Source organism: Triplophysa dalaica, chromosome 6 (genome assembly GCF_015846415.1).
Source record: "Triplophysa dalaica isolate WHDGS20190420 chromosome 6, ASM1584641v1, whole genome shotgun sequence".
In the NCBI taxonomy this organism is placed as follows: domain Eukaryota; kingdom Metazoa; phylum Chordata; class Actinopteri; order Cypriniformes; family Nemacheilidae; genus Triplophysa; species Triplophysa dalaica.
The window spans coordinates 15,782,969-15,855,057 of NC_079547.1; the positions used below are offsets into that span (position 1 = coordinate 15,782,969).

At 39.1% G+C, this 72,089-nt stretch overlaps 2 protein-coding genes across 2 annotated transcripts; both read left to right on the forward strand.

Annotated features, from left to right (window-relative positions):
* Positions 1-17,565: 17,565 nt before the first annotated feature.
* brinp3a.2 (bone morphogenetic protein/retinoic acid inducible neural-specific 3a, tandem duplicate 2) lies at positions 17,566-55,530 on the forward strand. The gene is made up of 8 exons (XM_056751556.1): positions 17,566-18,061; positions 28,647-28,949; positions 40,347-40,537; positions 43,767-43,957; positions 48,627-48,732; positions 50,458-50,694; positions 51,374-51,596; positions 52,840-55,530. The coding sequence occupies exons 2-8, from the start codon at positions 28,750-28,752 to the stop codon at positions 53,954-53,956; spliced, it is 2,265 nt and encodes a 754-aa protein (XP_056607534.1). The 5' UTR covers positions 17,566-18,061; positions 28,647-28,749; the 3' UTR covers positions 53,957-55,530.
* An 11,251-nt stretch (positions 55,531-66,781) lies between these two features.
* Positions 66,782-68,376, forward strand: LOC130424933 (uncharacterized; the record flags this gene model as incomplete). Its single annotated transcript, XM_056750922.1, has 1 exon — positions 66,782-68,376. A coding segment is annotated over one exon (1,071 nt), but the record flags the coding sequence as incomplete, so codon positions are not given.
* Between the last annotated feature and the right edge of the window lie 3,713 nt (positions 68,377-72,089).

A 72,089-nucleotide genomic window follows, 5' to 3' on the forward strand; every position in this document is an offset into this window, starting at 1 on the left:
TATTGTTCAAAGTATATTCTTTGTATTCCACAGTAGAGAGTCTTAAACAGATTTTCATCCACATGATATGTGGAATAAATGATAACATCATTTTTGGGTGAGTTATCCCTTTAAGCAGCACAAGAATAGCGCAAACATATATTATCGGCATTTAGTGGTGAGGTTGAGAATTGCAACCAACAGCTCACTTCACCCCTTCCTTTGGAAGCACCATGGTGGCTGACAAAGAACTTAGATGTCGTCAAGTTTTCGCTTCTTTGCCTAAGATAACATATTTACGAAGCGCTCTCTGTAGAGCAGTTTCTCCGATTAGGGATACTGCAGACATAACATGGCCGATTGCATGCAAGGGTACCTGTGGTCTATGTAGATAGAAATATCTAAGGCAGTGGTTCTCAACTAGTAGGTCGCAACTCAAAAGTGGGTCGCAAGACCGTTCTTAATGGGTCGCAGAGTGTAGTCTATCAACAACCTAATTCTAAATGTTTTTCTGATGCAAGACTTTTATTTTGAAAGACGTGCGTGAAAAGTGTTGGCAGAAGTGAGCGCTCGCTGTCCAAATTCAAAATCTGCGTTTAGGTGAGATGTTGTAAGGCTGAATATTCTTTTTTTATGTTTTTGTTTTTTTATGTTTTCAACTTGTTACAAAATAAAAAAGTCTTTCACCTCAGAAAAACAAACTATCTTGTCCTGCCAGAGGTTATATAGTGCTATTCTCACGCAAATGTGGCGGCACACGCTATTTTCACTGAAACTATGAGCATGGCATACATGTGAAATAAAAAAAGTTCCTAAAATCACATAACAGGTATGTGTGTTTGCCATGAATGATTTACATTGGAGTATAATATTCATATTCATCTTTCTTTAAAAATTCATGTTAGTATTGTGTATTCACCATGGTAACTCTTGCTTCAATAACCCCAAAATGTCATTTTGTAAATGAACCAACAATTTTATTAAAGAGCTAGTTTAGGACTGCTAGCCTTAACCTTAAAGGCTGTTCAACTTAAACGTGTAGGCTGTTCTTTCATCAATATTAGTCATATTAGTCACTCGGTTATTTTAAACATACTATATATGACGTCAAATATGCTAAAAAGTGGGCCGCGGCTCGATGACCATGGGCAAATATGTGTGTCCCATTGCCAAACCAGTTGAGAACCATTGTTCTAAGGTAATATGAAGATAACACTTCATTATGTAAGGTCTTCATACAACTCTGAAGACATTGTAACATACAGTATATTAAATTGGATTTCTGCAAAAGGACCTTTAACAATAACAGATGAATAAATAATTATATTATTATGTTAAAAAGTATAGCAATTTATAACATTTTAAAGGTGGCAATCTACCCCAATCTTGTTATTCTCAGGATGAAGTTTCCTTGCCTAAATGCAAGCCAGCGAGGTTCTACTGTACTCTGTATTTTTATTTAGCCAACCACCATAGCAAACATATACTGCTATTTTTGTCCAAATTTACAAAAAAAGTTCTCTGTTGAAGAAAAACCATTTACGTAATCAGACAAATATGTAATGAAAAATGATCCACTTGGCTGGAAAATCATTTATACACCAGATACAAGTGTGATCAAAATCACAACCTTACCAATGTTTTCCGAACAGTAAAATGGTAAGAGCTGAGGCCGGCAAATCCATCTGCACAACTCCCAGATATTCCCATTTCTGATTAATACAGCAGAGTATACAGAGCTTGATTACAAGTTTGACAACTGGCAAGAGACTAAAGTCATCTGTATGCTAATTGCATGCTACCTTTCTTGCCTATATTTGTATTGCGAGTCTGCGACACAGGGACACATAACAAAAGGAAAGAAGTCAGCCTCACAAGCTTGCGCTTTTAAAGCCACCAACATACATTTACAGTCATGCAGTTTGCATCAACACAAGTCAAGGCATTCTTATAAATCTGAGTCAAATCACAGCAGTGGGTTTTTATGTGGATCACTAAATTATTTGATGAAAAAAAATCTTGACGCACGACTCCAGTTTTGGCTGAAATATGAGGAAGGAATTCACTCCCAAATTGTAAAACATGCAGCACACATTCCTATAAAAGCAGTGGTGGTGGCCACATTTCAGCCAAAGCTGCCAATTAAAGTGGCATAATGCAGCCTGACACACAGAGAACAGCAATCCATCACAAACAAGGCGCTCTAAATGGTAGCCAACACGAGACATATGCTGCAATGAAAAGAGCAGGTCAAAATAAACAAATAAACTGAAAAAGATTCTGTGGTCTCATGAGTTGTGGTGCAAATGTACCTGTGGTGTAGCGTTATTCAGCTATTGCTGGCAAACGTGTCTTTGATATTGTGAGCAAGCCAATTTAGCTGCTGCTCCAGAGAACATGATTCTCCTCTAATGACATTCTCCCTCTCTCACCTTTTTACCATCAGCACCTTACTCAAGGTAGTCATACGAATTTTAATTCACCCATCATATAATTCACCAATCACCCACATAAGAAAATATGGGCCTTACTGTACATACCATTCCAGCAGTCTCATTATTCCACCCAATCTCTGCATAATTAGCTGTATCTTTTTCCAGCTCATTTTAAAATGTTTAATCCGTTTCAGTGACAATGTGACATATTTAAACGTACTTGCTATAGATATGGGGTAAAAAAGAGGAGCAACAAGCGAAATCATGTCTAATACAACTAATTACTGAAAAGAACAAACTAATGTGCCTGTTTGCTATTACCCTTTGGAATATGATAAAAAAACACTCTAGACCCACTGTACTGTCCTTTAATTAAAGCAAAGGTAAACAAGTCCATAGCAGGAGGACACAACTGATGCCAGTGGGCAAAACTGACAAGCAAGCTGTTACAAAGTTTGTAATGGTAAGTTGCACCTGTCAGAGGTTGAGCTATAACAATGTGGAAGTATTAATCTGTCACTGGCAGTGCTAAACAAAACACAAACCTCAATAACTAAGTTTCGAAACTAGATTTAATTCTTCTATAATTATGCAACCATAAGCTACATTTTATTAAAAACATTTTTATTTTATTTGTCAAAAGATTAATTGCGATTAATCGGATCCTGAATAAAGGTTTGTGTATACATCGTATATGTCTATGTACTGTGCATTTTAATTTTGTATTTGTAAATACAAAAACATACACATGTATACATATTTAGGAAATATTTACATGTATTTATTTATATTTACCAATAATTGAAATTATATAAGAATGTTTATACATTTTTAGGTTTTTCTTAAATACGTGCATGGCTGTGTGTGTTAATAAATACAAAACGATTCTGCACAGTACACAGATATATATTATGTTAACACAAACTTTTATTTTGAAATCGATTAATCGCGATAAACCTTTTGACAGCCCTAATTTTATTATTATTGTCCTATATCTGTACTGAGAGAGATGCACCCCATGCATCAGCTTGCTTAAAGCCGTTTATACACCTGCGCTATAGAATATATTACATTCATGCATTTAGCAGACACTTTTGTCCAACTCACTGTGCTTCAAGCTATGCATCGTCTCTATGTTAGATCCACTGGGAATCAAATATGTGACCTTGGCAACGTCGCTGGCATGCTTTACCAGTTAAGGCTAGTGGACTTCCACAAAAATGCCTTGCAGTGTTATCCAACCAAAATAACTCAAATCTGCAATAACACCACAGCAAAAGTGAGTTCCATAGTTTGGGTTTCATATCTTTTGCCTTTCAAGAAACTTCAGGGTAAAAATGTTCCCTCTTCGAGTGACTCAGGAGCGGGTGAATAAATAATCAGTGAACGCCAGAAGGACTTGTGAATTCGGCATTAATGAGTTTGCAGCTTGACTGTTCTCACTCAAGAGCAGAACGCTCTGAAACAAAGAGCAACCGAATCTCCCTACAACTGCACATGTCATTATATCAATAAATGTCCTACAAGCTGGTAATGGATTCACCTGCACATGGCAGTCTGTTCTTTGACACACCAAACATTGTTCTAATTACATGACGACAAATTGGTAGAAATCCTAACAACAGAGCTGCTTTGTAATGTACAAAAAGAAAAAATTGTGGTCCCGGCAGTCAATTTATTAAAATTAAAGATGAAGATGTCTGCTTACTTTTATGAGTTAGACAGCCCTTGATATGTAGAGTTATATATTCAGATTCATGAATAATTGTATGTTTTGATGGCATTTTGGCCTTGTGTTTGCGTTGGCAATCTCCTTTCACCTGAAAACACAGGCGTAAACATCAATCACTGTGCTTGTCTGTTTTTTGTTAGATAAACTAACTTTTCTTCTTTGTTGCTTTTTCGTTTCCCTGGTGAGTGACCGTACCCAGTAAGAACGACTGAAGAATTTTGATTCTCACCACACAATTATCAACACAGAAAAATCCTTCAACAAATATCTGTGTTTAATGTCATGTAGTAAATGAATACAGAATACAACATAAAGCGTCAAAGATTTGTATGCCTTGAGCTTTTTTGTTGTTGTTTTCTTTTGTATGGGTAATTCCAAAAGCAACAGTGGTGACAATAAATGTATTCTATGATTGTAGGAATCTTATTTACCAATGCGTAAGCAAACTATTTTTGTGGCTGTTGTTAGTTAGGAGTCAACGTGCGAGTAACATGACATACCAGTCATGATCGATTCAGTATAGTGGGGTTTAGGACAAAGTCAGAGGTGGAAATGCCCCAGTTTAAATGTCCTACCTCCAAATAACTGCACAAATGACGTATTTTTGTATGCAAAACCTGATCTCAGTTTCAGACGATACGCCTACGGACTCTTGGCCAAACATCACCGGTTTGTTGCTGTGGGGACATTTCCAAGACTTGATGCGGCACATAACGAAAAAGTTTTTTGCTTTACCTGTCCTTCATATGGCCACTTGGGCGGGCATTGGCCAATGAAAGCAACCAAAGTTCCCAGTCCTTCTGGCTATGAGAGACTATCCAAAACTCTGAACTGAGTTAGCATTGTCTGGTTCCATCACCCCAAACTCCATTTTTGAGGTTTTGGTTAAATGTGTAAAATAAGGTCTGGAGTTTACAAACATAAACACACCAGTAATAATCCTCCTGTTATTTGTTTTATGTCTTAAAACGCTGGTTGCTAACAAGTTGCTAAAAGTGATTAAATACTTTGGCGAGGATGTTAAACATCATCACGCATAAAAATGTCACATGTGATTCAACATTGGCACAAACAAAAAAATCAGTGATTCATTCACTAATGTTGTAATAACTTATGAGGAAACATGTTTTTAATACAGTTTTACAGAGGTGGCGATCCTGTTGATGTCGAGCGACCAAATTGTAGTCTGTTTATAGCCTCATTTTTCCTTTTAATTGTGGCTATTGTATTTAGGCTACATAAATATTAAATGTTAATTTGTGGAGATTAATAGACAAAACGTGTAAGTATCATAACCTTTATCAATGACGGAGCTTGTTTTTTGTGATCTTCTAAAAAAAAACAAAGGCTTTTGGTCAGGGCAACCTGTGCGGCTCTGATTGGTCAACAAAGAAACATCATCCCTGTGGCCCTCTATACATTCCAGTCATCAAGACATCTTATAAATTAAAGTACAGAAAAGAAAATAATCCAATATCTCCTGTGTTGTAAACATTTATTTGGGTGCTAAGATTGGTCATGTTGGGTGTGATGTCAAATGATGCATCTACCTAAAGCCTGTAATGAGCAGTCTGTTCCAAGCTCAGAGGTCATTCTGATCTCCATTTTATCTGAGGTTGAGGTGAAAAAAATCTTAATTCTGCATTGTCTTGAACACAGTTCAGTATAGTATGTCTAAGAATGTATGTACACTATATACATATACACACACTAATCACTGGTTAAGTATAATGCAGTGTCTAATGCCACAGTTTGTGATTTGAGATGCAGCCTTTCAGTTTGGCTGAATGGAGTGCAAAAAGGGAATTTCTTAAAGGAACCATGTCAAATGTGTTACATGTATGATGAAAAAACATCCACTCGGCATCACAAAGAATAAATCATTTGTCGATGATGATTAAAAATCAACAATGGAACATGTAACAGAAGTGTGGCAGGTATTATGTTGAACACTCTCATCATGTTGTACTCCAATGATTTGTCCTAATTCCATTTGTGGCAGGAAAATATGCTTTCATGTTTTCTGCTGGTGGAGACAACTGATTATTTTCAGTCTAGTCTGGACATATTTCATCACAAGATTTCTCGTGAGGTCATCTATGGCAAACATTACAGCATATATTTTTTATTATAAAGCCTTTTTATTTACTTTATATATTATGCAATTGAATTCTGACCTCCATTTGTACGCAATTACCTAAATGTGAGATTAAAACTTCTGTATAATAGTATTTGAGATATTTCACGTCAAAGCGCTGCTGATTGATGTAGTCATTAATCAAAGCTAATTAACACAAGTCAACGATCCAAAATATATTCATCTTTTTTATCCCAGAAGAGCTGGCTTCCACGTGGGAGAGAAGCCTTGGGCAAAGTCTCGGGTGTCACAGCATAGGATAAAAGTGAAGGATAGGAACTTGAAGGTGGGAGAGAGCAAGGTGGGGAGCCTTCCTGCTCTACTCTCATAACTTCAATCGCGGAGCTAGAAATCTTTGATGGACATTTGTTGATTTTTTTCCCCATTGAAGAGCGACAAAGTCCGGGAGCTATATCATCTTAGACGTTACATTAATAATGCGGTCTTGTGATGTAGACATACCCACATAGAGCTTTTGTCACCTTCTCAAATGTTCAGAATAGTCATTTTGATATCTCTGCACAAAAGGAATGTGTTAATGATGCATGACTAATGATGATGGTTGTGTAATAATGTGTTTTTGTCGAAAATGCAGAACGCTTACATTTTTTATTTTTATTTCTGGGGATTAGCAATGATTTTTAATGAGTGTTCCCTTGAGGAAATTATTTGAGCCATTTAGAATGATATGCAGCGATGTATTAATCAGAATGTGTGCTAATCTAATAGTAATAATGAAGAAAAATTACACTGCCAAAGGCATTCTTTGCACAAATTCATTGAACACGTAGATGTGACATACACGGTGATGTTTTGTGGTTTATTATGTCATTGGCTCACGAATGAATCCATCCATGATCAAAATATACTTCAGAGAAGGTCTATAAGGGTTGTCAGACCTAATGAGGCTAGAAAAGGCTTACAAAACAGTCGCTAAAGAGTAAAACATTCATTAATCTACAGTGTGGAAAAAGTACAAATGCTTTTTAGCTCCATTCTTATGCTGGGTAAGCGTCCAGTTAAATCATCCCAAGGGTAAGTACAATGTTTCAGGAGGGTAATAGGCATTTCATGCTGTGTCTAATTTGAATGCTCATGAAACCACAATAAGGAAAACAGAGGCTGTGGGAATGTAATGAAGGAAATCACTGCTGTCAAAAAAGAACATTGCAGCATATCTCAGGACCCAGGACGGTTTGAAATCTTTGAGGGAGCAATTCATTCTGAGCTGAAGCTTAGATTGAGTTGTCAGTTGAAACCAGTATGTGGGTCAAAGCTTGGCAAGCCTTCTGAACAAGTACATCTACAAATGAACAGAAGATTACATACTGGAGTCCAGAACCCATCTTAACCTTGCCATGACCTGAAGTGAGCAACTGATGCAGGACATTACAAAATATAATGAAATTTCAACACTTTGAACGAACAGAATCAGGTTGCAATCTTAGCTCCTATGTGTTGGTGCCACATGTTATACTTTAGAAGCACTAAATGTGAAGTTTGAGTTCAGTTTAGCTATGATGTGTAAACAGAACAATTCTGGACAACTGGTTGTCTGTCAAGTGATGGAGATGATGTAATAGTGAATCACACAATGAGATAGGGCGTCATTCAGCTTCTGCACACATTCAGCCTGACTCGTACAGAAAAGAGGGTGTAAATTGTGTCATCTGAAGGCTTTAGATCCCTCCACTGTCTTTCTACTGGATCCGTTTCCATTTATTTTATGGTGTGGGTGTGACCTAAATCTACACTAAGGCAGTGTTGGTAAATTATGATTTGACTGTTGCTATGGTTACATGCATTGTTTTATGAGACCAGATTATGAGATTGCCTGCGTGTGTGTGTTCAAATATAAGAAAGGCTGCAGGGAACTGACCTGAGCTCAACTTCGATGGCTCAAACTCTTTTTATTACCACTTCCAAGATGGTCATTTCAAATTTAAAGTCACATTAGTCTATGCCTATTGTCTACTTTCCTTTCACCGCTGTGGAAGTGACTGAAAATCATGACAAATTCAGCGAGAAAAGAATCCCATGCATCACTCCTAATGGTGAAAATGATTGCGTAATCTTGGCAAGTCTGTCTCTTTGGCGGCCGCGGTGAGACATCACTGTCTGCTCTTCACAGAATCAGTGTCAGGGGTATGTCTCCGATCCAGCCAACGCCAACCAAACAAGTTTAAAGCAGGCTATCACCTGATAACGGATGAGAGCACAGAACTGGCAGTATTGTAAGAGAAACCATCGAGCAAAGAGCCAGCTATTCACAAGCAAGGAAATTATGTTGTATTAGTAGTATTTTTTTGTGGATCTGCACCGATTCAAGGTCAGTATGTAAGTTCATCGTTTTTTCTTGAATAGCAAAATAGCTATATGCATGCGTTTGACACTGCCGTCAAGGATGGAGGCTTTTCCCCTCTTTATACATCTTTATTTGTTTTACTTCAGTTTGAGTGATAAATGAGGGACCTGTAGGCAGTACACAAATTAAATGTCTGTGTGTTTTGGGATGCCGTGTCTTTGTTGTATCCAGTGAAATGCCAAATACCCATGTCACCAAACAATTTGTTTACGCTAAAGAAATGAATTGCATTAAACTCTATTACCCCCAGCAAGAACCGAGCGTACGACAAAAAGCAACCAATTAACATTTCACAAAGTGTGTTGGAAGGTTAAGCGTTCTCCTTAACACCCCATAATGACACTGCACGATGGAGCCTTTAAAAGCCTGTTGAAAGCTGGAGAGTAAAATTTTTACTTCATGGGTAAGGCTTTTTATACGCATCAAATTGATAGGTTTCAATCATTTAAAGGGGCTAAGAAAGAGTTTTAAAGGTCAGGACTGTTTGTAAAACCCTGTTAGGACATGAGGACAGCTCTCATTCTGTGCAATACACTCAGTCGCGCTCATAATACATCTTGGGTTGAGGCCTTCAACCTCTCCATGAATTTTTCATATGTCGCCAGATGAGTATTGCAGTGGCATTAATGAAAAAGACAGGTGCTCCAGTTTAATAGATGTTTGTTTACTTCAAGTGGGAGCAATGGCAGATGAAACCACAGCATTGTAAGCTCCTTCTCCAGATACTTATTTCTCTTTTTCTTCATCTAAATGAACCACGCTCTAAGTTTTTCAAATGTACAAATTTTAAAACAGCTGGCATTGAATAATTTGGCAAAGGCCCATTTCATTCCCCCTAAAAAAAGTCCTCATATTTGCCCCTGGATTTGTTTGACATTAGTTTGTCTTTGTGAAAATCCTGAAAGCATATTTTGTATTTTTTCAGTTACTGCTGCGTGAAGAAAATATTGTTGTGCAGTTGGATTATTTATGTGCGTGTGGAAAGGGAGTGTAATGAGCCAAAACAGGATGATTATTTTCAGAGAATTTTCTAAAATTCTCCATGTGCAGATGCAAGTAACATTTAGAAACTTAGCAGCAGTATGACGTGTATAAGCACAAATGAATATCAGGTTAATGCGGCAAGAGTAGATTTCTCTGCGGTACAATATAAAGGATATTTTAAAAGTTGTTGCTGACTAAGTACTGTGGCAGTCATCAAAATTTGCTCATTAAAGATGTTTCTAGTTGTGGGACAAGGCCATGCTATCAATATCTCAACATTTTATTCAGATTTCATTTATTTTTAAGACGTCAAATAGATTGAGATTACATTCTGGTGAACTCATGGATCAGGTTGACCTTCTGGCATTTATAATGATTAATAATAAGTTTGATTTTAGTGTGAGCATTGTTTTAGTTTGATGTACTTGCCTCACATAATATCAAATAAGCCTGCATTATCATGCTATCCTTGTCACTTTGCCACTCCTTAATCTTCCTGGGTACATTTGAACCCCACAGGAGTCATGTTGATGTCTTACATACTTTTCAAAGTGTCCTTTATAATTATTTAATGGTGCATGCATGAATGCATTCGGTTCTGTATTCAAATTGCACACTGCTGAGAATACTAACCAGACTCTTTTTGTAAAGAAATTGATATTTGGCAACGGCAAAATCCATTTCTTCAGATTTCTTCCCAAATCATGCACAGAAAGGAAAATGGGTTTTGTGGGAAAAAAACAAGTGCGTGTTTAAACCTGAGCGATAACAGTTTGTTTGTGTTATTAGTCACACGCAGCAAACATGCACGCTTTTCTGTCCATCTAATGTGCTTTCTCGGATGGCTGAAGGATGGTGCTTAATAACATATGTGATTTCAAACTTACCAGCGTGATTGATTATGCCTCAGATAAATCAATACCGTGCAGTCCACGAATGTGGACATTTTTCAGTTTTATTAGCTAGCCACAGGTTATGCCATATAAGCAGACATAATGGAGAAACAGACTGTTTTTGTTGTACTACAAAGGCTGTGGGAGACATCGCAGGGTCTTGTGATGTATGCAACAGCATAACAAATGACATAATTCGGAGGATTTATCGCCTCATATATCAGATGAGTTTCATAGTTGATTTCAAGGTTCAGCTACTATGCTGCTTACTCGTGGTGGAAAACAGTAAAAACAAAAACAGTGTGAAAAAATCAAATCAGGTCGTCTAAAACACTTCGGAGGGTGTTCGTCAGATGGTAAATGATTGATGACCTTCGCTGTGCGGGAGTCACTTGTTCTCCCTTTCTAATTTAGAAGATATAGCAGGCTCGAGTCAATTAAATGATTGGATTATGGAGGTGGTTATCAGTTAGGCTGGAAGGATTCCTAAAATATCACAGTATCCCCATGTCCCCGTTGCTCTGGTCACTCATTTGCCCTCTAATTATCTTTCCTTACAACCAGCACTGATAAAGGCAAAGACCAATAAACACATGCTCCTATCTCCCTTTCAATTAACCCAACTATTTGATGAGGGACAGAGAGAGCCTTAATGGAACGTTTTCTTATTTTTTTTGGAAAAATGTGTGCGTAATGACCACATATGCCGTCATTACTCAAACACACCAGTCAACATCTAAGCATTTATTAATATTATATCAATATATATAAACTACAAAAAACATGCAAATATTTTGAGAGCTTTATTGGAAATATTTCAAATAAAAGGTATGCAACCCTGTTATTTATGTCTGAGCTTGTTTTTAAAATAATAGTGCCAGGATTTTAGATTGCAGACTAATGACTATGCATATGAATCATTCATTAGTGAAGGGATCTTTAAAGGTGAACCATGCTGTGTGATCTAATTTTTGCCTGAGACTAATGATCCGAAATGAATTGTCCCTGTTGTTTCAAAGTGTGACAGGTTGCATCAGACTAACAAGTAATAAGGCCAAATAAATAAATGGAAGAAAAATTATAGCACTAATATTAATATTAATAACTCTTAATGGGATCGTTTTTACTTCCGTATTCTGACGCATTTCCGTGAAAAACATCATTTCAAATGAGAAAAAATAATGGGCGTGACTGACCGTTAAAGGGGAAGGGTTAACAGATGCACCGCCCAAGCCATCTTACTTACGTCATTTGAGATGGATAGTCACTAGTTTTAACTGAAGATTATGCATGCACATGAATATTAAAAAGAGAATAACCCACAATGATAAGCTACTTACAATGACACTGCCATATTTCATGAAAAAAAAATTCACTGGGACTTTAAGGAATCACAAATATAACTTGACCAAAATGCGATTCTTCAGGCAGTTTTTTGTTTTAAATCTCATTTCTGACAACATTCAATCCATTAAAAGCTTCCCATCGCCATCAGTGTCCTCGCATGCCAAGAAGCAGGAATGAATCATACAATTCAAGAAAAACAATTGAGTAAAACCAAATTAGCAAAGCTATAACAGAGGCTTACACAGCCTGTCTCACTGACACTCAGGCACTGACGTCAAAATAAACATATCTAGTGGAGAATTTTCACTCTTTGGCAGAACAAGCATTCATAAGGCCTGAGCATCTGGGTCTGTGTTAATTAACTTGGCATTATCCACGTTCATTTTATTTAGCACCAAGCTCATGGGTCTGTTTTAGAACTGTTAATTTAAGCCTGAAGAACATGGGGATGCCCTTGCCTGATTTGAGCAGAATGTGGTCGCTCTTCCCAAGTGGCCGAGCCTCTCTTGGAATTTCTCAGTAATTTAAACTTTACCGTCAATCAGGGTTTGCACAACGTGTCCCTCCGTGTCTCTGCGGTAACGGGAAAAAGAAACAACTGAGATGAGCTAAAGGAAACAATGGTCATTGCGTACATTTCCCTGTCGAATAACAGGTGTCCAGTGTGCTCTGTCTTTCAATGCCAACAAATTAATCAGAAATGAATCTGGATGGAGTGCAAGGCTAGTGTTTGATGCGCTGTTTGTTTGGAAAAACCTGAAGGGCTCTTATGTTGATTATAAAACATGTTGGGGAAACTCAATTTATGTATATTCATGTTGACATTGAACTTGATGTAAACTTGACGTACATGTTTTTCTGTTGCCAACCATAAACAAATATGTAATGATAACACATTTTTAGGTCAACGTGATTGACTCTCTTTAGAGCATATTGCTAAAAAATGTACAAGTACTCACAGCTTTTCCTGTCAATGACACATCTTTCACAGAGATGCCCAATACATTACGTATACATCTGGAAAATGCCGGTATTTTAATTTTAGCAGCTGACAACGCTGCCCAGGTCTTTGCAAGGAAAAGGCATTGTTAAGGCAGTTCAAGCAGTGATAAGGTTAATAAATAGATTCACGGCACTGAAATGCCATGTCAATTTGCAACGTCCGCCACATTTCCAACTCGGAAAGCGCGGTGCCTTCACATTGCATGGAAGTAGACATGCCTGAAACTGACTGTAAATTGAATTTTAATAGCACCATATAATATGCTGAGCCACGCACTTTTTTGCCAGCTCTCTTCTCAACGTTGTCACAAAGGAGTCACTTCTATGACCCTGAATTACACCCACCATCATAAACCTCAAGATTTATCCAAACTGCCTCTGGAGCAAATGAAGCTAGGTTTATGTGCACAATATGTGCTGTTAGGTTTTAATTTAGCTATGTCAAATAACGTTGTGTTTATGCTCGCCTGGGTAAAACCAATGCAATTTCAGTACCATTAGTCGGGATGAAGTGTTTTGACTGTATGAATCTCGAACAGCATTTGCTTGTTTAGTTGTCAGGCTATTGATTTTGTGTGTGCGTTTGAGAGGAGGCAGTGGACTGAAAGAGTATGGAATGTTTTTTTCCCTCTAACTCAAAAAGACACCAGATTAAGAATGCTGTAGCCTGGCGGCTTTCAAAATGGAAACAGACAAATCCTTTTAACCAAGGAGTAGTTTGCGCCCAACAGGTTTGTTAACCTCCTTCTTACATCACATTCTCAAACGTTGTTTGCCTTTGACATGCCTCTTTTGATGCCCCTGTAACGTAAACTTATTTTGATGCTCTGTGTGTATCAAAATTGCTATTATTATTTAACCATTGTATATAGTGATTCAAATAAAGCTGCTGCTAAAAACAGTCGATGGATCAGATACTGTTTCAGTGATCCTACTTTTTTAGTGTCAGTGACATGAACAAAAATGTTCCTACTTTTCATTTTCAAATTAAGGTCTATAAATATATAATCCCTAAATAATTTACAGAATGGGTTACTTGTTTGAGGAAATCTATATTTTGTCACGTTTTATCTTTTGCGTTTCAAAAAGGATTAAATTTGACAGGCTAATTTTGAGCCCTGGGAACCTTTGTTGATGTGAGTTATTATAAAAGAAAAAATATTATCTTGATGCTCCGAGTGGGCCTCCTGTCACAAGGGACTAAAAATGATATCCTACCTTTGTCCCAGAGGTTTCTCTCTATTCAAATACATTGAAATTAGTTGCCATGCCATAAAGCAACAAGATTAATGGGAATTTCTTCAGCATTAAAACACATTTTATCGTTTTCATTCTTTGGTATATTGAAGAAACAACTTAGAGACATTTTGCAGGCATAAGCAGAGGTCTGAATGTAGCAGGTCTGCACAAAGAGATGAGTTTTTATGATGTGAAAAAAAGACACAAAAATAATCCTTTACAATCAAAGAGTCTGCAGATGTTTCTCAGAAAGGGCAACTCAATGGCAAAATCAATGAGAACATCTCCTCTGAGGTAATAATAAAAACAGTATGAGGACATAAAATCTGGGAGATTTATAATGGTGACAAAATGAATAAATAATAATTATATTAATAAAACCCTTGTGAAATGATAGGAACGGGTAAGCTAGTGTTGTAATTTACCCCATGATGACCAGAATGCATTTATCGTTTCCATATTCTTTTTCACTAGCAGATGAGTCTATCATAAAAGATAGCATGTGTTAATCTGTGGGAGGTATTGTGTGTTTCTCATCAGCACAGAAGGGGCAGAATAATTTTGCCTGCTTAAATGTAAAACAGATAACAGCTCTGGGTGATGGTATTCTGAAAAGTGATAAACCAGGACAAATAGACCCGGGGTGAACCAGAGCTTAGTCCAACAGAGCTAAATTCATTTTGCTAGCACACGGAATGGAGTTATCTGAACCAACCGTCTTCTATATTCACCACAGGATAGGGAGGAAGGCCAAGGTCAAATTACATCAGAATCTGACAGCATTAAATTCAGACGCCGGAGAAAGTTTCCCAACTGAGTAAGAGATAATCTCAATCTCCAACTGTGCTCGGCAGGGACTAAAAAGCTTAAGAACTGATAGGATCCTCAGACCACATGATAAAAGGTGCTGTAGGCAAGAAAACACTACAGAAGATTTGATCCGCCAATAAAATCCAACGAGTTCAATGAACCTCTAATAATATGTTTTAAAGATGCAATGAAACAGCTGTCTGTAATGTTTAGAGCCTACCCACAGCAATGAACATGAGGAGTTACTTTAAAAAGTAATTTCAACTGGTATAACCATAAAAGTAACTTTTTGTGTAGCCTATGTATTGAGCTTGATTCAGGCATATTCAACTTTTTATCTTTAAATAAATTATTTCATGACTATCCCCGTAGTACAAGTTATTACAGTGCGAGACAAAATATGAATGTTAACTCTGACCGGATGTGGCGCGATGCAACGTGACAAAAGACAATAGAACGCATTAGAACCCATTATATTTTACATTTTTTCCACACTGGATGCAGTGCGCCGGTTGCGTCCGGTGTTGACACGGTGTAAGAAGCAGGAAAAATGCGATGATGCACCGCCATTTAGGAACTATAAACACTAATAACTTAATATAGGCACAGAAAACCATTTCAAAATAATTTTCAGTTTTTTAGAATTTACTATATACAGGTATTCGGTTAGGTAAAATGATCATGTAGGAATTATTGTTTATTGTAAAAAACTCGGGAAACAATGCTATGTATTTACAGACATCAAATACTGCAAAGAAAACCAAGCGATACAACAGTAATATTTGTTCATGTATTTAGAAAAGTTCAGTCTTGTCATGTTGTCAGTCTTTCACATTGCTGTTGGATGACTTTGTCACTCCTGAGGTTTGAATTTGTTCAAATTCATCAGACACTGCACTGGAATGGGCACAATACATCTAGAAATGCTGATTAAATTAACATTTAGAATGGTCTCTTATTTTTTTACGTGGCTGTATATGTACATGTGTCAGATACAAGTTGGTGTAAATAAAACAAGTTGGGGTTAGTGCAATGTCACTTTGCAGGCACATACTTTTATTAAAACCCTATATGATTACATATGCTGTGGGTGTAGGCTTTAAAAATCACAGCTGTGTATGTGTTGTTACAGTTAAAGTGGTTAAACAGTTGAAGTTTTTTTAAATTACTACGTACTTTTAAATTAAAGGACCTTACGATGTAATCTTCCAGCCAATGTTTAATCAACTTGTAATCTGTCAGCTTCTGAGCTTTGATCGTTCGATATATGGCTTGCACAACTTGCACACTAAACCCATTTGATTCTAATATATCAACAAACATAAACTGGCTATGGAGGGACTCCAAGTAGAGGTATTTCAGCTACTTGTGACTTGTTAAAATAATTTACATAATATCATAGATCATTACCGATACTATCGTTCAATATGATTGAGAGGCTATTTACACTTGATTGCTTGTCGAAATGTAAGAAACACTGCTCTGACTTTCTAGAGTTTGGCCTTCAAATGATGGACCGGCAGACATCCGGCGAGTCTGCCATCTGTTAAAGGACTTTTCAGAGCTGCAAGTGTAATCCCAGAACGTACACGTCTTAATTCAATGTACATGCATTATGATTTGGTCAGTAGCTGTATTAAAGGTGTTCACTTCTTTAGACTAATATATCTCACTATGAACATTGGTGGCGCAGTGACTGTGTTATCAGATAAAGAGACCATATGCTATAACAGTTCAGCACCACGGACAGTTCCAGTAGAGCATTACACTAATCTATCACAATTTTCTCTCTAACACGCACACAAGCGTGATCTATGTTTCATCAGTTAACCCAACGACAAACAATCTTTTTCAACCTCTTTAATGGATTAGTGCTAGGTTTGTCTATGCTTACAGAGAAATTATGATTGGAGTCCCTTCGAATTGGGTTTGACAAATGCTTTGACTTTAATGAAATGGAAGTTATTCCCTGTCTGAATACGGCCACACATCAAAGCATGGCTGTAGTGAACTCATGCTGCAACAATACTCTTGTCTTGCTCTCATTTACTAATAGAAATATGTGAATATTAATGCAACATGCTGAAATCAGAGGAATGATTTTTATTGGATGTCACAGGAGTCTGAATCAGTCGCAGTGCATAAACGTAAAGAGGCTTGGGGCCAAGAAGAGACACCACGGATCCCACACATGCTGCCCACATTTATCCAACCCCACATTAAAGGGCCTTCAAATTGACAACATTTGCATAGAATGACTCACAGGTTATATTTACCTTATGGGTCCGAGAATGGGTTCTGACCTGTTGACCCAGTAGGCATGACTATTTGTCTAGTATTAGTGGGCTATTAGTGAAAAACCACGGTACGATAAGAGTATTTTGTGAGATAGGACATCAGTTCCACAAGTCTCTAGATTTGGAAACGTAGTTGTCATTCCTGGCTCGTCTAAGGTTTTAAGCATATCCCCCGAAAAGCCATTACAGAGGGCTTGTGTTTTAAACATGTGAATGGGTGAGAGAGAGTGCAGAACCAACCCCTGACTGCCAGCGTCTATCCATTGAAATTTGGCTCACACACAGAAACACACACACATACACGGAAAACGATGCAGAGTAGGAGGGTCAAGCAGAGCTATGTGATGGTGCTGACTTTATAAAGGAATATCCATTGGCACTTTCAATAGACAGAGAGGAGCCTCACAGTGTCGCAGTCTGTCGGCGGATGTAATCCTGCACTCGCGCGCAACTGAGCCGCGCACTTTAACCGAGAGCCACGCTCCGTTTCTAATCTTTTCTATCGCTGTTAGTGGATTTATATTCGCAAAGACATTGTTTGATTATCGCTTATATTAATGTCTTTCTGGAACAATTCAACACCGGACGGATAACCGTACCTTCGTTATCTGATGGGAGCGATTTGTTGCCAAAGTTCTCCAGCGGACTATAACGAAGTAGCGCCAGTTCAAACGTAGAGGTGCTGACCGACCTTTCGTCCATTTTGTCGTTACCTCAAGAAATTTCATTACTTAACGTCGATGCCGGTTAAATATTCGCGTAACGGAAAACAAACACTTCTGTAAAATATTGCGAAGAATAGGAGCGGATGAAGTTTGAGGTTACGCTGACCTGCTCTGTGGTGAGTTGTTTTTTCTCTATGCAGTTTTGGCATGGTTTGTATATAATCGTTGTCGTTTGCTGCAGCGCGGAGATCGCGACAACTTTTAACAAATGTTACGCCATTATTATGAATGATGAGCATACAGCAACCCCACTGCTGCACAGCGCCTTTCACGAGTTACAACTGTGATCTCTCAAGACCATTCATGTATTTATATTGAGTTGTACCATGTGTTGCTGGATATACAGACAACGGCATCTCTCTCTCTCTCTCTCTCTCTCTCTCTTTTAATGGAAGTGTGCTCTAGTCTACATTGCTGTAGGCATATACACAGAACTCTCTGATGATGATCGTAGTTTGCAGCCCAGCGAATCTGTTGTTGCTATTAGTGTCAATTTTGTTTAAATAGCTTATATTGTGGTCTGAATTTTAACATGTTGGGTGTACAAATACAACATTAAGAAATAATGTATGTAGTTGTTGTATTGAATAGAGTTGAAACCACAGTGCTAGTATCACTCTCAATGGAGAGAGCACAGACAAACCCTGCACAGTTGATCTATGTTACGTGCCTCTTCATTTCCCAAAACATGCACAGTGTTTGGCATTGGGTGTGCATCACCAAATGCTTTGCTTTAAAATATATATGTTGAAGATGAATGTATTTAAACAATCATGACTTCCCACTAGTCTGAATTGGCAATGCATGCATTTAAACCATTTGAAAAAGTCTAGAATTCATTATAAGAAGTAAATCCAATGTTTAGGTTAAGCTGCCATTAAGCACAGCAAAAACAACAAAAATGATAATCTTGTTTGGCCATCATCTGCAGTGCCAGCCCAAACGCGTGCTATTGGTCAGTCAATATTTGTTAAACCGTAATTTAAAGGAATAGTTACCCAAAATGAGATATATAAAAAGAGATATTTTATTCCTCCTCGTGTGGTTGTAAACTTGAACCTGACTCTTTCCACAGTGGAGCACAAAAGAAGATGTTTTGATAAATGTCTCAGCGATTTTTGTCCCCACAATGGAAGTCAATGGGGGCCATTATTTTTTGGTTACCAATGTTCTTCAAAGTATCTTCTTTTGTGTTCTGCAGAACAAAGAAAGTTATACAGGTTTGGCATGACATAAGGGTGAATAGATTAAAATTTTTTTGGTGAACTCTACATTTAACATAAAACATTAGAGACGTCACTATTACCAAAGCCAAAACTGAGAAGTATCTGGAGCGAAGAACATTGTTGCCTGGGATCTGTTGTTCACTACTACCGTTATATGCAAAATTCACCTCAATATAGTGTATTTATTGGGTGTTTGACAGGCAGGGGACCTGGTGACTGACTGGACATTTGGTTTGTTGTTTTTGAAAACTACATTTAATATTGCAGTTCATAGAGGCAGGCATTCTTTATGTATTGCTTATTGCTCTGTGTATTCTCTCTGTGTGAGTGCTGTTAGCCCGCACAGTGCATGTCTTTGCAGAATAGCCACTGGGACCAGAACAGTGACAAGTTGAATGCTGTATTCACATTTCTGTGTATATGGGGTCTGGCTAAGTGTGTCATGAGCGCCTTTGTATCCCAGCTGTCTCTCATCATTGCTATCTACTGGCACAGTTTTTGCCATTTCCAAAAACAGCATTTAGTGCTTTTGGCGTACACATAACAGACAAAAATACCTTTTAGCGCACAGGTACACAATTACGCACACACGCGCTAGCATCAGCATCCAATCTTGTGTTAGCTCAATGGCTCATTCATCCTATACTAATGCACGATACAACTACGGATGATGGCCGCTGAGAGCCAAATAGAAATACCTCTCCCAGTCTAGTGAATTTGCCTCAATGGGGCCTTTTCCCTTCAAATGACTATCTGCAGGTAAAGTGGCTCCCTAACAAGTCCTCAAATTAATGAATGACTCATGCGTGAAGGCCCTTCTACAGCAATTCCAGCACATCAGAAATTTCACACCATGAACTGATTGGTCGAACAGACAGCAAGCAGACAGGCCCGAGCCGTAGTGGAGCTTTACGACTGCATGCCGTAGCCCATTATTTTATGATAATGAGTTGGATCTCTGAATCCATCCTGATACTGAGATTTCTGTGAGACAAATGTGTGAAAAGACATCGGCTCACTGATTAAACCTTGAAAACAAAGATGCCCTCAGGAGTACGCGGTTGAAAAGAAAGTAAAGATGTGACACGGCACCTTTCAACCAGGCAAACAAAGACTGTGATGCGTGTACAAAATGACAAGCAAGACATGCAGAAAAGAAACGCTGCTTAAGGTTATCAGCATTATTAGGATCAGTTCATTCTGTGACGTATGAAATTTATACGATTTTCGGATTCTACAGAAAAGCTGCTTTTTGAAGAATTGACCTCAATACTTGTATCAGCCATTTTTACTCTGATAGTTAGACGACTTAAATTCCAATAAAATTGCATGGATTTCTGTTAATTTGCTAATTCATTGTAAAGTGCTTTGGTTTGATATATTTCCTCAATATCAGTGCCAACTCATAATGGCCTTTGTTTGAAGAGAAGACTTTAAGTTTTCTTACTCTACTGTAGATCTGGCAAAGCCCATCTTTTACAAGAAGACTATGTGTGGTTTGTTAAGATTAATTGCCGCTTTTCCCTCCATTGCTCTTGGGCTTTACCCTGATGTGTGGCCAAATAAAAATGCAAAAGTGAGAACTTTACGATGACGAACGTAATAATTAAAACAGCAATTACAGCAGCATCTTGGGTGTTTTTACAGTTGGGTTCATATCAAACCTGTAATCAATCCTTTGTTGCGTTTTATAAGAACTTACAGACGTTTTAATGGAATGAACCCTTTTGTTTAATGATCATGGATAATGAATCCACTATAAACCCTTACACTTTGCATGCATATGTCCTGACTTCAATAGCCACAGCTTTTTTTTAGGGGTGAAACAATATATCGATATGAATCGATGTATTGATTAATTATATAATAATTCCAATGCATCAATGCCTCGGGTAATATATTGATATGAGGTACCTTTACTTTGAACTCTCCACGTCCCCATTCCTCACTCTTTCATTAGTTTTAGTGACTTTTGTTCATCTCCCTATAACAAGAGTATCTCTGGAGAGGTATCACATTCAGTTCACCGTACGGCGGCCGACTCTTTAATGAAAGAGTATAAGAAAACAGCGTTTCCAAAAACATGACACTGTTACTGGCTGTTTGATATATAAATAGGACACAGAAAATATGTACAGGAGAACGGCTTTATTGGGCAATATGCTGTTTTAAAAAAAATTCGAAAGCAGAAGTAAAATGGGTCGGAATTTGCAACAAACAAAATGATGCGATGAAATCATGAATATGTTAATTAGCCTATGTCCTCATCCAGCCCCACTGTTCTATAAAACCCTAGCAGAAACACTATAGTTTGTTGTAAATGTCTCATTTGGACAGAATGCTTGCAGTTTTCAAAGAGTTTAATTCAACGTTCATCTTATATATTTTGGTTGCATTTCTGATTTAGGGTAAATTAATCAAATTGAATTACAAATAGTTCACAGGTATTGACAAATATCGAATCACTGGCGGAGAAAATCGATACTGCATCGTATCATGATGAGCAGTCCAATTTACACCTCTACTATTTTCAGCTGCATATGCTTCATCGAAATCAAAAGTTATTCGGTTATGATAATGAATCACATAAACAAATGATTAAATTCATGATCAAAAGAACTGCTACCTTGTTCATAACAGCTTAAAGATCAAAAGCTTTTTAATATAGTTTTGTATTCCAATTAATGTGATTTATATATTTATATAAAAATAGCAATTACCACAGCCTAGTTTTGTAAACTGAAAACCTTTTCAAACCCCATTAAAATGTGTGTCATGCCCATAGAGACATTATGCTCGTAGGGGCATATGTGATATTAAATGCAATTTTGTAATGTTTAATGCCCGTTCACCAAGAATGTAAACTATAGCGATAACTATTTTCATCTACACCAACAAACAATATTTTTATTCTAAGCTTGTGCACTGCAGTTTCACATTTTAAATACTCAAGTACTTGAAATTCAATTTTAACTTCAAAGTTTAAATCAAAGTTTAATTGTGAATTTGCTCAAAAAAATACATTTTTATTATTATATTCATGGTGTACATAGTTAAAAAACTGTAATTTGCAAGAATTTGACAATTTTTGTTTTTACGATTCAATATTTTTAAAATACTTTCTGTTATTTACAGAAAAGACTGTATGTTTATAAGAAAAACATGAAAAACGTAATTTTACAGGAAAAGCTGTTATTTTACAGTGTAGACTCATACATCTAGAACAATCTTATTCTTATAAGATATTCTTATAATTCTTATACATTTAGAATTTTTTAAATCCTTTTGTGTGTTGTTGTTTTCCCCTTTGCAGTAGAAAACAGCGCCAAAACCTCAGACTTTGGAAGGTGCACCTCTCAGAAAATGTAAACAAATGAAGATCATTTTAGATGTTTAATTACGGCATTGGGATCGCGAGACAAGTGGAATGTATAAATTTTTTATGAAATCTCAAATTCGACAACTATGTTTCACTTTTTTCCTGTAGCTCAAAATGATTGTCATGTGATAAGCTGCTCCTCCATAGGTGTCATGGGGTGCACTTAACTTGTGCAGGCCAAAAGCCTGAAGAAAATCACAATACAACGTCATCGGTTTCATCTAGAATCTAACAATTATTTTTGTTTCGTGGATTGTAGTTTCCTAGGGTCCATTTCTCAAACAGACAGCAAGATTACAGAGAATGTTTGATTTTGCATTTAATACCCAACACAAGAGCTATCACACTTTTAACCATTCTTTCTGCCCCATTAACTGATAAGAAACATAGCATTTTATTTTTATTCTATTGCTGTAACATCCATCTGCTGAACCATTCTCTTTGAGGCATTACTCACCACCACACATCTCCTTGTACACATCCCTTTGCACTTAAACGAAACATGGATAAATTATTTTCTCTCGCAGCCAGATTATTTCACTAAGAAACCTCTTACCCTTAGGTGCACAATGAAAGACTAAGTTGACTGTCAGGGGTCAATGAATAACTTGGCTAATTTGTAATAAAAGCTCCGTCAGCAGAGAGAGGAGGAAGTCAATTTATCAGCTCCCGTCTTAGAACCTAAAAGTTCTCTTTAAGTGGCTCTGCAAAAACACACTCATGCAAACAGTCTAGCAAACTTCCGTCCACCCTAAGGACGCAAATGTAGAGCAGGAGACGTATTAAACAATGCAGCTTCATTTGCATGTTTCAAGCAGAGACGGCCAAATCTCAGTGCAATTGCACAGGTTTTATATAATAGAACTGAACAGATGCCCTGAGTCCAAAGTGCACACTTGAGTCTGTCCTCCGAGCATGACTGACTGAAATACCATTGAGAACCCAAGTTTGTTGAGTTCCCAAATCTCATCATATCAGTCTCAAAACCACTTTAGATTGCCTTTGTAATCTAAGGTTAAGGCCTTGGAGATAGTGAAAAATGTTGGTTGGATGGAAGAGTGAAGCAACAGTAAAACCAGACACAACCTGAGGCAGCATCATTTGAATATACATTTAGTAAAAATTTAATTGTTTTGAACAAGTTCACTTCCAACAGGCAATGCTTTTTACCTCAAACAACGTCTGGAAAATTACATTTCAAACAAATTAAGAGTTCACAGTTTCCCATGTGATACATACAGTATCTAATAATTCATTGCATTTCAGAGGGAGTTTCAAGCTGCACTCTTGAGTCATACTCATTTTAGAGTTGAGTTCAATTCAACAGGCATATTTCCAGATTCAATTGGCATCTCCATATTAACGCATTGAGAAGTATGATGTGGGAAGTCAAGTCAAGTGCATCTAAATAATTTTATATAAGACTTCACTTTTAAAGCATTTTTAATGAAACATATTAATACTGGTCGCTCTGATCACCCAACGTCTTCAAGTTTCTTATATTATTTCCCCCGAATAGACTTTCATTGCAGGGGCTGCAGTTTCTGATAACTTTTTTTGCTGTTTGTTTGCAGTGAGTTATTTATAAACACTCTGCAATCACATTCTGAGCCTGTAATCTAAAAGTCTCAACGCTGCTTAATGAATATAGTTAGTCAATGTTCTCACTGAGCAAAATGGCACAATGTTATATTGTTTTTTTGTAGATTAGGTAGGAATTTGTATAAACTGTTCATCTCTTTTTACTAGGCAGGGTCTTATTTGGTAGTTTTAAAATGGTTCTTCCCCTAGGGTAATACACAGGACCTTGTCATAGTCACCATTTACATGACAAATTACAATGTGAGCGTTTGCATAGCTATTGGAAGCCCTACAGGTTATGATACAAATACTCCTGCAACATCTAGTTTAAATGAAAAACTGTGTGTCGTGTAGCAAGGCCGAGATGATCGTGCAAAACCGTACATAATATTTCTGCACAAAGGCCTTACAAAACACACTCTTTATGAGATCTCTGTAGGGGTAACTTTTTATTCCAACACACCTCTGAATAATTATTTTCTCCTAGATTTTCAGAAAACTATCTTTTCTGTATTTGTTCAATTCCAGCGTTAGGACGTTTTGCGTTATGGACGTAACATACAATTATATTGAACCATCTGTTTTTATTTTACGGAACCCTTGTTGATTCTAAACATCAAAAAATGACAGTCTTTGAAAAAAAAATTATATTTAAAAAAAGGGAAATAAACATGCGATGTGACCAAAAAATACGCATTTTTGGGAGACGATAAACTTTGTAGGATTTCTTTAAAAAAATACACAACCCTGAAGCAATAATACCCAATGAATGGAGAAGGGAATGCTCTTTATAGAACATTATATAGTTACTTTACTTCATGTTTCCATTTATAAGGAATGTGTAGCGTTTTGGATGTGACAATCCTGAAAATTGTACTAACCGGACTATGAAAAGTCATACACTAAAATAAAAATAAAATGCTTTACAAATTTGAAGAGAGATCTCGCATGGTTATTTAAGCCACCAAATGTTAAAATCTGTGCTGTTACCTTAGTAAAAACCGCTCGTAAAAACGTATTTTTTTCGTCGTAATGTTGACATTTTCACGGAATTGCCCATTTATATTTTTCTAATGCCGACTTCTTAATTTTCTTAATTTACAGGATGTTTACACACTCCTTCCTGTCATTTACGCTTCTTTCACCAATAGTCATATATTCTGTAGGCATGTTTAGATTATAATTTCTAAACCTTCACACCTCGAAGTTCACAGTTAAAGTTGTATGGTGTATATTTTGTAGGTGCATTTCCTAATACAGTTTCAAAGCAACTTCCCAAAAGTGACATTATCAACATAAAGTTGTGTAGAAGTTAACAGAAGTGTCCATGATGGCATTCATATAACATTTCATGCCACTTTCTGTTCAGTTATTTGTAACTAACACCATTGGTACTCTTACTTCCATAACTGCTAATAAACAATGCATTTCTACAAAGTACATTGGTTCCTGTTTTAGGGCGGATTTGTTGAACATCACTTGTTGAAGTGTGATTTTTTGAGCACAGATATTGTGATTCCATTGTTAACGGGGAATGACACATACCTGCTATAATTTCTGCAGATAATAACCAAAATCCGGTTATTGCTGGGTGAGTGTGGGTAATGTTATTATAGTGACAGATTGTGTTAAAGTTTACAGTGCTTTCGATGCATGTATGTTTTCTATATTTTCCGTTTTATAAAGATTGCCCAAAAGGGCATGATTCAGTCTGATGTTAACTTGAGCTTTCAAGTTATATTTCAGAGTGCTATAGTTACAGAGATTGCTACCCTGTTCTCTTTGCCATTCTGCTCTGGGTATAAAGTACAGACATAACTGCAAGTTGCTCACTGCAATTATGTTGCTTTGTATTAAGAACGAAACTACTACTGTGAACATGAACAGAGCCCTTATTATTTACATTACACATGTTTTAATTGCCACATTTTTACTTTGTCAAAAAGAGCTACCATCACAAAGAAAGTATAGAGAGTGATAAAACTAGATATCTTTTCGACAACGCTCTGCTCTCTGGAGGAGTGTAAACAGTGATTTTGCACAAAAGCAAAGTGATTGTTACTCTATGCAAAAAATAGAAAGTCAAAAGAATTGTTGTTGAAAATGTAGAGATTGCGGTATTTGAAAGACCCTTTTTGCGGTGCACTGTGGCGCTAAAGAGCAATTCATTGTAGGATCCCTACTGAGTGGTTTCTGTGTTCCACCGAGACCTCCTCATCAATATGCATGTAGAAGTACGGATGTGTGCGTTGAAGAATCAGATGCCATGCCGAAAAGCTTTGCTTTGACATCTGCTGTAATCACAGCCAAAAGCATCGCCGCCCCTGGTTGGGGTCGCATTCACGCCCTTATGGATGTGCATGTTACATGCATTATACATTGTAGATTGTTCACACATTCTGCACAAGAAAGATCACCCATAGGAGAAAAGACTGCTTGTGGACCTACTGTCATGGTTGACTTGACTTTAAGATTTGAGTTTTATGTTTAATTAAATGTATGCGTTTATTCAAACCAGCTTATTCAGAACATTTTATATTTGTGTGACCTTGGAATTTTTAGCACCATGGCGTACTGGTTTAGCTTCAAGGACACTGTTGCTAAAATATGCTTTATGATGGATATCGATATTCTGCGCTGAATAAATTATAGGGTATAAGAATATAATAGGGCTTTTTTTAAATCCCTCAATATTTAGACGTTCTACTACAGTATTTTATGTACAGTGATGATACATATAATTTAATGAATGCGCATTGCATGCTTTTGAAATATTTTATATAAATATCTCTAGGTTAGTGTGTATTTTAATCAATCTTTTCACTATTCGACATATGTATTATGACTTTTATATGTCATCCACACATATGACTTGACAGGCTGTCATCAGAATACAGTAATGAGCCTCTTTTCCAACATCTGGTTTGCTCACAGAAGCGGAAAATGATTGACAGTGCTTGGTGGAAAATGGGAAATAATAACAAGGTTAGAACAAGGGGTGGGACTCCAGCAGAGGCTGAGAAGTAACTGCTGAAAGAGATGTTGAAAACGCTCTCATTCAGTCTCATGGCATCTGTTTACCACAGGAATGAAATGTAGTGCTTACATTTAAACCGTAGCTGTGTTGTCACCTCTTAATGCACTGGAAACGCTTTAGACCTAGAGGTATAGCGCACCCAAAAATGACAAATCCTGTGGAATCATTTTGCTTTAAGTGGACACACAAAAAAACATGTACAAGATGATGTTTTCCACACATTAAAAGTGAATGGTTACCAGGAAACTCCAAAAAGAATCCGAGGTATACCATGAAATATTATTCACGTAGCCCATAAGAAGAATGCAGTATTACAATTTCATACGATGGCTCTGTTTGAAGAACAGACTGAAACGGATGTCCTTGTTTACTAAAGATATTCGCATCTGCCGTGGCTGTGAAATCTCATTGTGCACATTTCAATTATGAGAACCAATGTTATTTAGCAACTTTGACAAACTTGGTGTGATGTTCCGACACACACATTTGAACGTATGCATGCGTAACTGAGATTTGAGGGCTGTGGTGGAGAAGATTATCAGTAATTAATGATTTCTGTCTTTTCCTCACACATGGTTTCAGAAGACATGAAATGTGTTGCTTTAACATCTTTTAAGGTGCTTTAATGGTGCATTTTGCCTTTTTGGAGCTTCACAGCCCATGGTCACAGTCGCAAACCTTACGCCCACAGAACGTTGGCTGAATGTCTGATGCATACGGCTTTAGAGTTCATCATTTGATAAATTCTACGGTATTTCCAGAAGACCTAGAATGATGCTCTTAAAAATAAAGCCTCACAAAACAAACTCTTGTTGTTGGCTTTACATTTGAGACAGGCTTTTGGGCAGTCCTTGGCCGCTGAAAGCAGCTTTGAAGTCTGTCAGTCTGGCAATATGAGACTAAACTGCCCCTGGTCAGCATTTATTTCCATTGAATGGCAAAGAGCAGGTTTTACACAACAGAAGGTTGCATAAATGATCAGAAATTTCTTTAATATAAGCACGCAGTGTGATTTCTGGGACCGCTTCTCAGTTTCATAATACAGAAGAGTTGTGCGAAGGCTGCTCAAACACAGGAGGTTCCTTTTATTTCACTTAGATTTTTTTGTGTTAATTTGGTGATAGCTTGTTCCTTTGAAGTACTAAAACACTCATTACCATTTAGAGAACATTTTTATGTGAATACATTACACTTCTCACTTACAGACAATTAGTGCATTATTCCCACAATGAATCATCTTACTTTTCTTTCCTCTCGATGTTGACAAGATCTCTCTGGTGTCCCAAGTAGTTTTCATGGCCTCAAGGAAACAGAATCTCCTACTAATTGCCTCTTAATGTGCATCTCTGTGCGTACATTTAAAAATTATGAGAACGGTAGCTTTTTGGTTCATTTGTCAATGTAAAAGTGAAGGTGATGGTGTGTTTACTACTTTATGGATGTCCTTGTGTTAATCTGACTGGGAATTGTGTGTTTAGGGGAGCGTTTGTGGGGCTGAAGCCATGCTGATCTTCAGTGCTGAGGGGTGGAGTGTGGTCTTGCACCAGAGCCTGTGCTATTGAAGCGTCGTGCCGCTCCCTCATGGCTCTATGGGAGCTGCTCCTGCTGACTTTCAGCCTCCACTGCTGGCTGACAGGGTATGCCAGTATAGCTGAAGAAGGTCCGGCAGGCCCCCTGGACTGGCTTCTCTCCGACAAGGGCCCATTTCACCACTCGCAGGAGTACACTGACTTTGTGGAGAGGAACCGTCAAGGTTTTTCTACGAGATACAAGATCTACAGGTGAGTGATGACTGAAAAGGATAATTTTGGGTTTTATGCATTCATTTTATCTGCTCGGTTTCACCCAAGCATACTCTGGATTATGACTAAAATTACCTTTTGAAGGGAGATCAGGACATTTAATGAAACTGTGTTATGACTTAAAGAGTGCCTCTCAAAGTGTACACTCAAAATATATGTAAAATAAATATTTGTGTAACCTCCCCATCATCTGGGTATTTGTGCAATGCTCTGGTATATTCATGCAACTGGTGATGTACAATTCTAGTGTTTGCTTTCATGCATTATCAGTGCCAATGTGAATCTCTTGCAATGAGTATTCAAAACAGATTAATGTTTAACTTTGTACTCTGACACATATTGATACATGCCGAAACATGCATGAACAAATGGTATTGCTATTTCAGAACATCAAATACTGACTCATAAACAGAGAACTCTTTTTAGTTTTCCCAGTTGCGTTGGTATGTGATACATACGTCTTTCTTAAAGTCCCAGTGAAACGCCTTGGAACGTGCAGCATTATTTGATGTGTGGACGTATTTAGAAAGAAAAAATGCAGAGAGCGTGAGACATATCAAGTGGCCCGCCCCCGTTTAAAATAACCAATAGCGTTTCGTTTGCGGCTCAGTCAGCCTGGCAAAGCTTCATTTAACAGCGTGATAGACACAGTGGTGTAAAAGTTTATTGAAAAGAATTGGAAGATCAGTGATACCGGTGATGTGTCATTTGAAGCTTGTTATTTTCATTGATGAGTGACACTGGCGTTTTTGATCTCCTTTACTTATCAAAGCTGCAATATTCGATCTCTTAAACATCAAGATTCTGAGTAGACTTGAAACGGGTCAAATACCTTTTGTTTTCTCCAGCGGATTTGCTAGTATGATCGACGTATGTGATAGCTCTTTGCTTTCGTGTCTCTGAACCAGAGGACACTGACGTGCAACCGCTCGCGTATCACTAATGTAAAAGTAAGACTTTAAAATTAATGTTTACAATGAAATCACAGTATATCTCATCAAGTCTTTTCATCTGCCGCTGTCCACACCGTTTGTTCGACTGTATGCTTGCGTGTGATTGTGTGTGTGTACGCGAGCCCCGCTTTTGACACACAGGGCAGCACTAACAGAGACAGAGCGATCTGATAAAATGTTAATGTCATACATTTTTATGTAAACAAACTCATATATAAACACAATGGCGATATATTCTATCAACAAAAATTACCGACATCAAGTCGATAAATTGACTATTGCGACAGGCCTAGTTTGCCTAGTCCGCTTACACAAGACAATTTTCAACCAAAAACTAAAAACGTTTTATGCATTTTGGCTGATCATTTAGACAACAATAGCCTACATTTTTCTAACAAACTATAACTCCCAAATCAGAAATTATCAGAAAAGGTGCATAATGATGATGAAATGTCTATCGCAGCATCGGAGGGTGATTTACTGGCATCCGATCCCGACGATTCCTTACAGCTCCCTCCTTTAGGTGGTCGAGCTCAGGAAGAAGCGGACATTGAGATGTCAGCCATGCTTTCCCGAGCCGATGGGTGGACACATGGTACCTGGGCTCTGAGCTCGACTCAAAGCCGCTCCTAACGCTGAGAATCCATTCTTCCCGGAAGTGCATGAGGGACTGAGTAAGATCTGGAACGCCCCTTTTTCGGCTAAAGCATATCAAACTAGTTCTGTCGCCCTTACTAACCGACCCAGGCTTGATGCAGGAACTCCGTACCGCCACCGACCTTGGGTCGGGCGCTGTACATATTCGTGGTCCAGGAGAGGCATCTCTGGCTCAACCTGGCACAGATGCATGAAGACAAGAAAGTCTGCTTTCTCGGTGCACCAATCGCTTAAGGTGGGCTGTACAGTGACACTGTCATGGACTTTTCACAACAGTTCTCGACAGTGAAGAAGCAGACGGAGGCGATCAGCTATATTCTACCCCGCCGCGACTCGGCCGCCTACAGACCTTCCAGATCCCTTGCGCCATTTGCTCCCCAGCAGCCCAGGCCCTCTCCAACGGAGAGATTATTATTAAATAATAATAAATGTCCTCTCTCCCCACCTTGGTAACCCATGACCTCTTCCCTAGGTGGACCTGGACCTTGCGGTAAAATACTTCAGTCCGCACATTTTCCCATGAGGTCTCCCCTGACGGCGAGACCATGTTGATGTGTCCATTAAAGATCCTCCCTATGGTAGGAAGTGGTCTCTGTAGCACGTTCCACCTCCGAGTAAATAGTGCTTAACCAGTGTACCTGACCGGGCGGCTTCTTGCTGTTAAGAGAAACAAGGCCCCGCCCGTAACGGCCGGTGGTAAGGCGCTTCCCACCTTTCCAAAAGCTCTTGGATCCCCCAACCTATCGACTGGAAGATTACAATTTTGCGAAAGCGCTCACGTCTGACACGCCCAGGCCAGTCATCGTCACTTCGCTAGAGATTGTACTTCGCACGGAATTGTAGTGCAGTGACGTTTTCCATAGGAACCCCATCTGTCGGTCTCTCAACGTTGGTTCGAAGGTCTTGGTTATGGATGTTACCACAGATCACCTGATGGAGGGAATGAGACGTTGTGTCCTTAATGCCACAACGCGTGCCGCCCGCTGCAGCAGTCGTGAGAGGCTCTCAGGCTCCTCAGCCCAAAGGTTAATGAATGCAGCACACCGTCTTCCTCTTGTACCCGGGTATCCGGGGGTGGAGTCCAGCATGGAAATTTAATTCGCCAATTTCATTGGCCTTTTCATAACTAGTCAGAAGTTGATAGGTTCTATACCCGGGTATAAGAGGGAGAAGGCGTGCTGCATTCATTCACCTCCGCCCGGTACATATGGGTATAAAAGGAAGATGGTGTGCCCTATCATTCACCTTTGGACTGAGGAACCTGAGCGGCATTCTCAGTCGCTGCAGCGGACAGTGAAGCGTTGTGGCATAAAGGACACAACATCTGGTTCCCTCCATCAAGTAAACCGAAGTTACACAAGTGACCAAGACGTTCCTTTTCTGTCTGCCTCTCGACGTCCATGTTGTTGCTGATGCATGCTGGAACACCCATGGAAAAATGGAAGCTCTTTTAGATACAGAGGGGGTGCTAGACCCTGAAAAGGTGGGACATGGCTCTTGGACCACCAGAGTAGACATTGTTCGACCCAGCGTGTGCACGCCGCCATCTTGGTAGCCCTCGAGAGCGATGTCAGTGGTGGTGTGCAAATCCTGCATAAATGCTGGGTCGCGCTTTCCCTCGTCCAGCTGCTTCAATGTCTTAGCCTGCAGGATGCCTTTCGACACCAGAGATGAAGAAAATGTACACGTTTTGGAAGGGAGCCTTGGTCTGTGCCTACAGGGGGCGGCGGTCTGCAGATGGCAGGCTCAACCTGGGGTACATCGATGTCGCCCTTGGCAGCTTGTCTGGCGACAAGAGCACGCTGTGAGAAATTTGTCTCTTTTAGGAAATTTGCTCTAATAGACACTTTCGGTTCGCCACATAAACACCCAGGGGAATCTCACACACCAGGACGAATCCGCTGCTCTGCTTCGTGGAATCAAATAGATAATCATGAGAGAATGAGCTCTGCAGGTTCCGAAGAACAAAAGGTAAATGACCTTCATCTTCATTTTATACCCGTATGTACGGGGCGGAGGCTGGCTTGCCATGCCATTCGCCAAGTTTATTAGCCTTTTAAAAGTACAATCAGAGATGAAAGGGTTCTCAAGATCAAACCCCATTCTTTCGGTTCGACAGAACATCAAGAGACCGACAGAAAGGGAAGTTGATTTTACTGCAACCAGCGAAGACATAGTATTTATATATACAAACTATTAACACACATACACAACGTGTATTAAAAGCGCTTTTATCTTAAAACAGGGCATGTGTCCAGGCACGTACAGTAGTGTTTTTTTACAGTGCAACATAGCCATCCACTGGCATGGCATGCATAATATATCATTTTTTATTTGTTTTCCCGGATCCGTGTAAATACAAATCGTTTTTTACATAATGCTGTCATGTGTTATACCCAGCAATACATGTCCCCCCACCTGGGAAACTAGAACAGTTAATGATCCGTAACAGGATCAAATTAAAATGATCCGACAGATAAAGGCAGAAATGGAGGAGATGGGGATGGAGGTGGGTTTTTAGTATGGCACGATTAAGCAGCTGATAAGGAGCAGAGAAAGGCAACTTAAATAGTAAGCAGTCTAGTATGTGTTGTATGATTATTGGTTAACGTTGATTAGCTGCACGTGATGCGATCGGCTGATGCAAGCTAGACTTACGTGACCTGCCAGAACTGACGCTATGCTTGATGCTGCTAAATTAGAAAATAGTCTGTTCACTCTGGAATGCATATGAAAGCAGCACCTTTTCAATTAATATTTTGAAATAACACTTTGATTTAATCAGGGAGTGGTTGTAATCTTTCTCTAACACAGCATTGCTTCTGACAGCATCCTCTCAAGGGAACGGGTGATAATGCAAAGTAATAGGAATTAAGAAACCGCTAATCAGCTAGCCACACGATAAGACCATTAATCTTGCAGAGGGTGCATTGAGCCCCTTATTCACAAGTTTTAACCAACAAGTGTCAATGTTTTGATGAAGGGCCAATCAGAGGAGGCAGCACAAATGAGAAGATGTCAACTGTGGCTTCTGATAACAGATGAATATGATAACTGTCCCTGCTTCGGAGGAAATAGGTGATGACAAATCACTATTTAAATTCAAAAGCTAAAAGGTTTGCTTACCTTCCTAATTTAAACCAGATTATAGCAAGTTCAATTCGAATAATCTTTTAAGATGTTAGTTTTGCAGAGTTTGCTTGAACAAATTCAAAGTTTATGGAATGTTTTTTTTATGTCAGATTTTTCATCTATTTCCAACAAAATATTTCTAGCATTGCAAAAGCATTATATGATTTATAAACTTGAGGGATACAATGATCATTCGTTATACTGTTATATTTACACCAGGGCTAGTCAAATGCGGCCCGTCAATCATCTTTACCTGGCCCGCCTTAACATTTCAAATTAGTGGAGAGACTTTATAGACCCCACATCTTTAAAAGTCCAAAAAGCTGCTACATTCTATATTAGCGGTTTTTACTTTTGTTGATTGAACTTTAATTAATTCAACCAAATATCTTCATAAATATCTTCTTGAAAAAACCAGGCCACCCACGTACTGGAGGACTGTGGGTGAGTAAATTAGTAGCAATTTTTGGGTAAAGAAACACATTAAGGAATATAAAATACAATTAAAAAGACAATATCCCTTTTAATTTTATATCATGAAAAGGCACAACTACTGGATGCAATATTTGTGTGTATGTTTTAATATATGGCCTATAAGTAACAGCAACAAAGACAGTATAAGAGGAACAAAACGCAATAAATAACAGAAATACAAAATAACAGAAGAAATGAGTATATGGTAAAAAAAAACTGGCCCGCGTCCTACTTATACTTTTGGAATCTGGCCCTCAAAGAAAAGTAGTTGAAGACCCCTGATTTACACTATTAATTTCAGTCCTCACTCCCCCATCTTAACTATTTTTTGGGGGGTAGGGTTGCGAGGACATGAATTGAGTAGTATAATCTGATCAGTCTATGCGGTGCTGCATGCAGTCAAACAAGCGTACGTTACAGATGTCTCCCTAATTAACACACTTACAAGATGGTGAGTTGATGTGTTTATATAGGGAGAGATCTAAAGCATTCTGAACGGGGTGGAGGACTGAAATTGAGAAAAACTGACATAGACTGTATTTTTAGATCCAAATAACACAGGTTTAAACCAGTTTACAAATTTCTATGTTTACTGATCCTAGCTACGTCAGCTGGGTCAAAAGAGATGACCCATTACACTGTGTGCCCTTGCTCGTATGGTATGTTAATTGATCATACATTCTTTATGCTATATCATATTCTATATTATGCTATATTGTAACAATATATAGAGTAAATAAATATCAAATGAATAATAAAGTCATGCAACACAACTTAAAATATTTATTGTGATTCAATTCTTTGACACAATTTTTGAATTTTGAATGCATAATCACTGATTCATTTTTACACAATTCTACACTATAGCTCTATTCTGACTTGACTATAAATGGTGTTGGAGTTACATTTTTATCACTTGACAATCTTTCATTTCATTTGCTGATTCAGACAGGACAAAAATATCTGTGGGAGTGTCAGTTTTTTACGTCAGAACACAGGTCACATCCTCGAATACATAGTAAAAAAAAGATGTAGTTACTTTATCTTTAAAACTTTATCAACTGCTAAAAAGCATCAGTCAATTGCATCAAGCATCAACACTTTTCAAAAATCACAATAAGGCACTTTAAAACACAGTCTGCATTACCAACATGAATCTGAATCCTGGCCAAACACTTCATTTCACTTCCAAAAGTCATTTGATTCAAATAAAAATCACAAAAAATGCTTATTCCACCATAGCGCCGTGTCCTAACCAAATGTGACGCAACGGCGCAACACGCAATAAAAGGTATCGTTTCCATGTTAATCAGAGGTTTTGTCCTAACCAGCAGCGACAAGCAACGGCCGTTTCTATTTTTGAAACGGTTTCCATGTCTGCGACGTCGCGGCTGACAGCTCCTTCCACACAATGATCTCATTCGATGTAAATTCTGCACCTCATGAATATTAATCACCAAACATGGATGAGGATACGCTATATACTTTGATTACATAAGTTTAGATTCTGAAATTATAGCATAGCGTCCGGTGAGGCATCAATGAAGTCATGAGAACAGGACACATCTCTCTGCATGTGCAATCTTCAGCAGCAGCGTGACAGGGTGTGCGGACAGAGAAAAACTGTTCTGATTGGCTGTGTTTTGTGATTGATTGACCTTTTTCATCGCATAGGATGCGGTGTAACACTGGCAACAATAATCATCTGAAAGTAAACACTGTCGCTCTTAAGCATTACCTATCAATGCTGGACTCTTATCTTTAAAGTTTTAATAATGTTTCACATAAATAGTTTTTCATTATAACAACAACAAAACACCTAAGACACATACATAACAAAAATTATATGTTTTTTAACATAAAATAAAATAATTGTCAACCTCACAGTAAGTCAGCGATCATCATTCTTGGTCTTTGTCTGTGCCATTGTTGTTTTACCAAACAACCTCTTCTTTGATTCATATTTCCAAACAAAATCATTTCGAAGTCGTCCTCTTTAAAAAAATGAAAGACATGGTAAGGAAAGTAAAACAGGTCACCTGGGTTGGCATTCAGATGAAATGCAATGAGCGGTCTTGGAAATGATTATCGTTTCATTACTTGCCAAAATTTTCTAGATTTCAAAATGATCACTGCGGAAATGCATCTAATTTGCCATTAATTTGTTTTGAATATTTCTTTGACCATTTAAAAAAACAAAGTGTTAACATTTGAAACTGAATGTGCTGAAAATGCAAACTGTTTTGCCGGTGGTGAAGTACAATTGACAAAACTGTTGATGGATTTTGGAAGATGTGGTTTATTGAATGCATTTTGTGTGAAACCACTGAAAATGATGCACAGTTTGGTCCGAATAGACTTCTGTGTGAAGATTTTAAAAATGTCTCTTCGATTTTGACTAATGCATGTTATCAATTGTTTTTTTTTACATTAAAATATATTAAATATATAAATATTAATATTATAATTATTTTATTTTTTAAACGTTTAATTTATGAAAAAAACGTTTATTTATAAAAATCATTCTGTTTGCAGTGACATGTTCATTAACATGAATTATCAATTGTGAGAGATAAACTAAAGCTAAGACTATTTTAAAGATAAACTTTCATATTAAAGTTACCAGCTTTTGTATGTAATCCATGTTTTTGTAGTGATATCAATATGAAAGTTAGCCTCAATAAACTGAAATGCTCCTAATCACCCACAAAATTCCCATTTAGAAGATATAAATGTCCAAAACTGACTTAAAAAACCCTAGAAATCCATGACATCACGCTACACTTCAGCCTCTCGTCAAAGTTCCTGCCAATCAAATCGCTTTAGAATCGGTAGAGTCCCGCCCCCTTCACATTGAGAACTGTGGAAGTGGTGCCTCAAATCAGTCAATTTTCCTAGTGTTTTGGTCACCTAGGGGTCAAGATACTCCTTTAATGTCATTTTACTGTATGTTTATATTGTTTTCACAATAACTGTGTAGATAACTGCAATACAGCTTAATCTTGCTATCTACAAAAAGTCTTTTTGACATCCTTAGATCAGATTGCTTCTCTGAATAATGTCGAATTCCTTTAATACTGTATGTTGTACTAAATTCAGCAGCCTGGAGCTTTTTACAATCTCTTATTTTTCAGTGCCTTTCCTTGACGATAACAAACAATGTGTGCGTACAACAGACCTAGGGAGATTAAAAGTGGCAATATTATTTTCTGGATAGCTTCCCCCCCCTACAAGTGCAGCTTTGTTGCGTTGCTCAATTTAAATAATCCTCAATGACAGGTGGAAGATGAATTACCAGAAATGTTTTTTCTCCTTACAGTGGTGTGTAACAGTCGTCTGGGTAATGAAAGTGCACCATCTCATCCCTTCTTCAATTTTCCACGTTCTTCTTGATTGAATATGAAAGAATTTTAATGAGTTCTTTGTTGGAAATAGTTCTTTTTATTTTGGGGGATTTCACTGGGTAGAATATTGGCCCGAATATTGAGAAAATGCCACGTCATAACATTCAAGGGCCGGGTCCATAGACCACCTGCTTTATCGAGCCACTGCCAGGGGATAGATTCCAGAGACGATGATGTGCGTTCGGACCCTGGCAATTCTCTCAATTTTCTAATAACGTAAGTGGGGGAATCAGTTTGAAATTGCTTGTATAGATCACATCATAAAATTGCATTTCTTATTATGAAGACAGCTGGCCTTATTTAAAGCTGTCCTATTTTTGTCCTCCTCCTTTCCTGTAGCTCAGTAGAAAGAGCATGGCCCTAGCAACGCCAAGGTCATGGGTTCGATCCCAGGGAATTGCACATACTTAGGAAACAAATGAATAGTATAATGCAATTTAAATCGCATTGGATTAAATCATCTGCCAAATGCGTAAATGTTATCCTTCTGTATCATATTGGACTCATCTTTTTAATAGGCAGCGACAAAGACTTTTTTTTCCCGGAACAAAAGTAAAGAAACGAAAAGCTGTTTTAGGGAATGAAGCCTATCAAAATGCACAGGGCGCAGAAACGGGAGTCAATTTCATTGCGAGTAGCGCTGTTGTGAAGATGGATGATGACCGCTATACTAATGAGCATTTCATGTAGCACAAGCCCTATTGCTTGCTTCTGAGGGAAGCTTTAAACTGCTCACACTATTGTTAGGGTCGTCATCACAAAATCTTAACCCGACAAGAAAAGCCCAGCTTATCATGCTCGGCGGTGACTTGGAAACAGAATGACTGGAAGGATTTTGTGTCTTTACCTTTGTGTTGTGACCACCTTTGAACTCCTGAAGGCTAACTCTTCACAGCTTCTAAAGATGTCTCTGTCTATTCGAGGAGGTGACTTATCTTGGTGCCAAGCGAATATTGAGATAGACCTTCCAAATTCAGTACATGCCAAACCTACTGTCCGTGTTTCACAGCAGCCAAGGGCAACGTTTTATGAAATTACTGAAAATGATATTCTGACAAAAAATTCTGTAACAGCTTTTGACTGAATTTGAATAACAATGTTTTTGCCTTTTATGAATCACAAAACAGCAGATGGATTTAAGGGCATTTGGTGGAATGAATCAATCAAACATCTGGGTCGGGGGGCCTCTGTCATTACTCCTGATTTAATGTGATAGATACCCTTTCAGAAGGCCACCTCAACTCCATCCATCACCGGTGCATGAGGTTACTCACTATTTCTCAGCTGGCTGAAGAGAAGCTCTCCGAGAAGAGAAGCGCTCTGATTGTAGGGTGTTTTTAGATGGATCGAGCGTAAATGTGTTCAAGATTGTGCCATTGTTTTTGTTGAGGCATGTTTCTATTTTAGTTTACGCATAATTGCTGAAGGCAGAGCCTAAAATACGGAATGAAAAGCAAAGAAATATAGAGAGAGCACAAAACAATGACAGCCAAAATAGCTTGAATACTTATTTGCCTGAAACCGTGTGAATGAAATGTGTTGTTTCGTATGCATTTTAAGTGGCCACTAGTGAGACAAAGCAAAGAGCGTTCGTCATGACCTGTCTTCCAAGTAAACACAAAATAGTTTCTGTCAGGGTAAATTAAAAACGAGTTTTTAATTGCTTCATCAGCTACATATTTGGAAATGAATGGAACAAGTGCGTTTAGTATTTTGCCCTAAGGAAGCTCCATTAGTCTGTTGGCTCATGCTTACGTCAAACGTCCCCGTGCCTAGTGCCAGTTTATAAACCCACATTCCATTTATCACACAACAATTTATGTCCACTTCAAAGGGTGACGCAGTACTCACAGCTGATATATGTCTTTGCTAGACCTCTCGCTACAAGATCCACAGCTTAGAATTAATCAAAGTTTCTGATCAGTTTGGAATCCCTCGGCTCAAACAAAACTGTTCAAAGAGATAATTTAACAAAAGAAGCAAACAAATCCATTTGTTGTCTGTGAACAGAACAGACTGGAATGTAGCACGCAGAGACGCTGCTTGTTTTTACTCCACTGCTTTTTTTTATTTAGTATGCTGTGTACTTTGTTTTCTTTCCAAGACCTTTTCATCATGGACATTATGGATTCGATCAAACGAGTGGTCAGGCCCATTATTGTAGATTAGTAGCGAAAGCAAAACAAGAATAAAATCTTAATGACAGTTAAGAAGACAAATGGAGGAAAATAATTTGCATCAATGAAAAAAGTATTTTTATATTTATATTTTTGTCTTATGTGTCAGAGTTAAATTCAACATCTTATTGCATCACCTGTTCCAAACCCTCTATTTGACATAAATGCACAAGTCACAAAAGCCTATGGCATTGTTTGTCTGCCTTTTGCCTGGAAGCGTTTTACAGTCTTGTGATGTTTTTTTTTCATTTAACTTTTTCTTCTCCACTTTTATAAAAGGTATTGGTTGTCACCACAGGGCACACGTATATGAGTCTTTCTGTCATAGCAGTTTTTGGTCATGAAGTGTTTATTGAACAGAGCACCTGTCAGCTGCACATTCATAGACTGCGCCCCACGCGTCACATTCATCCCCGGAATGAAACATGCTCACAGTACCTGAGGCTGAAGATGCAGCTTGGCAGGAGTGGCGGTTGCCCCGCAGGCCTCCTTCTATCATCTCCATAGCAGTAGAGGGATGTTAATGAAAACAGATCATTAGGGATAGGCCTGTTTACTGTCTCTGTTTTGCTCATGCAGGGAATTTGGCCGCTGGAAAGTGAACAACTTGGCTGTCGAGCGACGAGATTTCCTGAGCTCCCCCTTGCCTCTCACCCCAGAGTTTATACGGAACATTCGACTCCTGGGACGAAGGCCCACTGTTCAGCTAATTACTGACAACCTGATCAGGAAATATGGGACCCATTTTCTGCTGTCAGCTACACTGGGAGGTAGAAATGCATTTGTGACACTTGCTCACGAGGGTTTAGCACAAACCCAGAGGAGATTAATTAAATGCTCAAACGTTGTGCTTTTAAAAGCTCAAACACTTACTGAAGAGTTCAGTTGTTTAGTTTATGTATATCTTTGTCTAACAATTAAAAAGTTCCAAGGATAATAAAACAGTAACAAAATGTAAACACATAGATAGCATTAATAAAACCATTTGATCTTGGAATTTGACTTTTGATTACAGATGTGTGGTATTTTGGCAAATATAAGCATTATACATAATAAGAGATTGTTGAGATCTTGTGAACTCTATAATGGGCAGTTTCCCGGAGAGGGATTATCTTAAACCAGGACTAGGTCCTCGTTAAATTAGGATATTTAAATTGTTTTCAAAAACATACTTTAAATCAAAAATACATTAGGCTTCTTTGTGAATCTTGAGACACAACAATCAAACTGATATATATTAAGAAGTTGGTTTCGATCAAGACACCTCTAACACTTACATTAGTCTGGGACTAGGTTTAAGACCTGTCCAGGAACCCACCCCTAAAAATGCAATGGGGTCTGAGAATATATCTCCATTTAATCCCTTGCTATCTGTGATACCACAAGATAAGATTTACTTTTCATTTTTTGGTTTATTTTGCTTTTTTATAACATGATAAGAAAAGAAACATTATAATTCTTTGCGTAAGCAAGGTATAAAGCAATTACTATTTTTAACAAGCAGATAAAGTTCATGCATGTTTAACTTTCAACTCCATAAAGCCAGGAAAAAGTACTTGCTAAAGTGTGAGATGGTTTGTATGATTGAAAAAGAGAAGCAGATAAAAATGCCATCTTATACCATTATAACTTTATAATTGTTTGGAGCTGGTCTAAACTGTTGAAGTTTATCAACCAGAATAGGTAGCCAGAGGATAGCCAGATGCTTTAAGTTCAACCAACAATGGATTACTTCAGTAACAAAAGTCAGAATGATGTTTGAGGGTGTGCTGTTTGAAATCCATTACTTTGCTCAGTTCTGTAAACCATAGGCTGTTGCTTCACTTAATTCAATGTAGAGGACATCTATTGTAGCCCTCTGTGCTGTGGAAGACAAGCAATATTGTGTAAGGTGACAGCATAAAACTGGAGATGCAAGTCCTGGCTTCGCAACAGTGATCTGCCTGGAATACACAAACTGACTGGCAGAGAGAGGAACAGAGCATATGGACATGAATCATAACAATATCATAACGCATAGTTTAAATGACAGGGCTAGAGTAAACTCTAGACAATGTACTTAGCTAAATTGTACAGATAAGAAAAAAACTAAAAATAGAAAAAGCACCTTTGAATGGTGTTTGCAATATTCAGTCATTTTGGGGTAAAATAAGATCACATTGATGTGCTATAGAGAGTACCATCGGACACACATGCCTGGCCCGAAGTTAACTTCCAGTCTGTGTTTGGTACTTAATATTTATTCATTATTTGAAGAGGTTCACCGGAAGTTAAGCGTGGGCCACATAACTGTCTATACCTTGAAAAACTGTTTTTGCTGCGTTAAGTTTTTAACCTAGGCCTAATATTTTTATTTGTGTCAATGCCTTTAGATAACTTCGACACAAAATAAATCGTTACCAATTTCAACTTATATTTGCAGTGTAAGGTACATCAAGAAAACCACAACATTCAAAAGAGGAGGGAAAATGACTTAAAACTCTTAATAAACACTCTTAAAAAAAAGTTGCTCAAAAGGTTTCTCACAGCGATGCCATAGAAGAACCATTTTTGGTTTCACAAAGAACCATTCAGTCAACGGTTCTTTGAAGAACCATCTCTTTCTTGCACCTTTTGTGGAACAGAAATGTTCTTTGTATATTAAAGTTTCTTTATGGGACCATTTACACAAAAAAAGGTTCTTCAATGGCATCGTGAAGCACCTTTGTTTCTAAGAGTGCACTTTGATGAAAATAAAAACTTAATATCGAAAGGTGCCTTAAAAAATGTAACTTAAAAAATAAGATAGCTTTTGATCAAAAGCTTTTAGGTTGAAATATTCAAAATTTTAAAGTTTACTGGATCTATCACAAATATTAAACAAAGACGACAACAGAGATCTCTTGTGAAGTGTTTTAAACCAGTCAGAAAAACCCCGCATAAAACTTTACGGAGATGTAATGTCCCTTAGGATCAGAACCATAAAATAATGTTTTATCTGCACAAATTAGATGTAAAGCATTAATAGGAATATCGTCTCTGTTTAGGGCCATAAGGAGGTTATTCGATTTATAAGCAGCTTTTGCTTCTACTTCTGTTTTATGTAGCTGGCTGCAATTTTAAGCTTTTTGATGACTGCACATTGGGAACTTAGAAGCTTGGTGTGTGTGTTTTTGCACTATAAAATCTAATTGATGTCCAAATTATTTGTTAACTTTACTCAGTTGTCAAAATGTATACACTTTACTTGTTTTTATTAAGTTACGATTACTTGCAGGGGAAATAAAACAACTTTTTTTTCGCCTTTAGTATATTTTACTTAAATCAAGCAAGTAGCGGCAAGCGAAGCAATTACTTTACTACACCAGATCCTGCCTGTACGCAGAAAAGATTCCCAGCATGCTTTGCGCTAGACTGCATTAGGAGAGAACAATTTTAAAAATATGATTATTTTATATGTTTGTAGTCAAGTTAAAGACTTGATAATTTTTAATGTTCACTTCTCTTATATATTATATTAAAGTGTCCTTTTGCTCATTTTGTGTTGCACAAGTCAAGGTAAAGATTTATGCATTTTTAGAATAATATTTATGTGAAATAAAGAATTTAATTTAGTGAACTTAAAACTCCAATGATGGATAAATTTTATATTTAAACTGTAGTAAAATTTAATTTAGCTATAAAGTAATCAAAATTAGGTATTGCAAACTTGTCCTGGTTTACAGTGCAATACATCCAATGGAAATTCTTAAGTTGGTAGTAATAGTTAATTCTGAGTACTCCACAATAAGTCAAGAGTACATCTTAACTTTTTTTTTTAGTTACTTGAACTCAATAATACTATTTCACTTTGCTTAGTTTTTTTAAGGCAATCGATTTGCATGCTTTTTTTAAGTAAGATCAACTAATTAGATTTTACAGTGTTTGTGTGGGTTTGCTATGACTTTTACTTAACTAAAGTTATTTCTTACTGTGAAGCATTTCTGTGATGATAAGCGTGGTATCTTTCTCGTGTTACAGGAGAGGAGGCATTGACTATATTTGTGGACAAGAGGAAGTTGAGTAAGAAAGTAGAGGCGAACGACTACACCAGTAATAGCACCGCTGTGACTCTGGAGGCCCTTCACCAGCTGGCTGCCTCCTACTTCATAGACAGAGAGAGCACTCTGAGAAAACTACACCACATTCAGATTGCCTCCACTGCTATCAAGGTATATCATTAGTAAAGTCTGAGCCCCCAGCATTCCTCTTTCAACTGCTCAAGAATAATAATGTTCATTATAACAAAGTGCATTTTTCTTTTCTATCCCTGTTTTCATGATCTTGCTGTGAAATGTGTTCTGTGCTATGAGTGGATATCAAGAGATCCCCATTCACTGATGAATGACAGGAGCCCGTTTCAGTAAACTAGTTCTGGTGCACACTGTTCCATTTATGTTTGACCTGTTAATGGGAGGTATTTAAATAATTCGTTTATTTTTGGCGCTTAATTATTGAAATAATGATGTTGAAGGATGTTTGTTTTTTGCTGTAAACAACATGAATAATGAAAACACGGCATACAGCATATGACAGTAGGTTATGTATGTATAATACATAATATAATCGCTGTACGGAGGAAACCTCCACAAACTTTTCAGGAAATAGAACCTGTGTTAGTATTACGTCTTTGATAATTAGATCATATACTATTCATACCTTGATATATAGTTGATTTAGCGGCTTTGTATATGGTAAGAGATTTGCATGTGTCATTATACAGTATTATTTACACCATAATCAAGCTCAAATGGAGTTTCAAAGTTTTTGATCAGTGCATATGAGATATGTTTTTATGTTATTTGAAAAGCCACATCTGAGGCAAATCCATGAAACCATTATAAAACACGGGGAAAATGTGTTAAAAGATTCAATTCAAAGAAGAAATTCAGTACATACAGTACGTTAAAATAAAGCATAACATGTACAGGCAAGCAGATGAGCATTCTCTCGCAATAACTTTTGCGTTCTCTCGCAAACATATTTGCGTTATCTCGCAAAACATTCAAACGTCCTGTTATTCCGCTCCGTACATTAACAATTGAACGGTTCATACTAGATTCCCGGACCAATAACTTGTGAGCTAAACGTTGTTATAACACAAACAACACATTATTCCTTAGACAAGGATCAACAACGCAAAAGCTTCATTTTTTCCACCACCATGCCCCTAAAAGCGCTCTGTAATTTACAGTACATGGCGCAGGCATAAAACATTAAGATAGTAATATCAAAAGACAAAATTCAGTGCATACATGACCAATACTTATGATATATAAAGAAATACCAAACACGAAGATACAAGGTTGCAACCAACAACGACGATATCTGCCTTAGGATAAAATAAGCCAAAAAGTTTTGTGTTTAACAAAATTATAAAAAAATATTTTTACAATATGCAACATATTAGAGAGCAAAATATTTTAAGTGACGTCATGTAAGTGCATACTTGATACACCTACACACTAGAGTTAATGCTGCCACAGAGAACACTATGAATCTATTGATTTCAACACAAACAGTGCATTGCAAAAAACCTTAAGGAGAAACACAACTGTTTCAGCCGAAGGTCATGATCAATAATACGTTCTGTAGTGAGTTTCAGTCTGATTAAGGCTTTTGTGAGCAAGGTCCAATAAAATTCCCTGTCAGATAATTCTGTGTTGTATCCACTGAATTTAAAATAAGCACTTTAATTCAGTACAGTTCAATTGTGGAAAAACAGCTACTTTAGCAAATGACCCAAAAATGTCTGTTTATTTAAAACACTTGGTATTCCCTGTGTTATTTTGCTGTTGGTAAATAAATGGGGCTCATCTTGGAGGTATGAACCTGTTTCACAAATTAAGTTTCATTTTGAATGGAACAGTCAATATTTGCCCACACACATCCTTTACAGCAAATCCATTCCCCGTGCTTTATTGAAAAACAATGTATTGCTGTTCATGTATTCTACAGTTTCCATGCTTGTCAGGCTGAACTTTAGTATGGGAGGTCTTTTGACCACGGTGGGTGTTTTCCACTAAAATCTGTTCGATAAATACTGAAAACTATTGATTTAATCACCCTCAACATGACTGGAAATCATAAAACAAGCCATTTGTTTTCAAATATATGTGACGGTTTAATGTATTCTCATTAGCTCCATGTGCATTTGAAGAATTGTTTAACGTTCAAATTCATTATTTTGTCATTAAATGCAATGGATCAGGAACGTTTCGCAGTAGAGACAAACAGATGTTAAGGAAAGTGCTGTGACGGTTTTTGTGGCTTTTATAGTGTTTTGGGAGAAAATAAAATGGAAAGGGTATTCTACTCTAGGGAGTCTTTAAGCCTTGTTAAGACCCTATTTGCCAAAAACAATGCTAGAGTTTCACATATGCTACAACCAGCCCTAGTTGGTCACTAAAATCTATATTTAAAACCAGATTGACAATTGTTTCCACAATATCACAACGCAGTTGTATCAATATCATATCACAGCGTTCTTTGCTATGTACTATTTGTCTTTGCACTTACGCCTTTGCCGCCAGCTAATAAAATGACCCATCATGATCAGACAAAGCCGTCTGAATACCCCACAGAGGTATTTATTCCAGCACGGCAATGCTCAGTATGGTGCATATATTCCACGCAACGCTTTGATTATTCCAATCTATCCCCTGATATACAACTGTGCTCTCCATCAGGACACCACTGCTGCAGTGCTTAGTCGTATTTATTACAGTTGGTAGGGCAGATATCTGGCGTCAATACTGTGCTTATATATCGCTGTGGGAATTGCAAAAGAATTCCTGACTGACAGAAGCAGCCTGCAAGGCAGGACGACGCAGCTCCAGCAGCGCAACAGAATGAATCGCATAAGCAGCAGGGGCCCACGACGCATGCATCATTTCCGCAGGGTGTTGACCCGTGCCTGCATTTCACGGGACAGAATCGGGCGAACGTTCAACTATATAAATTCCAGATTAAATTGGGAGTTGTAGAGAACAATGTTTCTAGCTCCCCCTACTGGGCACCATGGGGAGAAATGTTACTTTTTTAGGAAAAGCCTATTAGTGTGCTGTTGTCATGGGACTTTGAGAGAAATAGAGAAAAAGAGAGTCCCTTTTATCCCGTATTTGTGGACCTGCTCAGGTTGTTTCTGTAATGTGTGAAACCTCAAGCCGTTCTGTAATCGGCAGGGATCATTTTGCTCCTGATTTGACCATTTTCAGCTGTTAAAGCCAACCCAGCATTCACATTCTGAATGTTCAGACACACAGAGTCAAAATTGTTAAAGAATCGACTGTTGGCATTTTCCTTTACACGGTCCATTGTGATAACGAAAATGTGTTGGTCTAGGGGTGCTTGCAAACGGAAGTCACTCTTGTGACCGTGAATGTCATGCAGAAGTATATCAATGCATGTCTGTCATGTAGCATTTGTACAGTATATCAGTAAATTGGAGACATTTTTTCTTTCAACTACTATTTTCTTCAAAATAACAGTCCCGAATATAGCTTCCGCCTATGCACTGTGAGAATGAACAGCAGACTGTCGATGTCTCTCATTAAGCCAGAATCACATAGGTCCAGGTGGCCTATAATCTGCCATTACAAGGTCTTTTGTGACAAGCAAAGTATTTGCTTTGAATAACAGCTGTTATCTGTAAAGGGAATCTAACATCACTCCCCACTTGTTCATCAATCGGTTCCTTTTTACCATATGGCAGATCATATGGTACATTAAATAATAATGAGATATATCATATGATTGCATCAGCTATAAATCTGTTATTAAATCAATCGCAAAAGCTTGGTGTTTTATCTCAGTTCACGCTTTCAGGTTGATTTCAGTGCAGGCCGGTGTGTTTTGTATAGTGATCGATTGCAACATAAACTTTAAAGGTCAAGATGATATGAAAACGAATCTCGCCATAAACGAAGATACGCATGCCTCGAATGTGTGTGCTTAAGGGCACTACGCTATCAGCATTGGACTCCTCAGTGGGTTTGTGATGGAGTGGCAGAAGACAACCTTGTCTCGCCTTATCTAGCTGCCAGTCTGGCTGAGATCTCGTGTGACAGGCCGAATCGAAAGAAATCGCTGAATTGATGAAGGTTCACTGGCACCATGAAAGAGAAAAGTGTGAATCAATTATGCGTGCTTCTCCGTGTCATGAGGAGAGAGGTACGGGTGGAAAGCAGGAGAAAATTCAGTGTGATCTTATATTGCAAATGCGGATTATAGCATGGCTAGCTTGCAGTAAAGGTCAATTGAGTTGCTTGAGTCAATACGGTTACACAGAGTCTAGCCATCATTAAGTACCGAACCCGCCACTAAGGTTAGATGTTTTGCAATGTGGGGAGCAACAGACTGCTATATTATCCTCTTGTGTGGGAAAGAATCTCTAAATAAAGAGAGTAATCGATTAAATACATTTCATAAGAGAGAAAGCGGGATGCATTGTGTGGCTGTCTGCCTGGCTTCTCTTTCTGCTCTGTGATTCAATGACAAAGAACTCTAGTTCATTATCTATTGGACTAATGCTGTTGCATTATCGCCAAGTCTGGAGCGACAAATCCGCAAGCACCGGAAGTTGTAATAATGCATCTGTTCTTAGCCAGACTGGTTATATTGTCTTTTAAAGGATTTTAAAAGCAAGGCTCAGAAGGAGCTTGTATTGTATGTTGAGCCTCAGGCTCGGACCTTCTGTCAAGTCAAATCTGTTTACTTTATTATATTCTAGGATTATATACACAAATAAGCTTGAAATTCATGAAAGGAAATAAAAACAAACCATCTTAACATTTACGGCATCTTATGGTGAAATTGCTCATTCTGAATTTTGTTTCCCAGGTAACTGAAACCAGGACTGGACCTCTTGGATGCAGTAACTATGACAACCTTGATTCTGTCAGTTCTGTGCTGGTTCAGAGTCCCGAGAACAAAGTCCACCTGCAAGGTATAAGATGTTTTTCCAACAGAATTTGCCAAGTTTTGATACTATCATGGATATCTATTAGGGGTGTATCGATACAGTAAGCTCACGGTTCGGTAAATATCTCCATGCTGGGTTCACGGTATGATACACATCTCTGTATTTTGAACAAAATAAAAAATGAAACTGAAATTCAAATAACATTATTCTTTAATTTAAAGAATTTTAACATTCAAGTCTTAACTGAAATTAGAATAAAGATAGTTTTAGTTTTGGTCATAGTCTTTTGACTTAAGTGCAGTTTAGTTTTAGTCATCCCCATTTATCATAGTTTTAGTCTAGCTTTAGTCTCCAAAATCTACATTAGATTAGTCTACCAAAATCCATCAGGATTAACTAATTTAATTTGTCTATTTAAATGTTCCATACAAAGATTTAACTGTTTTTACATAATTTACTTTACCTTAGAATTTAATTTAACCAGGTCATTACCTTTATTTTTCCAAAAAATTCAGCAACTACTAGATAAAAATGCATTGTTGCAACACAGAGAATATTAGACAATGAATGATATGTACCAGACTCAATTCATCACTACTCTGATCGGAACAGCGCTGGTTTCTTTTGACTTACTTTATGTTGAATATCACATTACGCAGCAGCTCACGTTAGCGGATAAATTAACATTGGCATATAAAAACGTTTGTTCTTGCCTTTGTTATGAGTTTGCTGGGGGACTCGCCTGCAGTAATGCTTCAAGTTTGCTGTGTTTTCCTACAGATTGTGAAGTAAAATAAGACGCTTTGTAAACCACGTGTAGACACAGATTGTGTCTTGTGCTTCCCCTTCTCCCAGATAATGCGAATCGTAACATTTTTGCATCGCAATATCTTAATACGAAGTATCGTTACACCCCTAATATGTATTAATGTTACGTTTTGCATCAATGTACAATGTCCAAACCTCTTCGTTACAGCAAAAGTACTAATGAAGTAGTTTAAACTTAGAAAATAAATGGGCTAAAAGGGTTCTTCACAGCGATCCTACAGAGGAACCATTTTAGGTTCCACAGTGAACCATTCGTCACTTTCTTAGCTCTTTATAATCTAAGGAACCTTTTTCGACACAATGAAGCTTCTGTGAAAACGGTGAAACAGAAAGGTTCTTTGGATGTTAAAGGTTCTTTATGGAACCATCTAGATAAAAAAGGTTCTTCTATGGCATCGTGAAGCACGTTTATTGTTAGGAGTGTATTTGCCACAACCTAAAATCATTGCTAAGTATCAAATACTTGAAAGGTGCTACAAAAGTTCTTATAAGAACCTACATATTATAATAGTATAAAAAAACTCTTTCCACTGAACGTTTTGTGAAGAAGAAAAGTTTGACAGATGTAAACGGTTCTTTATGTAACTGTTCAGCCAAAATGCTTCTTATATTGAATTGTGTTATCGTGTTCTTACTGTGCTACTGTATACACTTCCCAAAAGTATTTAGTTAAAGGGCTTGTTCACCAAAACATTAAATGACGTCGCTTTGCATTCGCTTGCATTGGTGTTGTGTCTATACTATAGAAGTGAATGGGTACCGCTGTTGTCTGGTTAGCGACATTCTTCAAAATATCTTCTTTTGTTCTTCAGAAGGTGAACTTACTTTAACTAAATAGCTTTTGCGTTGTTTCAAAAGAGCTTTCTTGAAAAGCATTGCTCCACTATTTTCGAAACACTTTTCTTTTCTCTGAAACTGTAGGGCTACAGGTCATTTTGCCAGATTATCTCAGAAACACTTTCGTCGAAGCAGCTCTCAGTTATATCGCCTGCAATGGAGAGGGAACTTTCGTCTGCAGAGACAACGACTGCTGGTGCAACTGTGACCTTAAATTTCCAGAGTGCAATTGTCCCTACACAGACATTCAGTCCATGGAGGAAAGCCTTTCACGAATCTCTGAATCTTGGGCCCTTATTTACAAAGAATTTGAAGAATCAGGTAAGAAACAACTCCACAAAGGGTTAAATCTGTGAAACAGCCCTCTCATGTGATTTATGAGGCAGACGGCGTGTTTATCAACAGCTTTCAATGAATCCTCACATTTGTCACACAACGTCCTTCAGAGATAGAGTTGGACTAGACAAAAAAAATATCCTGCTAACATATTGCTTCACAATCACCCATAAAATGGTTTATTGCCTGTCGTGCATCTTTCATCAGGCATATGAATAAGAGCACTTAGTATAATGTTTAGGTACTGTATTACTGGCTCTGGAGGTCACTCCAAAGCGACCATTAAAGCTCAAGCAAAATTAAAACGCGTGCCTTTTTTCCTCTTCTACGCTGTCATCGTTTTTCCTCCTTAAAAATCTCAGAGCGCAATTACTTTCAAAGTTTATGTTATTAAATTCAAAAAGTGCGAATCAGTGCCAGACATGCATACTTTCTCAGGTGTCGTAAATGTGACGTCCTGTGAGGGATGCTCTGTGTTTTGCCCCATCGGCTTGAATAAAACTCTGAAAAAAGCGCATCCCTGAACGAAAAGTCCTACTGAAACTATTTTGCATTGTCAAATAGCTTGATGAACGAAGACATACTCAGGCATTTATCTCCGAGTTCTGTCGAATCACACGATGACGCTTCTGTATTTGAAAGAACTTACTCTTTTCCCCAACAGATGAATTCAAAACGTTTCTGATGAGGCTGCCTCAGAATTTTTTTCTCAATTCCTCAATGATCCAGCATTTGTGGTCGCTGGATGGCATGTTTCAGCGCCGCTACGATCAGCTGGAAGGCAGCATGAGGAGTCTCTACAGGCGAGCGCAGCGAGTGGTGTATAAGCTCTTTAGCTTGAGCAAAAGGTGCCAGAGGCAGCCCCACATCAACTTACCACGTGAAAGGTGCGCCGAAGGTTCTCATTATCTCCTCATTGTTGCTGTGATGAATACACCGATATTTAATTCGGAAATGGAATAATGCCCCCATTAACTGTACCTAGAGAGGGGACTCTGTGTGCTGTGTTTATCATCATTATTGCTTGTGTTGAAGAGTCACACATTTCAGACTCCTAGGCTGTGTGGTTAGTAGTAATAGGGAGCGCTTGAAAGGCCCGTGTACTTCCTGTTTGTAAGACTTCAGTCACAAATGAGCAGTAAGTGATTGATTTCTGCTTCCCAGACTCGGTCTGCAGACAGCTATGCCGGAAAAAAATCTCTGGGGGATGATGGTGTAGTTGTAACCCAACCATCAATAAGACAAGATAATTTAATGTTTAGAATTTAGACTTATTTGAACTGTATCAGACAGTTTCTTTGGCATTGGTTTGTTACTGTACTTTTTATTAGATGGTTTGAGAAAATAAAACATTAAAAGATGAAAAGAAATTGCTTCAACAGAGTCTGTGGGAAGCGACAGAGTTTGGCTGTTTTTATTACAGTACAGTACGTGGGAGCAAACTCTAGAAGTTCAATAGCCTGTGTGAAATTGTGAACGTAAAACAAAATCAATTTCACTGTAATAACTGAAATCGATCCCTACACTTGTAAATATCTACAGTATGTTCATAAAATACATTACAATACCGCATAGAGGCCAGTATATAGAGGTAAAAGAGCTAAACATGACACATTTCTTTGACTGAAAAACAAAATTTGCTTCATAAGTTTTCCTGTACGCTGGATGTGAGGTGACAGTTCTGCAAAAAAGTTGAGATACATTTGATAGAATAAATGGCTGTTTTTAACCCGTTGCCTGTGTGTGGGTGTTTGCACCAAACGTCCCCACAAAGACAGTGATAACAGATTTCGTGGGGACACTTTTAAGGAAAACAGCTTATAAATCAAACTAAATTATGTTTTAAACGTTTTCTGTTATGGTTAGTTTAAGAGTTAGGTTGTGGGTTAGTGGATAAACTATGCAGTTTTTACAGTATAAAAGCCATTATGTCTATGGAAAGTCTCCTTAAAACATGGAAACCCAAGATTTGGATGTGTATGTGTGTTGTGAAAAAAATCAATTTGTTAGTGCTAGTTTTAATCTTGTCATCTTCTGCTGTGCTGGCTTCGGAGACATGACAATGTTATTCTCCTAGGTTACTGTTTAAGCAGAGAAACTGATATTTATCTTATCTTCCCTAAAATATAGGCCACGGTCATATTGGCTAAACTATTTCCAGTCTTTACTCTACTGCTCTGAAAACAACCACCTGGGCTCCTTCTCTGAAGAGCTGCACACCTGCATTTGCACATATGACCACAGTTCCTGCCAGGTACCCATGCCGTGCTCTGTGGGAGAAGGTGGCGCCTGTGCCGCTTGCGCCACGGACAACCACACTCGCTGCGGAAGCTGCAACACTGGCTATATGTTAAGCCAGGGATCCTGTCGACCAATGGTTGCGGATTCCACAGAAAACTACCTGGGCTTTGAGACTGATCTTCAGGATCTGGAGCTACGTTACCTTCTCCAAAGAGCCGATCGACGCTTGGAGGTCCACGCAATCTTTATTAGCAATGACATGCGTCTGAATACCTGGTTCGACCCTTCGTGGAGAAAGAGAATGCTGCTTACCCTAAAAAGTAACAAATACAAATCCAACCTAGTCCACATGCTCTTAGGCATCTCACTTCAAATCTGCCTTACCAAAAACAGCACGCTTGAACCATCCCTCACGCTCTTCATAAACCCCTTCGGAGGAAGCCACTCAGAGAGCTGGTTAATTCCCGTGAACGAGAACAATTTTCCAGACTGGAAGTCTGCTAAGCTGGACATTCCGCTGGAGTGCTTTAACTGGACTTTGACTTTGGGCAACAAGTGGAAGACGTTCTTCGAGACCATTCACATTTATATGAGGAGCCGCATCAAAGCTCCAGGTGCCGGGGCTAATGAGAGCATTTATTTGGAGCATTTGGAAATAACCGACCCTACTAAGAATCTGGGGTACATGAAGGTCAACAGCATTCAAGTGTTTGGGTACAGCATGCATTTTGACCTGGAAGCTATCCGGGACTTGATCCTGCAGCTGGACTACCCGTATACGCAGGGCTCACAGGACTCGGCCCTGCTGCAGCTGTTGGAGATCAGAGACCGAGTGAACAGACTCTCTCCGCCAGGACAACAGCTTCTGGATCTGTTTTCCTGCCTGCTACGCCACCGGCTCAAACTGACAGCCAACGAGGTGGTGCGTATTCACGCCTCGCTTCAGGCGTTCAGTGCACGCCTCCCCAATTCTCTGGATTACGAGACCACTAAACTCTGCAGCTAACAGCTAGGGTCTCACAGCTGACTGACAGCAATAGAACAATGTAAAAATGCAAAGTAGACTGTTAATGAGTCAAAGCTGCAATGCTCTGACTTTCAAGATTAAAGACGCTTTTGAAAGAAATGAAATATAAGTATTTCGTGAATTTACACTCGCTAGTAGATCATTGCAATCAAAAGAAAAACTCATTTTTGTTGTATAATACAACACAGAGATCCAAGAGAAGGGGTTTTAAAAATATATGCTGTGTTTGTTTGTAATTTTTATATGTTTTTTCTGCTTCAGTGACAGTGCGCTTTCTTCTTAAAGAATACAGTGATGTCAGTCCATTTTGTAGATAAATTGTTATTAAAACATCATGGTTGTAATTGAGTAACGGTTGTTTTATTTATCAGCCTATTTTATTGCTAATTGGCAGTTTGTTATATTGGAAAATGAAAGAAATTTTATATTTGCAATTGAGCGAACTTAATGAAAAATTAAGTACGGCGACTATGATGTAAGACTTTGATAAAATAATAATGAAACAGATTTAGGAAGGTAATTGTGTAACAGCTTGATCGGTTCATGTTCTCCCTTTTGGTTCAGATTTTATTGGAAGGAGAGTGTTGAAGGTCTGGTTTTTTGAAAGTTGCTGGTTTGTTTTGTGTATAATTTAAAGACACTGTCTATTGTTTACACAGCATAAAACTTTTCTTTTCATTTAATCCTCTGCATATTTGACATATTCCCTCTGTTTTTAAGGGATGATGCAGTCTTTTTGAACCATAGTGGAACAATATCACTAGACTCTCAATTTGCCCACAGACTATTTTACAGTTTTTTTTTATAGCTAAAAGTGGTCAGGTGATGCACATCCTCACTCGTTAAGTTTTGTTATGCACTTTTTTTGTTATGAGGTTAAACAATGCAATTGGCAGAAGGTCTATGAATGCAATACTTCATAGGGTAATTATGAACCGAGCTATATCCATCGACAGCAGTAAAAATGCAATGAATTTGGCTGTTTTATCCTTATCCAGTTTGTTTACCTTTATTTTTATTTCATTTCTCAAAATTTATTTTCAAGTGTTCAAATTATTTAATCAAATCTTTGTTAATTGGCTCGTTTCAGCACACTATGTTACTTCTGCATCACCGCTTCTATCAGTTTCTTTGAACCATAAAATCTACAGTATATAATAACAAATCAGCCTTATATTTGAATGTAAGAGATTTGCCAAACTGGGAAAGAGATTGTTGAATACAGTGTGCCTTTGTGAATATTCAGTATACATTTTTGTGTGCACCTCTGTATATATTACACCATTTTTTCATGTTCACACTTGTCAGAAATTTAAATGAATGTTTTTTTTCAGTTCGGTTATTTCTCACCTTTCTCTTGCATTACATTAATTGATGCAGTGTGAATGATAATTAGCTCCTGTTAACATGTCACTTGATGACAGATTACATTTACACTGACAAAAAAGTGTCAATTGCCTCTTCATAATCTGTGTTAACACTCTTTACCTAGAATTAGCACAATAAATAAGATGAGCTTTATCCAATTCAGTTAGCTACCTTCTTTTATTAAACTTTATTTGTTTCTCTGCATAATTGTTTTTCAGAATTAAATAATAAATTCAAAACGTTTTAATGAATTTTATCCCTAGGTAGTAACTGACTATTATACTTCATACCAACCCACAATTCATTGCGCAGGAGTGGTTTTCCCATCATAAGTTTATAATGCATGTGATGTCTAGTTATATGATAGTTGTGATGTGAAATCCGCTATTTCCTAAATTAAGAATTATTTTTTTTACTTTATTTTTTATATTTATGATGTGAAAACCCCTTTCGAATATCTAAAAGACTACTTTTTCAAATACCATAAGTGGTTTTGACCTATTCAGAACTGTCAATCAAGTATGTTTCCTGTGGAGTCTCTTGCCTTACGCATCAAAGCAATATTCTCCAAAGTTGTTTTACAAAATCTGTCCATGATTTGCACAGAGTGTATAAATGTAAAGGTCAAAGGATTGTACGCCTAAAGGGAATTGTGCATTTTGGCTAACTCGTTTGAAGAAAGTTTGCAGATAATTAGATAGCCTTCTCCAAACGAAAATCGCTAGTTCTTCGAGGATCCATCCGCATTGCAGTTACTGCAACATTTGCACATGTGTACCACCCGGCGCTGTAGCAATTACTCTGCAAGCACGAATGACCAAGGGAACAGTCATTGCCAGAATGCATACACAAATCACCTGCACGCTGCACAGCAGCCTGTAAAATGAGAGTGTGTCAGTTGAGCAGAAAATGACTTGACACGTTGTTGTAATGACAAATATGACAAAAAGAAATTGCTAAACATTACAAAAGCAATCAGTCTTACCCCCTGCCTGACAAAACAATTTATCATTCCACTGTAATTGAACAGAAATAGCCGCAGAAAAGAAAAGGCAGTGCGTTGTCTTACTGTATATTTATGTGTACCACCCCTGATGAAGATGGAAAACTCTCCAGCACGGTGAAAAGATTAAGGGAAGAGCATACATCAATTGAGTGGGTTGTCGCTTGATTCACGGAGAACTCCGGGGCAGCGTGCCAATGCTTGATCAATGGAGGCCAGGTTGTCTCCATGATCTTCTCAATGTAAACGTTGTCTTGCTCTTGTGATTTAGGATGAAGATGCATTGGTAACTTGACACAAACTTTATCTCGCGATTCACTGTTGCTTTCTGGAGGAGCAGATACTGCAGTGAACTAAGTTTTGCCGAAAGGTAGCCGTCTACTGCCAATAAATCAATGTGGAGCTTTATTAGCTGAGAGAACAAAAGATTCCGCAGGGAGATCAATGGCATCAAGATGCACCAACTCAAACCAGTGGCATTCTGTTGCCTGGGGCCAGGACCCTATCAACGTCAATTTATTACTTGTTCTGCCCTTTCCGCTTGATGTGGTTTGTATGACCACAAGTCAATTGCGATTTTACATCCAATTACAGTTTGCCATTAATGGATTTATAGTCACTATGCTGTCCATGTGGCAATAAGCTTTATGTACCAAACAATGATTTGTTAATGATTGTATGATCATGTAGAGGGATTCAAAGTTGGGAAGGAAGGAGATGGGAACCGGCAAACATTTAAACAATTTATCAAAATAATAACAAAGTAAAAAGACAGCCGGCAGCCCCTCAGGGACGACTGACAGTGAATAAAACATAAATACAAACATAAACATGTTCGGGCCCGGTCCTCTCTCTTCGACGGTCCGGTCGCTCGTTCTCTTATATGCTCCCGATCTCCTACGTGATTCGAGACCGGTGTGCACACAGCTGGCGCTCATTAACAATTACTCACCGGTCTCGAACCACGGTCTCGCCCCGCCCACTCCACTACAGATCAACTTAAAGATTGAGTCTTTATTGAGTTTTACAAGTGGTTGTGTACAGAAATTTTAACTCTGTTTCGCTTGACAAATCATCCAGTGTTTCCAATTCATTACTTCGATTATGGCGGTCCACTGGTTTCAAAATGTTCAAATATTTTCCGACTCATAAAACAAAATATCTACATTGTTTTACAGCATTGTTTAGGCAAAGCATCTTCCATTCAGAGTCAACACACCCAAAGTCGTGCAAAAAATAAAAGGTCAACATAGCAACTCCGTCACTATATTTAGCAACTATCCTCCCCCTTCAGCGACTTTGATCAGAAGTTCCAATGCAAACACGTAGTAATGACATCACTAATATTTTAATTAGCACAATGTCATCCAGCCCACCAGTCCAACAAAATCCTGTGGGAAACACTGGTGAGGTAAACTCCAAAATTAGTTTTCTTACTGTAGATTATCAAAGTTTTAAATAGATAGACACAACTGATTTGAAGTAAACTACAACACACCACAACAACAAAACATTCTCAAGGGCAGAGAGGAACTTGGAATTATCCTTATAAATGTAGAAGGATAAAAGAAAAAATAACACAGGTCGCTGATCTCAAAAATACTAAAGAAAATGTATTACTTTTAAAATAGGCCCATTTGGGAATTCAGGACTCTGCTGGCTGACATTTGAGGGTTCAAAAAATAGAAAAGGACACCGCTGTGCTGGAAGCTGCACGATGTCAGTAGGACACGAGGAAATGAAAGAGTGACTTTGACAACCTGGCCACTTTCAACATTAAATCTCTACTACATAAGCGGCAGCCCTTCTGGTCTGAATAATATATATTTTTTAAACATTTCCCAACCTGCATGCTCTTCTTTAAACTACATCCTCGCCGGTTTCTCTTAAGAACGCTAAAACACTCTTGAACGATTATGAAGTCCAAAATTATCCCTCTTGATCACAACAAGTGGGTGTCCCTGAGGGACGGGCCTGCCACTGCTTAAAAATGAACTGTTTGATGAGCTTTAGTGTAATGAAGAGTCAGAGGAATTTGAAAATTTGCATCCAGTTCCCAGAATGCAACTATCTACCACTTGACAAATGAATGAAGTGAGACCTGCAGAGCGAGGAAGAATTCTTAACTCATAATAGACCTCTACACTTGAGAGCGAGTTGCTTTATGGATTATATTTGAATAGACGGCATGTTTGGAAGCAATTGGTATCGCAACCTCATGCAAGCATTATCTGTGAAACACTTTTATACAAATTTATGTATTATTATTTGAATTTATGTTTAGGTTCATTATGCAAAGTGCCACTTTTTATATATTGAAAAATATAAGCACTAGGTTGCAGTACAGCTAATTTGTTATGCAAAAACTCAAATTTTCAAGCTCAAACGAACACTTTGTGTTTTCTTAATGGAAAAGCCATGTACTGGTGGGTGAGGAGGTGATTGTGAGACAAGCCCAGCCAGACTGAAACAAATAGGCCCCAATGAGTCCCAGCCCACAAGAAACAATCTGCAGCATTTTAAATTGCCAGTGGATTGCTTTCGGGGATGAGTTTACTTGGCTCTAAATGCATCTCTTACTAGATAATGCCCTTATGCAGCAAGTATTCATCCAGGAATTCAGTGCACGGAGCAGTAGTCATTTATGACCTCTCGGGACCAAAGGCACACTTTACAAATGTATTTTATCAGCGTGCCTGATAAAGATGTCTGTTGATTCAATACAACATTTCGGTTGAGGCGTGAAAGAACTGAACCTATTAGCCTCATTGAGAGTGCTATGTTTTTTTATTTTATATGGTAGGTTGTAACATCATTTTTTACGCACAGTATGTATATGCATAACTGACGAGTCACAAATACTACATATTAGACAATAAATTACTAAACAAATATTTTATATATATCATTTTATGTTGATAAAAGAAAAGTCTATTGTTCTGTTCCCATATGTTACATTTCCAGACGACACCAGAAGCTATTTGGCCCAAAAAGTGTATTATTGTTTTTTCAGAGTTGTTAAATTATAATGTCTGTTGTGTAATCCTCTTCAGACAGAATGACATTTGAAAAAGACATTTGTTTGTTGTTTCTTGAACGAATCCTGACTCATCAGGATACAGGAAACACATTGCAACAGTCTTCTGGGAAAAGATGGACCCAAAAATGTAAGATAGATTTGCACGGTTACTGTGTCCATTTGTAGTATAACTATGACAAGTTTTTTTAAACCAGTTTTCAGCTAAAATTTATGCTGAAAACTTAAAGTTTCTGAGAAGTGATTACACAAACACAAGCAATCTGACATGTTTAAGGTTATTCAGTTTTATTTACATAGCGTTTTTCACAATGTTTCATTGTTTCAAAGCAGCTTTACAGGATGAAAGTGACTACAAATTTTGAGTCGTTGCAGCACGTTTGTGTTTGGCCACAATGATGAAACATGCACTCATTCAGTGAGAACATAATTATGATTTAAAAGACATACAAGTCTTAATCAAAATAATAGTAAAAAGTTTTTTTATATATTTTTTATACTCAAAGCAAAACAGAAAATTAGACTATTAAACATACTGTCTGAACAGATCTAACGCAGATGCTAATGTATGCTTTTTCAAGTTTGTTTTGGATGCCCCTAATGCACTATTCATTCTATTTTAAATGTCTTAAAATTATACTGGATGATGAGTTTTAAAATGTTACTGGATGATGAGTCATTTTTCATCCGAACACGCACATGGGTGTATATTTAGCAAATGTCAAAAGTAAACCTACATACTGCTTTATGCAATGAAGGATCTTGATAGCACCGCGGTGGCAGGTTGCATTTTTCTGACACTTATGTTTCTCCTTGCTTTTCCTATTTACAGTTAGCTGAACACATCAGGCATTGTGAGGCAACATCAGTGTGATGGATTTCTGAAATGAGAAGGCAAGTCTAGTGTCAGCATTTACAATTTTTAGTCCAAGAATTAAAGTTCCAGTGTAATTTCTCATTTTTACACAGTTTCAAAGTCAATAATGTTTGTAGTATAATTACATGACATTACATACCAACATCATAATGATCAAAACCAGATTTTGTTTCTAAATGCTTCTATTGATATTCCTATATTTCATTAAATCTAACCCCCACGGCGAACACATACTTTATATATATATATATATATATATATATATATATATATATATATGAAGAGCTCTTTTCCAAAACGCTATAAATCCATTTTAATAGTTTTCATGAAAATGACATTTTTTTACCTAGACCCATACATTTTTTTAATATTCAATTTTTCCTGTTAAAATGGTCTGTTGGCTCAGTCTAACATCTTAAAAACAATAATTGTTAAATGAAACAAAAAAATTTTCTTTTATTATTTTTTTCAAAACATTTTTGGTTTATTTCTTTTTAAAAACAAACAAACAAGAGAACATGAAACAGATGACATCATGGACTCCTACTATACATTAATATAAATCAAATAAATGCAAATGCATGAAATAAATAACAGCCAAATAAAATAAATAGTAACAAACTAAATAGTAAAATAAAATAAATATTTTCAATTTCATGTTTCAATATTTTCCACCACATACAACAAATAATTTCGAAATAACACATACAAATACCACTAACGAGCGAATTCTGATTGGTCGAGAGGACATACTGCATTGAGGCTAAAAACAGGTTCGGTATTTATAGCGTTATGGAAAGAAACTGCATCTTGCAGTACATTTTAAACAAGGAAATATAACGATTTGGCATGAAACATTGATGGAGCAGTGAATAGGTTTAGTACACAACAAAATGGCATAACAAACTCATTTTTTTTTTTTATTTGGCACTTAATGTGTTTTGGAAAAGAGCTCTTCATATATATATAGATACAAAAAAGCTTGAGACAGTAAAATGACAGTGTGATAAACTTTGTAGCTCTGCTCAAAACATACCTCCATATTGTGAAGAAAAGTGTAAACATTAGTATGTGTCACTGCATATTTTGAATAAAACTACTTTTATCTTGAATTTTTTTTTAATGTGTCAAATTTTAATGACTTTGTTCTTGGCTGCCACAGCCTACATTCCAGGCGATGCTCCTCAGCGTGCGCTGATTTTTTTTTCTTGAAGTGACAGTCTAGGAATCATTTTTTCCTTGAATGCAACGTGCAAACATTCATCATCCAGGTTCTGATTTAACATTCTCTTTGAGGGTGCCTTCATGTGTGTGACAAATTTACTCTCTCTTGAGGGCACTGCAATAGCTGTTGTGTCGTGTCCAAATTGAGGAGATAAGGTGAAAGGCCCTTGTGGGTCCATTGCTGACATCTCAATATGCAGCAGAAAATACTGAGTACTTTACATAATAAATTAAAGCCATGTGACCCAGTAATGTATGTTGAGATTGGAACTAAATTTTGCAGCATTAAAGGTGCATACCATAATTCCTCTCTGACAGCAGGAACAAATGATCAAAAGTGCCTGTCACAAGTGCTAAGATTTCATCTGTTATGTTTGCAGAAGTGACAGAGTCAGACAAACCTCATATCATTAGGGAAACCGGCTGTTAACAATTCGCTACATACACAAGACAAGCAATTAGAACAGTCACCACAGTGGATGTAATGGCAGAAATGAAAATGTTCTCATCATCTCTGTTTTTTGTAATCATCAAGGATAGTCAGCAGACCCTTAGAGTCATGCCTGATTTGGACAAACAGGAATTTCCCAAAAATGTTGAATCCATGTTTAGAATAACCAAGTTAAGTCCATTTTTACTGGATTTTTTAAGTTACAGTAGAGCGGTAAAAAAATAATGATTACAGATTACAGAACTATGTCATTTGCGTAAAAATATGTAATTTTACACTACGTGACCAAGCTGCCAGAAAATTACCTTTTTTATACACGATGTATGATTCAGTGGAAAGTTAAATAAAAGCTTGCGTTAGAAGAAAAGTCCACAAGGGTGTGCATTATGGTATGGAAACTGTTTTTAACACTGGAGGATATACATTTCTTTTGTCGAGTTTCACAAAGTCATCTTTTAAAAGAACTTTAAATATACACTGGCTGTGAAGGATTGAAAGAGGGTCATTTGGTTTCAAGGAGCTGGCTGATCTTAGCTGGCTCCCACCGTAGTGAGGCATACACAATCGTCTTTAATGTCAAGTGCCTGCGACACTCAAGACAAATGATGCTCTCAGCTGATCTAAAGAATATGATGGTTCCGCTCCAGATGTATAGCAGCCAGCAGAAAGACCTTCTCATCATTACTTTAACCACCACTGATTCAAAACGATCTAGAATTATTCGGTGGATATTCTACATGTACGCTCAGAACCATCAGCGACCTGTAAGCATTAATTATAGATCCATTAAAAGGAAAAAACAAAGATCAGCGATGTAGTCATTATCAAAAGCCATTATGCATCTCTTACCGTACTTAGTATGTGAGGGGTGTAACAACTCTCCTGTCTTTATGTTCAGAGAACACGAATGCCATCTGTTTATGGGAACTTTAGATACATGCAGTGTTTTAATGTGCCGATGGTGTATGCATTTGTAACTCAAGAGAGGATCATTAGCATTCTGCAAGTGTTTTCTTGGAATTAAGATGACCTGTAGGGAAGATGTCTTCTTTAAACAAATTATGCACAGAATTTATCGCTAATGTATCACGTTTATTTCCCCAGTCTGTTATTTTTTCCCTAAATATTTATCTATATAATCTATTTGAAAACAAATATGAACGATGCAATGAGATTTGTTTTAAATTCGTGTCAGTTGTCTCTGAGCCTTTCGGATCTAGACTGTGTGTGACACATTTGTGAAGTGCACAAATGCCTTTTAGACAGCCAATTAATATTTGATTTCAGAAGGGCAAACTTTTGGCCTATGCCCAAACAGTCCTTTCTCCATAATTAACTCCGTACTAAGCAAGAACAAGGTTGTTTTGAATGTGATATTTAAGCAGTGTTGCTTAGACTGGTGTACTGAAGCTGTTTTGCATGAAAGTGAGTTTTGCTTAAAGACATGATAAGTGCTTAACACTAAATGATGTTTAATTAACAAAGTTCGGGAGGAGCCGGAGCATATAACCAGCCAGCTGGTGTGTAATCAGCAATCACAACGTATACACAATCAGCCTAGCGAGCTAGCTAATAAATAGGGAAACCATCTTACCTGCTCGTTCTCCTAAGATTAAGCACCAACTCCTACGTTAGACGCTATGTCCGAGACCCCCGTCATTAACGACGCATCCACAGACCGCAATCCTTCAGCGCCAACGAGCGCGTCCCATTGTTCCAGCTCAGGGTCGGATTCGGTAGCTGATTCCCCGGCTTCATCACGTGGCCGCCAGCTTCGACGTTCCGCACCTCGCAAGGCCAAAATCAGAGGGGACACTCCATCACTTGTGCCAGAGAGACGTCCGCCGCCTTCACCGGCTTCTTCTTACACCTCCACGCACAACACGATCCCCGCCATCCATAAATGGACTGTCCAGGGCCTACGATTGGCTCTATCCAACGCGGACATCGAGTTCCATAGGCGGATGACCAAGGCGGAGCTTTACTGCCTCTACGCTTCTTCCCTGGCCGACACCGCCCCACCAAAGTCAGCTCCGCAAAGGAGCACTGACAAGCCGGGCACGGCTCGTGGTTCCCCCTATTCCCGGCCCGGGCAATCCACCAATGCGGCCCGTCGTGGCCGTCCGCCGGCAACCCGGCACAGCAGGCCCTCCGCGAGCGCAGGTACCGCCACGGATCTCCCGGACGCCTCAAACCGTCCGGTCGAAGTTTTCCAGCAACTAGTCCCTCTCGCAGTAGGCCAGCTCCAACCTCCAGCCAACACCACGCCAGCAGTAAACACTGCGGGCCGCCCAAGAAACGTCGGCTCACCAGCACTCGGAGCTCCAGTGCTATCCCACCCATTCCCTGCCCCTGGCTCTTGGCCCACGGCACCCCCATCGACCACTAGCGCGAGGCTGCCTCAGCTAGCGATGCAGGTGCCGGTCATCAGCCATTTCACCGCCCCCTTAGAAGCCGCCGCTAGCGCGAGCATGGCTCCGCTAGCCGCTCAGGCGGCTGCAATCCCCTCCCTTTTATCTCTCCCGCAGAGCAGATCAGGCTTCACATTGGCCACAGCGACAGCAATGCCAGTGCCAATCAACGCACCAGCGTTGGAACCGCCCCCCGTCCCAGGCAACATCAGGTCACAGATCTTGGCAGGTGCGGACACAGATCTTTATTTACTCCTCTCACCTTTATCACCTCCGTCAAACGAGCGACAGATCACTTACGGCGATCTGTCGCTCACGCTTAAAAATCAGTCACCCAACCACACCCGCACGCTTTCTTTCCCCGAATTCATCGTTGCTTTTTCCCGCTACACTGACGTGATCTGCACTGCGTTCCCTCATAGGAGACGCGAGCTGGGCGATTATCTCGCTATCGTGGCAGAGCTCGCTCTCTCCTATGGGGGCGCGCATTTTTACACGTATCACAGACTTTTCTCCGCCAAATGTGCAATTCGTATAGCTCAGTGGAACCAGTGCCCCTACTGGGGAGCATTGGACACTGAGCTGCATAACAGGGTTTTTCTGGGCGTCCGCAATATTACATGCGCGGTGTGTCGCTCAGTTGCGCATACCACATTAGATTGTCCCCTAGTCACTCCCTCTCTTCCCCCACGCTCAGCTTCGCCTCCCCAGTCTACCTGCTCTGTTCCGCGCCTGCCAACCCGCCCAGTTCACCAAACCCAAGGGCAACCTGGCAATTTGGAGGCTTGTAGGAATTTCAACGCCGGAAGATGCGTCAGGCAGCGTTGTCGCTTCCTGCATGTGTGCTCATTTTGTAGCGGAGCACACGCACGAATCGTGTGCCCATTGTCTCAAACGCAGAATAAAAAACTAAAAAATTACCTTTCGACTCCCGTGAACATTTCTTGTTTGTCTTCAGAATTGTCCTTGCACCCCGACTTTCAATTCACTGACTATCTTCTGACCGGTCTCTCGAACGGTTTCAACCCCGGCGTCGTCAGTCTTCCGTCACACAGCTTAATATGCCCCAACCTCCAGTCTGCGCTCGCCGAACCAGAGTCAGTCGATTTCCTCATTAAAAAGGAGATCGACGCTAATTTCATTATTGGCCCCTTCGACGCTCCCCCTTTTCCTGCATTTCGGATCAGCCCCATTGGCATAGCGACTCGTAAATTCTCTGGAAAAAAGCGCCTCATTTTCGATCTCTCGTCACCACACGGCTATACCTTCCCTAGCATTAATAGCCTCATTCCGATCGAGGAATTTTCCCTGCACTATCATAACATCGATCAAGCCATCACTTTAATAAAACATGCCGGTCGTGGCGCTTGGCTAGCAAAAGTCGACATCACATCAGCATTTAAAGTCATGCCAATCCACCCAGACTTCTGGCACCTTTTCGGCATTCGATGGCGCAATAAATTTTACTTTTCTGTCCGTCTCACCTTTGGCTGCAGAAGCAGCCCAAAAATTTTCGACATGTTGTCGGAGGCAATTTGCTGGATTCTCTCTAACAATTATGCAATTCCCTACCTTATCCACCTACTGGATGACTTTTTAATCATCTCGTCTCCCGACTCGTTTCCGGCTGCACATCTAGCAAAAGTCCAACAGGTTTTCAAAAATCTCGGCGTTCCCCTCGCCCCAGACAAAACTTCAGGTCCCAGCACGTCCATCGAATTTCTCGGAATTAAATTAGACTCGCTTAAATTCCAGGCTTCTCTGCCGAAAGAGAAAATCGATAGAACGATCTTGATCGCGTCCTCCCTATTATCAAATCCCCGCTGCTCAAAACGCGAGCTTCTGTCTGTTCTCGGCCATCTAAATTTCGCGATGAGAATAATCCCGCAAGGTCGCCCGTTCGTTTCACACCTCCTCTCTCTCGCGTCATCCGCACACGCTTTAGAGGACTCGTTATCCATATCCAGCTCCTGCCTCGACGAGCTGAGCCTATGGATAAAATTCCTCAGACAATGGAACGGCTTGTCATTTTTCTACAGTGACATGGCCTCTTCCCCCGTCGATATTCGCCTATTCACAGACGCCGCCCCTTCCGTCGGTTTCGGAGGCTTTTACCAAGGCCGTTGGTTCGCGTCCACCTGGCCCCCCCAGGTTTTAGAGATCCCTTATGCTTTAGCATCCTCAGCTCTCTTTGAGCTATATCCACTGGTCGTCGCAGCATCCCTATGGGGAAAAGAGTGGTCAGCTTCCAGCATAATCGTGCACTGTGACAACGAGGCAACTGTTCATTGTATTAACAAAGGCCGCTCCCACTCCCCCGCCATAATGCCGTTCCTCAGACGCCTCATCTGGATCTCAGCCTGTGACCAATTCATTCTAACTGCCAAACACATTCCCGGATCAAAAAAATCAGATTGCTGACGCCCTTTCTCGTTTTGCCTTCCAGAAGTTCAGGCTGCTGGCACCCGAAGCAGATCCTTTGCCAACACCGGTACCTCCCTATTCGGAGCTGATATTCCAGTTAACCACCCCCTAAAAACCCTCATCGATGCCTCTCTAAACTCCATCATCCAAGCCGTCTCCCTCAGGACCCTCCAATCTTATCTAACTGCATGGAAAAGCTTCAAGTCTTTTCACCTGGCATTCAACATTCCCTTTCCCGATTTTTCTGTCATCACCATCACCTCCTTCATCTCCTTCCTAAACTCTTCAAAAAACCTCCAGGCCAGCTCAATTAAAGGCTACATGAGTGGAGTCCAGTTCTTCCACAAACTCATATTCAATTCTCCTTCCGCAGCCATAGCCAGCTCCCAAACATCTATGCTTATCAAGGGCATTCAACGTACCCAGCCTGCTCGCCAGGATGCAAGGCAACCCATAACCCTGGATATATTGACCAGATGCATTTCCACCCTTCGTAAAGGATACCACTCCAAACACGTCGATCGCACACTCGACACCATGTTTATACTAGCATTCTTTGGATTTCTAAGATGTTCAGAAATTTCCACAACATCCATTTTCAACCCCCTAACCCATCCAACGGTATCCGACCTGTCAGTAGTCGATTCAGAGACTATGTCATTTTCCATTAAACAGAGCAAGACGGACCAAACCAGGAGAGGACATTTCATTTACATATTCAATCTCCACTCACCAATTCAACCTTATCAGACCCTCCTAGCCTACCTCCACTTCAGGAAATCCCAGACCACAACCACATCGGATCCTCTATTCGTCGACGAGTCTAACCGCCCAGCTACACGCTTTTGGTTCCAAAAGCACCTCAAAGCTGTCCTGCTCCTATCCGGTATCCCTGCAGACCACTTTTCCGGCCACTCCTTCCGCATAGGCGCAGCAACCACAGCAGCCCAAAAAGGCCTCTCGCACTCTCAAATCCAAGCACTAGGGCGCTGGACATCGGAAGCTTTTAAGAGCTACATCAGGTCCGATCGCTCTATCATCAGGGAAGCTCATCGAACCCTCATTTCCAAGATCATCTAGAGAATTCATACTTCACACGCATGAGTTCGAACATCCTCCATGCCAGCCGAAATCTCACTTACAGGAGATCTCACCGCCGATTCAGCCGGCTCAGGGGCCAGTGCTCAAGTCTCAGGCTCTGCAGCAGCAGTTTTAACAGCAGGAGTCAACATCGCAGCAGCGACTACCCTGGCAGAGACCAACACTACGTTTCAAGCAAAGAAGCCAGCGTTGCCACAGCAACAGCCTCAGCCAAGGCCAGCTTTCCCATTTCAAGCATGGAGCCAAGTGCGGCAACTAAGAATCATCCACAGAAGCCTATGCTTCCGTCACAAGGGCTGAAGCCAGCGTCGCAGCAGTGACCACCTCCACAGAGGTCAGTAGTTCCATCACAGTGCCAAAGCCAGCGTCGCAGCAGCGATCGCCTCCGCAGAGGCCTGTGCTTCCATCTAAGGCACAGAAGCCAGCATCACCGCAGTGACCGCCTCCGCAGAGGCCAGAGCTTCCATCTAATGCGCAGAAGCCAGCGTCGCCGCTGCGATCGCCTCCGCAGAGGCCAGTGCTTCCATCTAATGCGCAGAAGCCAGCGTCGCCGCAGCGATCGCCTCCGCAGAGGCCAGAGCTTCCATCCAATGCGCAGAAGCCAGCGTCGCCGCTGCGATCGCCTCCGCAGAGGCCAGTGCTTCCATCTAATGCGCAGAAGCCAGCGTCGCCGCAGCGATTGCCTCCGCAGAGGCCAGAGCTTCCATCCAATGCCCAGAAGCCAGCGTCGCCGCTGCGATCGCCTCCGCAGAGGCCAGTGCTTCCATCTAATGCGCAGAAGCCAGCGTCGCCGCAGCGATCGCCTCCGCAGAGGCCAGAGCTTCCATCCAATGTGCAGAAGCCAGCGTCGCCGCTGCGATCGCCTCCGCAGAGGCCAGTGCTTCCATCTTATGTGCAGAAGCCAGCGTCGCCGCAGCGATCGCCTCCGCAGAGGCCAGTGCTTCCATCTAATGCGCAGAAGCCAGCGTCGCCGCAGCGATCGCCTCCGCAGAGGCCAGTGCTTCCATCTTATGTGCAGAAGCCAGCGTCGCCACAGCGATCGCCTCCGCAGAGGCCAGTGCTTCCATTTTAAGTGCAGAAGCCAGCGTCGCCGCAGCGATCGCCTCCGCAGAGGCCAGTGCTTCCATCTTATGTGCAGAAGCCAGCGTCGCCGCAGCGATCGCCTCCGCAGAGGCCAGTGCTTCCATCGAAGACGTCAAAGCCATCGTCACCACAGCGATCGTCCCTCAGAGGCCAGAGCTTCCATCTGAGGCATCGAAGCCGGCGTCGCCGCAGCATTCGCCTCCGCAGAGGCCAGTGCTTCTGCCTCGCCTTCGGCCATCTACAACTTTCCACGAAGCAAGCATCACAGCAGCAATCACCACAGCAGGAGCCTCCATCAGGCGCTCTGCTACAGCCGGCCCCCGCCTTCAGTTGCCTCTTTCCAGTATCAGTCTTAACAACAGGGGCATGAAGCAATGAAGCAGCGTTCATTTGGATAGTTCCCGAAAACCCTAATATTACAATCTCTCCAAGCACTACTGCCAGCACCTCCTAGATTCATACTTCTCATCACTGCATTGGGCACCCACCTTCTTTTATCTTCTCAGTCTGAACCATCCTCGGGGGAACCCCTACCCCTTTCTCGTCCCATAACGAACAACATCTCCCAAGGAGCCCTCATCCTCTCGTCTCTACCTTAACACAGGCCACGCCTCCGCAGCGCTTGGCATCATGTTGGGGGGTATACGTACTCCGGCGGCTGTCCCACTTTCTCGCTTTATGGGGGTGTGCTCTGGGCTCAGACCGGTTCCGAGCTCGGCGCACTCACCCGTACTAAGGTAGAGTGTTTCGGGCTCGGATAGATCTGGCGAGCTCGGAGCCTGCTTCCCGGACAGCACGCCAAATACGCATAACCAAGCTTTATCATTATCCCTATCTATATCACTGTTATCTGTGTAGGTGAACTCGTGAAATGATGTTTAATTAACAAAGTTCGGGAGGAGCCGGAGCATATAACCAGCCAGCTGGTGTGTAATCAGCAATCACAACGTATACACAATCAGCCTAGCGAGCTAGCTAATAAATAGGGAAACCATCTTACCTGCTCGTTCTCCTAAGATTAAGCACCCCTCCCCCACCCCGGCTCCTCTGCCAAGCTCATTATCCTGCAGGAACCCGGGGGGTGTGCTCTGGGCTCAGACCGGTTCCGAGCTCGGCGCACTCACCCGTACTAAGGTAGAGTGTTTCGGGCTCGGATAGATCTGGCGAGCTCGGAGCCTGCTTCCCGGACAGCACGCCAAATACGCATAACCAAGCTTTATCATTATCCCTATCTATATCACTGTTATCTGTGTAGGTGAACTCGTGAAACAGTGTAAGAGTGTAACGCTATTGATCTGTTTTCAAGGACAAGCCCACCTTTTGTCTATATTAATGTACCGCCTTTGATTAAAGTGTTTTGAATAGGCCTGGCTTTTAAATAAAGCAGTAAGTCACTTGTCCTCTGAGAATGTTAACATTGCTTTAAAAAGATAATCTCTGTATTCGTGTGCACTGATCCCTCTTGGTGAATGACCAAAGGGGATTAAAGGTACAAAGACCCCGATAGTATCAGGCATTTATCACTGCCACATGCTTTTGTATCTGCTCTTATGAACACATTTTAATTGCCATGCTCATGGAAAAGGATTTTGAGGGATTTTTATGATAAATGCATAATTTTGGTACAATGCTTGGAATTGAAGTCTTGTTTAGCTAATTCAAATGTGTCAATGTTCTTAGTTAATTCATTTGCACAGTGAAAGTTCTTTCAGATTTATTCTTTAAACTATAAAAAAAGGTTCTCCCAAAAAGTTTTTATTTTCTTTCAGAACCTCATTTACCATCGGCTTTGATATTGTGATTCAGGGCATAATGAAACATCCGAGTTAGTGTTGAAGATCCAGTTAAGTTGGACTCTTTCTTTGTTTTCCTTTTGTTAGAAGTGAAGATATCATCCCTATTTTCACTTCTGACAAAAAGAAAACAAAGAAAATGGAATCTGACTTTTCTTTATTAAAACTAAACAGCATGTTATTATACACAATGCTCAGGGTCTATCATTACAGCACCTCTCTGTGGCAAAACTGTTGTACAACAATCAGTCTCTTAAGCAGTTTCATATTTCACAAGAATCCCAATGTTTCTTCAGATGTGCAAGGATGAAACGTACACAGAGTCATTTTTAAATGAGCTATCCCCAGACCCCTCTTAAGATATTTGAAAGTACACATGGTTTCTTTATAATACAGTGCAGTAAGGATCACAGGAGTTCTTGTTTCTCTTTATCGATTGTTTTGTCACAATGACAGTGGAAGCTTTTAGGCTGACAGGTCACCAAATGGATGAAGTGTTAGGGAGCAGGGATGTTACATTTCTGAGATAAGCTGGAAACAGCAACAAGCTGAATATAAAATGGTACAATCTTGGCACACAAAACATTTGCTTTTCTCCTTTTTTATCTAGTGGCAGGTGCATTTGCAATAAGTACAATGATTGGGCTTTTTTATGCCGTGCTGTAAATCTATAACATTTTCCCAGAAATCATAATGCCAAAATTTCATAAATGCGCATTTCCTTCCTTTGAGTCTTTTGAATGGAAAAAGCAGATTTGATGGCAGATTTGACCCAAAATAAAGAGAATGTTGAGGGTGACCCAGGCCTGATGTGGTAAAAAGTGTCTGGTTACATATTTTTAATCATTAGTTGCATGCCACTGCAGAGCCCCGCACACTCGCTCAAGGTGGGATAGGGTACAATGGATATCTCCGCCAATAGAGAAAAAAATTGAGTTTTGCTTCTATATGGCACTGAATTATGTGCTGTGGAGGTATTGAGATTTGGCCTTTGATTTATTATTTTGAGGTTTTTTTGCAAGTGATTGTTTGGAACTAGGGGTGTCACAATATACTGGTATTTTCAATAATTGTGAAATTAAAAACCACAATGGCACATATTGTGTTAATTCTAACACATATTCTATAAATGGTAATAATTCAGCAATCGTTCAAGCTTTGTCTGCTTACAAAATCTCTCTCTTATCCTAACACTGGAATTGTTATGTGTTGGCCAAAAAAGGAGAAAACACAAATTTATCATTATTTAAAAATAACATATATGTTGTGATGATATTAAAAATAATATTGGCCAGGATTATAAAATTAAGCAACTGAATCAAACATAAATACTGACATAA

Excerpts from the sequence above, each read along its gene's own strand:
- brinp3a.2 (XM_056751556.1), top strand. The coding sequence starts at position 28,750 with ATGGCTCTATGGGAGCTGCTCCTGCTGACTTTCAGCCTCCACTGCTGG. Across the intron at positions 28,950-40,346 it reads ACGAGATACAAGATCTACAG|GGAATTTGGCCGCTGGAAAG; the intron begins GTGAGTGATGAC and ends TTGCTCATGCAG. Across the intron at positions 51,597-52,839 it reads ATCAACTTACCACGTGAAAG|GCCACGGTCATATTGGCTAA; the intron begins GTGCGCCGAAGG and ends CCTAAAATATAG.